The 51,295-nt window shown below is 48.2% G+C and overlaps 1 protein-coding gene and 1 long non-coding RNA gene across 3 annotated transcripts; one reads left to right on the top strand and one right to left on the bottom strand.

Moving 5' to 3' along the window:
* Positions 1 to 7,172: 7,172 nt before the first annotated feature.
* LOC135189416 (uncharacterized) lies at positions 7,173 to 23,907 on the bottom strand. Its single transcript, XR_010308068.1, has 10 exons — positions 23,403 to 23,907; positions 21,645 to 21,724; positions 19,946 to 20,025; positions 18,257 to 18,336; positions 16,564 to 16,643; positions 14,025 to 14,884; positions 13,101 to 13,180; positions 10,574 to 11,433; positions 9,667 to 9,746; positions 7,173 to 8,042 (listed from the first exon to the last, which is right to left on the bottom strand). It is a non-coding gene; the product is annotated as an uncharacterized LOC135189416 (long non-coding RNA).
* A 382-nt stretch (positions 23,908 to 24,289) lies between these two features.
* Positions 24,290 to 43,733, top strand: CRTAP (cartilage associated protein). Of its 2 annotated transcripts, none has more exons than XM_064169759.1 (7): positions 24,290 to 25,256; positions 28,670 to 28,819; positions 29,361 to 29,532; positions 32,293 to 32,421; positions 34,884 to 35,029; positions 36,397 to 36,480; positions 37,242 to 37,499. In XM_064169759.1, exons 1-7 carry the CDS (start codon positions 24,801 to 24,803, stop codon positions 37,260 to 37,262), a joined length of 1,158 nt encoding a protein of 385 aa, XP_064025829.1. In that variant the 5' UTR covers positions 24,290 to 24,800; the 3' UTR covers positions 37,263 to 37,499. The 2 variants fall into 2 exon arrangements, with proteins under 2 accessions (XP_064025829.1, XP_064025828.1); XM_064169758.1 differs by lacking the exon at positions 37,242 to 37,499 and adding an exon at positions 42,978 to 43,733 and having other exon boundaries at positions 24,292 to 25,256.
* Positions 43,734 to 51,295: the final 7,562 nt, after the last annotated feature.

Genomic DNA, 51,295 nt, shown 5'->3' with positions numbered 1-51,295 from the left:
TGTAGCTACATGAGCCTCAAGAAACCAAACATAACAACCAAGCAACCAACCAACCAAAACACAACAACAAAAAGATGGCACTCTGGGTTCTGCAGATGTGATTTTAGCCAGAGAACACAAACCAATACACACAGAGCAAATGATGAAAAAGCTTGAAAGGTTTTTGAGGACTTATAAAAGGATAAAGAGCAAAAATATATTGCAAAGATAGTTTTGTCACTGGGCATTTTCCTACTGCTTTCTTATAGATGCTTGTATTAACAGCCTTTGTGCTTTTGTCTTCCTGAGATTTCCTCTCTTGAGAGCTCTGAAATTCTGTGACAACAAAAGAAAGTGTCAGAATGTAATATTCTTATTAAAGAGCACTGTCAGGGAGCATCTTTTCTCTGAAGAAACTAAGTACTTCAAGGTGGTGGTTCTCTTTTGCAGGTTCAGAATTTCAGCACATTTTTTTCCCAAATATTTATAGTATTCAGCACTGAGTAGTTTGAAATTCTGTACACACAGCCCAGAACAATTCACTGCTGTAGTGTGTGAATATCAGCTATACAAATGCATCTGATAATGTGCAACCAGTACAAACAGACCACAGAACCTCAGCTCCTTCTTTCCACTTACACAGCCACGCTGTACTTTTGGTTCGTCCCTAACCATTACCATAACAAATAACACTCACAGGAACTTCAATGTAGCAAGTACTTGGCATGATCCTCTTCCATGGCACACTGGGGTGTGGACTGAGAATTCCTTTTTTCTTAAAATCGCTAGAATTTCCACATCAACATTTCCTTATTATGTGATTTTTTTAATGTAAGCTTGATGAAGGATGGAGTGAGGAAAGAAATAATGCAAGAGAGGCTTAATTAAACCAACAAACCCATTTGCTTTGTCACTTGGGACTACTGCCATTGTGAAATGCTTTTTATAGGCAGTAGCCTAAGAAACATGTGTCAGTTATTTGAACTGAAGTGGATATGCTGTGCCTGAGCACTTGTCACACCATCCCATCCTCTCCTCTGACTCCAGCATGTCAGAAAAGTGAAAAGAAAGACCAAGCAAAGAAATATCAGAAGAATAAGTAGCAATTAAAGTGTTATCTCCTGTTTGTTAAACAGGGACATAGATTTAAGCTAAAACAGCTCTTCCCCAAGAGCTCACACTCACAGACCTGACAAAGGCTCCAGAAACAGACAGCTTTTACCCTTGATGCCACTCTAAGTGCAGAACAAACAGAGTTTACCAGACAACAATTGCTTACTTTCAGCTAAATATTTAACATGAGACAGGTAACACTGTTATGGGTAGCTGAGACATGTCAGGCTTGTAAAATTAGCCTTCCATCTAATTGTGGTCTGCAGAGAGAGCTCACTGAATTGGTTTGCTTTCCTTAGCTTAGTGTGGATCCTACAGCTGGCACATAAGGCAGAGAAGTTTATAATACAAACAGCTATTCTCTGTAGGAGAAATTCCCTTTTAATCTCAAAGGAAAGCAATTTTCCCCAAGGTACAGTTACATCTTTGGAAGAGGAAACTATTAGCTTTAAATTTGGTGTAAATTTCAACTACTTTATAAGTCTTAGCAGTAATTACAACTTCAGGAGGAAATAGTGAAGGAATTCACTATTCCAGCTGCCTCTGCTGTTAGCATAAACTGTTAATTTAACCCTGGAGCACACACTTTAGAAAATGTCTCTTGACTTAATGTGACAGATACCTCCTCTTTTTATGCAATTTGCAACTTCAAGAATAAGCACAGTGAAAACTTGATTTCAATGTAATATTAGCTGCTTTACATTCAATAATAGATCCTTGCTCATGTGTTTTCATTTAGCTACATACTACTGAAAATATGCATCTTCACTTGTGGGGAAAAAAATAACAAACCAAGGGATTTTGCAGTGTCCTGAACTTCTGACACCTCAACCAAATTCTCCTGCCATTGTTTTGGGGTACATTATGAAGCCATATCAGATGTAATTTGATTCTTGTGTTCACAAAATCACAGGCACAGTCCAGTTGGAAAAAACTCTCAGGATCACCAAGTACAACCAATACTCTACAAGGCTCACCCTAAACCGTACCCCAAGCACCACATAAAAACAACCTTAAAAACATATTCAGAGTTGGTGACTCCACTACCTCCCCGGGCAGCCCATACCAATGCCTGACCACCCTTGCTAGGAAGAAATGTTTCCTAATGTCCAGTCTAAACCTATCCAGTTGCAGCTGGAGGCCATTCCCTGTTATTCTATCACTAATTACCTGTGAGAAGAGACCAGCAGCAACCTCTCCACAACATCCTTTCAGGTAGCTGTAGACAGCAATGAGGCCTCCCCTCAGCCTCCTCTTTTTCAAACTAACCAGCCCCAGCTCCTTCAGTCACTCCTCATAAGATTGATTTTTCAGGCCCATCTCCAGCTTCATTGCTCTCCTCTGGACTTGCTCCAGCACCTCCACATCCCTCTTGTAATGAGGTACTCAAAACTGAACACAATACTCGAAGTGTAGCCTCACCATAGCAGAGTGTTGATGCAAAACGTTTATTTCCACTTACCAAAACATAGTGCACACACATCTTAGCACTCACAGTAACTTTGAAACTGAGCACAGGCTAATAAACAAGGTAAAACCAGTTAGTCACAGCTAAGCTTGCACCTGTAAGGTACATTCTGGCTTTGGTCCAACAAAGTGTAGAAGCTGTGGTTCAGTTTTCATTCTTATCAATCTGTGTACCACCTGCAAGTTGAAATTTCCTCCTGATGAGGTATAAGCAAATTTCTTTGGATTGAGCCAAAGCCTACAATCTGATATTTATGACAGTTTTTATGCTTTATGGGGGAGGTAACAGTACATGATCCATCACAGAATCTGCTAGGACAAACTGCTCATATGAAAGGCATTCACTAAAAACCCTGGAAGAGCAACTCCACATGATTTCACTGCGTCACTCGTGCCGAGCTGTCTCACAAAACATGGTGCAGTTTTCAGCAGAGTTTCTTCTCTTTTAGGTCAGGCACTTGAAAGCTGCACTAAACTCACACATTTGAATCGCTGACAATGTCCTGAGTCCTATCATTGCTTATATCCAAGGCATGAAAATGAAACTTCTGTTTCAGCCGCTGTGATTGAGAAAGATCTGAACTAATCTAGACCACACAGATGGAATGTTAGCCAAGTAGCCTTTGTTAAGAGGTTGAAATTAAATTATTGGATCTTTTAACCCTCTGAGTATGAAATAACTAATGTAGCTTACACATGTGGAAGAGGAGTATTGTGATTCCACATGGAATAACAGAACTTAAGTTACAACCTGAAAAAAAGTTAAGGTAAGTAGAATGATAAAAGCAACCAGGTTGAAAGACACCTCCAAGATCATCCAGTCCTACCTATCACCCCAGCTATCACCTGTTCAATCAACTAGACCACAGCACAAAGTGCCTCATCCAGTCTTCTCTAGAACACCTCTAGGGATAGCGACTCCACCACCTCCCTGGGCAGCCCATTCCAATGACAATCACTCTCTCTGTGACCTTTGCTACATTAGTACTACTTAAAGAAAATTTAAAATAGTAAATTAGACAAACATTTGTCATGAATGTCACAGAAAGTGACTTATTCACATTCAGAGTGAGATCAACACTCAACTACCTTGGAAAGGTTCCTTTCCCCATTACTGTCCCTCTGTGTAGTTCTGTGGTCACTGACCACAAGGATCATCCCCAGCTGTTCTATGTGAACAGGTATATGTCCACGTAAGCAAATTCAGTTCTCTGTTACACACACTTGAAGATTAGTCACTGCTAAACCAATGTATACACAGAACATCTGAAACTTAAGATGCCTCATCTTCTTGCAACACATTAGCCCAATAGATCACTGTAACCACTATGTCACTTCTTATCCCAAAATTGGGTTCTCTTAAATCTTACAACCCAAAATTTCTAATGTGAAGCCTAACTCACCTATTTTCTGACATTCCAGTTCTTTGTCATCACGTATTTATCAGATAGTAAAACAAGTGACTGGGTGCAAACATCATAACCAGCAAGCCAGCTGACTTCTATAGCTGTTGTGTGTTCCATTTGAGTACATGCTACAGCTTGCTAGATACACAGGCAGCTACACACCCATAAATGTGTAAGAACTGGAAGGAGTAATCTGCAACTGGTGGACAAAGGAGTCTCCAGCAGCATGCAGCCCAGATTGATAAATTATCTGTAGGGAATTACTGAAGCATTCCTCTGGATTAAATAAAATAACAATGCAGCAATGGTAGGAATAAGGTACCTGGAATGTATTATTTGCAATCCACTGAAACAAGGTCTGCAACAGCAGCACTGGCAAGATACCTTTCCTTCCAGAGTGCCTTGAAACCAACACTGCTGTCAATGAGACCATGCCAATACAGGCATTATGATCAGAAGCGGATGGGGCAATAAAAAAGAAACTTTACATTATGTCACTTCCAAGATGCTCATTCTTAGTACAGAGAATTTACAATGCATGCCCTGGTTTGAGCTGAATCAGAACCAATTCTGTATTCACTTTCACTCTTCAGCTAAACCTTTTCCAAGTGACAGCAGTTAACAGCATATTTTTGCAGTCTCTGCTTCTGCAAGTGCCAACACTTGATGTTCATAGTTTCTACTGAGGACTGGCATGCAGAAACATTCCTTCTTATACTTGCTCCTATGGAGCTCAAGGTCACTGCTGAAACTTATGTGCCACAATGAGATGCCTTAAGTGAAAGTGTCACAAGTAAAAACGTTGTACTTGCTGGGAGGATAGACAGTTCATGGGATGCTAAACTGCCCAACCAAAAATTCCATTCCATGTATGTCATGATCACGATAAAGCTGAGGTTGAGCCTCTTCTTCAGTGGCAAATATATAAGTAGAACTCTGTTAATCCTGATCCACTGGTTCATGAATCCAGCTCCTGTCTGCTGCTCAGTCCAGTATGGGACTTCTCCCATACCTGTCCTGCAGCACCAGTGGTGACATGATCACCATCTCCTTATTTTCTTATGATCTTTTTTACTGTTGCTGTTTCAAACTGGTTCGGTGGTGGTGGTGTTGTTTTCCAAACCCCTAAGTCTCTCCCCTTATTTCCTACCCCTTTGGGAAAGAAGAGCAGCTGACATTCATTTAGTGGCCAAGTCAGACCTAATCTGTGACAGTCATAAAGTAACTTACCAGAATGAGAATCCTGGAATCCGTCTTGCTTAAATTTAGTTCTGAGTGTTTCGGTCTGTGGGTTTGGTTGGTTTTTTTTTTTTCCCTCCACGTTTTAGAAATAAAAGAATCTTGGTGATTCTCACACTGCAGAACCATTCAGTGTTTCTCCAGAAGTGAGAGTAGTCTAAAAATACTCTTATCTATATGTTAGACAAGAGTGACCCAGGTCACAGGAGAATCTGGACTTTTCCACTAATTAAAGGAACAGGCCAGGTGCTCTGTGTCCTCTCTGTACCAGAGCATGCAGTTGCCTGGCAACTTCTTCTGAGCTACTGCATATTAATCACACAGCCATGCAGGAGTAAAACAATGGCCACTTGGCTTTGTCAGCCAAAAGAGTTCACACTAAGACAACAGTTTATAGCAAATCAGCCAGTTTAACACTGAATTGGGTGGACTTTGGGAAAGCTCATATATGGTTTGATAAAAAGGGAACAGTAAGGCATAGTTCATGAACAAAATATCAACTCTTAACACTATGTACCTGTTCATAGGTGTGGTAGTTTCAGGGGAGACCTAGGATCCCTCAAAAAGCAACAGGGACAAAGGTCTAGCCCAGGGGGATGGACCTGCTCGCCCCAGGATATTGCAATATTGTTATTCTATTCCATATTCAGTATCACAGCTCAAAAGGCAGTGCCTGACTGATGCCCTTCTCTTCCTGCCTTCCCTCACCTCACTTCTCTCTGGGAACAGAGCGCATGCTCATCTCCTGGTTCACGGGGAGACAGCTGGCAGGGAACTGAGCTGCATCATGCAGCCCACTCAGGCCTTGCAGGCCCAGCTGGGGAGTGCAGTTTCAGCCTAGCCTCAGGCCAGCTGAGGGGGGAAGGGGTGGAGCATTCCAGAAGGCCAGTTTGGGCCTATTGGGTTTTGTACTTATTCTACCTGATTGCCTTTTGTATAGACGCTCTTGTAAACTTCCAAGCAGTGTGCGGTATGCTCATTCGTACTCCTGGACAGGGCTAAGAGTCACTTCTGTCCTCCAAGCAGTGTGCAGTATGCTCATTCGTACTCCTGGACAGGGCTAAGAGTCACTTCTGTCCTCCAGACCCGGGCTGGCTCAGTTTGGGGCCACAAGCAATAGGGCATCATGTAATGTCTGGGGCTCAAAAAGCAAAAACAGTGACAGACTGTTAGGATTCAAAGATTTTACAAAAGCTATTACACCCAAATCTGAGGTGTTTCAGTGCTTCCATTAGACTCATCTTCAGTAAACACAGGACAAGGCTGATCTGTACATTCCCTCTTCTAAGAACACTATTTTCCCAATTATACTGTTTGCTCCTATTTAATCAATTGTGCAATTAAGAAGCAACTTCAACCAAGCCTTTCCACCGAGCTACAAGCCATGACCAGATACTACCCTTGCATCAGACTACACAAGATCCTGTTTCATAGGCTTAGCTTAAGCTGTAAAAAACCATTACGAACCAACAGATTTTTCAGACATAAAAGCAGACTCCAACAGCATTTAAACCACATCTTACAAGGGACAGTACCATGCTTCCATCACTGATAATAGCATCAAAACAAAAAAGAACAGGTCTTTATTAACACCTTCCCCCGTGACCCCACTGATGAGAGCCCAGGCCTGGCACAAAAAAAGAGGCTGAAGCCCAGCAACACAAAAAGGGCTGGAAGGCAGTGCTGGCAACCAAGGGGAGCCTTTATCTCTGGCAAGCAAAGGGGCCTCTCCCAATGGGATTTTCACTGGCCTCTCACAGTGGAAACTGCAATGGCCTTCCTCAACAGGGCCTTCAATGACCTCTCCAAATGGAGCTTTCAGTGGCTTCTCCCAGTGGGGACTCCAATAGCCTACCTCAATAGGCCTTTCACATGTCTCACCCAAGAGAGGCCTTCAATGGCCTCCCAGAACAGATGCAGCCAAAAGAAAGTTTACTCTGAAATAAGCACTCAACTCAGAAAGCAGGGTCAGGAAAGTTACACTTTAATTATGTACAAACGGCAGCACTCAGTGAAAGCAGAGTTGCCACAGACACGACACACACTTCTAACACTGACATTTCTTTGGCTGATTGGTTGTTCATTTCCCTCCCGAGCATAAACCAGGTCTGGTCCGTCTGTCCTTACTCACCAAGTACCATTACAATGCCTTTACTCTAAGAAAAATCATCTACCAAGCAAAAAAGTCCAAGAGAGACGAACCTCTCAAGGCCAGCAGAATCAAACGCTGCTGAGCAAAGGAAGCATCCCCTCTGAAGAGCTTTCAGAACCCCAGAGCAATCTACCACACAACTTCTAGAGACGGACTCTGAAGAAACACTGAAACGATCCAGCTTAGAATCTGCCTGCACACCGAAGAACAGCAACCTTTTGGCTTATGTCTCATGTAGACACGGGCAGTAGATAAGTGCAACACACATGGAAAAGCTGAAGCCGGACAGGAAGCGGAGCAGAACTATTCTTCTCCCAGGCCAGGGACACATTATACACTTGGGCACTTGCATAACAGAACAGAGTAGGGAGCAAAAAGAAAGCCTTTATTCAGCACAGAGGAGCATATATCATTACAAGGCAGGTACAAATTCAACTGACAACGTCAACAACATCACTGGCAAGGCACCTCTCCTGAAAGGGAAAACCCTGTCTTTCCTACAGGTCAAAGTGGGCAGCCCTGTAAAGCAAAGAAACACAGGCACAGCAAGCCCCATCCCCACCCAGACCCCAAGAGCTCTGTTCAACTTACACCCAGAATACGTACAAGGATAGCTATGGATGTATCTCTTGACGGGGGACAGCTGCATCACTAAATACTTCCGTTTGTTCTGCTCCAGAAACGACCTATGAAAGCGAGCGAGACTTTTGTGTTAGTGGTGTAACTGCGAGTTCTGCTAAGGCAGCCCTGGGCACTCTTCAGGCGGAGCAGGTGCCGAGGGGCTGGCGCAGGTGCACTCCGGAGCCGGAGCAGTCCTGCTGGAGGCTCGCGGGCGACGAGTCCGGGAAAAGAACAAAGAAAAGCAGCAGGCAAAGAGAATAAAAAAGCTCTCACTGAGTCAGTGTGTGCGAAGGTGCGGGGCGGGAAGGGAAAAAAAACACACCCGGGGAGCTTGCCAGGGGAACTCTTAGTGCCCATCCAGCTCTGGATGCAAGGCGGCCCCTGCTTAGCTTCCCCGGCGGGACGCCTGGCCGACGCGGTCGACCAACCCAGTGGCTCCCGGCAGGAGGCGCTCTAGCGCGGCCCTTAGCACGCACCGCGCCGCTCTCCACTCGCTACCCAAAGGACTACCAGCACCAGCCCCCGACCGCCGCCCTCCACACACCCGACACTCACCCCCCCCAAAACACAAACACGCACCCTCGCCCACCACTAACAGCCATCTCCTGCGCTCACCGCACCACCTCACACCGACACACTCACTCGCACCACTACGCCCCAGCCACACCACACGCACACACACACACGCACCCACGCACCACGCCGCCTCCCACCAGACCACTCCACCTCGCCGCTCGCGCCCGCCTCCCAACCGACACCGCCCGCACGGACCACCACAGCAGCCCTAGCGAGCCGATCACAGAGCTCTCGCTGCAGCTGACCCAGACGCACACACCACCCCGACAACTCCTGCTTGCACATTCCGGGCCACAAGGCACGGGGAAAAACCAAACAAACAAACAAAAAAACCCAAGCAGCCAAAGAAAATAAAACGGAGCTCTGACAGTGCGGCCGAAGCTCCGGGGTCGGAAGGAAAAACATCGGGGAGCAGGACAGGGGAACTCTTTGCGCACACTCGCTCCCGCCTCCCAACAGCCCGCCGCCCGCACGGACCAGCACAGCAGCCCTAGCGAGCCGATCACAGAGCTCTCGGTTCAGCTGACCCAGCTCCACCGACTGTCCCGGCTGCACACAGCACCCCAAGAAACACTGCATGGAGCTTCCGGGCGACGACGCACGAAAAAGAACAAAAAATAACAAAACACCAAGCAGCCAGCTAACAACAGCAACCAAAAAAAAAAAAAAGAAAGAAAAAAACAAACAAAAAAGAGCTCAGTCGGTGTGGCTGAAGGTGCGGGGCGACAGGGAAACAACATCGGGGAGGCTTTTGCCAGGGGATCTCTTTGTGCATATGCGGGACTCGAACTCGCGGCGGCCGCTGATGAGCGTCCCTGGAGGGACGCTTGGCCAATGGCTACCGAGGGGAGGCGCTATAGTGCGGCCCTTAGCACACACAGCGCCGTTCCCCACCTGCAACCTACTGGTCTCATCCCCAGATCGCCGGCCCTAACAGACTCTCCTTTCCCCAGCACCCGACACTCCCCCACAGAAAACAACCCCGCAGCCTCGCCCTGTCTTTCCTACATGTCAAAGTGGGCAGCCCTGTAAAGCAAAGAAACACAGGCACAGCAAGCCCCATCCCCACCCAGACCCCAAGAGCTCTGTTCAACTTACACCCAGAATACGTACAAGGATAGCTATGGATGTATCTCTTGACGGGGGACAGCTGCATCACTAAATACTTCCGTTTGTTCTGCTCCAGAAACGACCTATGAAAGCGAGCGAGACTTTTGTGTTAGTGGTGTGAGTTCTGCTAAGGCAGCCCTGGGCACTCTTCAGGTGGAGCAGGTGCCGAGGGGCTGGCGCAGGTGCACTCCGGAGCCGGAGCAGTCCTGCTGGAGGCTCGCGGGCGACGAGTCCGGGAAAAGAACAAAGAAAAGCAGCAGGCAAAGAGAATAAAAAAGCTCTCACTGAGTCAGTGTGTGCGAAGGTGCGGGGCGGGAAGGGAAAAAAAACACACCCGGGGAGCTTGCCAGGGGAACTCTTAGTGCCCATCCAGCTCTGGATGCAAGGCGGCCCCTGCTTAGCTTCCCCGGCGGGACGCCTGGCCGACGCGGTCGACCAACCCAGTGGCTCCCGGCAGGAGGCGCTCTAGCGCGGCCCTTAGCACGCACCGCGCCGCTCTCCACTCGCTACCCAAAGGACTACCAGCACCAGCCCCCGACCGCCGCCCTCCACACACCCGACACTCACCCCCCCCAAAAACACAAACACGCACCCTCGCCCACCACTAACAGCCATCTCCTGCGCTCACCGCACCACCTCACACCGACACACTCACTCGCACCACTACGCCCCAGCCACACCACACGCACACACACACACGCACCCACGCACCACGCCGCCTCCCACCAGACCACTCCACCTCGCCGCTCGCGCCCGCCTCCCAACCGACACCGCCCGCACGGACCACCACAGCAGCCCCAGCGAGCCGATCACAGAGCTCTCGCTGCAGCTGACCCAGACGCACACACCACCCCGACAACTCCTGCTTGCACATTCCGGGCCACAAGGCACGGGAAAAAAAAAAACAAACCCAAGCAGCCAAAGAAAATAAAACGGAGCTCTGACAGTGCGGCCGAAGCTCCGGGGTCGGAAGGAAAAACATCGGGGAGCAGGACAGGGGAACTCTTTGCGCACACTCGCTCCCGCCTCCCAACAGCCCGCCGCCCGCACGGACCAGCACAGCAGCCCTAGCGAGCCGATCACAGAGCTCTCGGTTCAGCTGACCCAGCTCCACCGACTGTCCCGGCTGCACACAGCACCCCAAGAAACACTGCATGGAGCTTCCGGGCGACGACGCACGAAAAAGAACAAAAAATAACAAAACACCAAGCAGCCAGCTAACAACAGCAACCAAAAAAAAAAAAAAGAAAGAAAAAAACAAACAAAAAAGAGCTCAGTCGGTGTGGCTGAAGGTGCGGGGCGACAGGGAAACAACATCGGGGAGGCTTTTGCCAGGGGATCTCTTTGTGCATATGCGGGACTCGAACTCGCGGCGGCCGCTGATGAGCTTCCCTGGAGGGACGCTTGGCCAATGGCTACCGAGGGGAGGCGCTATAGTGCGGCCCTTAGCACACACAGCGCCGTTCCCCACCTGCAACCTACTGGTCTCATCCCCAGATCGCCGGCCCTAACAGACTCTCCTTTCCCCAGCACCCGACACTCCCCCACAGAAAACAACCCCGCAGCCTCGCCCTGTCTTTCCTACATGTCAAAGTGGGCAGCCCTGTAAAGCAAAGAAACACAGGCACAGCAAGCCCCATCCCCACCCAGACCCCCAGAGCTCTGTTCAACTTACACCCAGAATACGTACAAGGATAGCTATGGATGTATCTCTTGACGGGGGACAGCTGCATCACTAAATACTTCCGTTTGTTCTGCTCCAGAAACGACCTATGAAAGCGAGCGAGACTTTTGTGTTAGTGGTGTGAGTTCTGCTAAGGCAGCCCTGGGCACTCTTCAGGTGGAGCAGGTGCCGAGGGGCTGGCGCAGGTGCACTCCGGAGCCGGAGCAGTCCTGCTGGAGGCTCGCGGGCGACGAGTCCGGGAAAAGAACAAAGAAAAGCAGCAGGCAAAGAGAATAAAAAAGCTCTCACTGAGTCAGTGTGTGCGAAGGTGCGGGGCGGGAAGGGAAAAAAAACACACCCGGGGAGCTTGCCAGGGGAACTCTTAGTGCCCATCCAGCTCTGGATGCAAGGCGGCCCCTGCTTAGCTTCCCCGGCGGGACGCCTGGCCGACGCGGTCGACCAACCCAGTGGCTCCCGGCAGGAGGCGCTCTAGCGCGGCCCTTAGCACGCACCGCGCCGCTCTCCACTCGCTACCCAAAGGACTACCAGCACCAGCCCCCGACCGCCGCCCTCCACACACCCGACACTCACCCCCCCCAAAAACACAAACACGCACCCTCGCCCACCACTAACAGCCATCTCCTGCGCTCACCGCACCACCTCACACCGACACACTCACTCGCACCACTACGCCCCAGCCACACCACACGCACACACACACACGCACCCACGCACCACGCCGCCTCCCACCAGACCACTCCACCTCGCCGCTCGCGCCCGCCTCCCAACCGACACCGCCCGCACGGACCACCACAGCAGCCCCAGCGAGCCGATCACAGAGCTCTCGCTGCAGCTGACCCAGACGCACACACTACCCCGACAACTCCTGCTTGCACATTCCGGGCCACAAGGCACGGGAAAAAAAAAAACAAACCCAAGCAGCCAAAGAAAATAAAACGGAGCTCTGACAGTGCGGCCGAAGCTCCGGGGTCGGAAGGAAAAACATCGGGGAGCAGGACAGGGGAACTCTTTGCGCACACTCGCTCCCGCCTCCCAACAGCCCGCCGCCCGCACGGACCAGCACAGCAGCCCTAGCGAGCCGATCACAGAGCTCTCGGTTCAGCTGACCCAGCTGCACACAGCACCCCGACAACTCCTGCTTGCAAATTCGGGCCACAAGGCATGGAAAAATTATTTAAAAAAAAAAAAAAACAACAACAAACAAAAACACCAACTAATCTCTAACCCTGAAGGTGCTCTTAAACCATATAACCTGACATTTCTATCATGAAGCCTAACTCATCTATTTTCTGACAATCCAGTTCTGTGTCATCACTTCAATAATCCAGCTTAGAATCTGCCTGCACACCGAAGAACAGCAACCTTTTGGCTTATGTCTCATGTAGACACGGGCAGTAGATAAGTGCAACACACATGGAAAAGCTGAAGCCGGACAGGAAGCGGAGCAGAACTATTCTTCTCCCAGGCCAGGGACACATTATACACTTGGGCACTTGCATAACAGAACAGAGTAGGGAGCAAAAAGAAAGCCTTTATTCAGCACAGAGGAGCATATATCATTACAAGGCAGGTACAAATTCAACTGACAATGTCAACAACATCACTGGCAAGGCACCTCTCCTGAAAGGGAAAACCCTGTCTTTCCTACAGGTCAAAGTGGGCAGCCCTGTAAAGCAAAGAAACACAGGCACAGCAAGCCCCATCCCCACCCAGACCCCAAGAGCTCTGTTCAACTTACACCCAGAATACGTACAAGGATAGCTATGGATGTATCTCTTGACGGGGGACAGCTGCATCACTAAATACTTCCGTTTGTTCTGCTCCAGAAACGACCTATGAAAGCGAGCGAGACTTTTGTGTTAGTGGTGTAACTGCGAGTTCTGCTAAGGCAGCCCTGGGCACTCTTCAGGCGGAGCAGGTGCCGAGGGGCTGGCGCAGGTGCACTCCGGAGCCGGAGCAGTCCTGCTGGAGGCTCGCGGGCGACGAGTCCGGGAAAAGACCAAAGAAAAGCAGCAGGCAAAGAGAATAAAAAAGCTCTCACTGAGTCAGTGTGTGCGAAGGTGCGGGGCGGGAAGGGAAAAAAAACACACCCGGGGAGCTTGCCAGGGGAACTCTTAGTGCCCATCCAGCTCTGGATGCAAGGCGGCCCCTGCTTAGCTTCCCCGGCGGGACGCCTGGCCGACGCGGTCGACCAACCCAGTGGCTCCCGGCAGGAGGCGCTCTAGCGCGGCCCTTAGCACGCACCGCGCCGCTCTCCACTCGCTACCCAAAGGACTACCAGCACCAGCCCCCGACCGCCGCCCTCCACACACCCGACACTCACCCCCCCCAAAACACAAACACGCACCCTCGCCCACCACTAACAGCCATCTCCTGCGCTCACCGCACCACCTCACACCGACACACTCACTCGCACCACTACGCCCCAGCCACACCACACGCACACACACACACGCACCCACGCACCACGCCGCCTCCCACCAGACCACTCCACCTCGCCGCTCGCGCCCGCCTCCCAACCGACACCGCCCGCACGGACCACCACAGCAGCCCCAGCGAGCCGATCACAGAGCTCTCGCTGCAGCTGACCCAGACGCACACACCACCCCGACAACTCCTGCTTGCACATTCCGGGCCACAAGGCACGGGGAAAAACCAAACAAACAAACAAAAAAACCCAAGCAGCCAAAGAAAATAAAACGGAGCTCTGACAGTGCGGCCGAAGCTCCGGGGTCGGAAGGAAAAACATCGGGGAGCAGGACAGGGGAACTCTTTGCGCACACTCGCTCCCGCCTCCCAACAGCCCGCCGCCCGCACGGACCAGCACAGCAGCCCTAGCGAGCCGATCACAGAGCTCTCGGTTCAGCTGACCCAGCTCCACCGACTGTCCCGGCTGCACACAGCACCCCAAGAAACACTGCATGGAGCTTCCGGGCGACGACGCACGAAAAAGAACAAAAAATAACAAAACACCAAGCAGCCAGCTAACAACAGCAACCAAAAAAAAAAAAAAGAAAGAAAAAAACAAACAAAAAAGAGCTCAGTCGGTGTGGCTGAAGGTGCGGGGCGACAGGGAAACAACATCGGGGAGGCTTTTGCCAGGGGATCTCTTTGTGCATATGCGGGACTCGAACTCGCGGCGGCCGCTGATGAGCTTCCCTGGAGGGACGCTTGGCCAATGGCTACCGAGGGGAGGCGCTATAGTGCGGCCCTTAGCACACACAGCGCCGTTCCCCACCTGCAACCTACTGGTCTCATCCCCAGATCGCCGGCCCTAACAGACTCTCCTTTCCCCAGCACCCGACACTCCCCCACAGAAAACAACCCCGCAGCCTCGCCCTGTCTTTCCTACATGTCAAAGTGGGCAGCCCTGTAAAGCAAAGAAACACAGGCACAGCAAGCCCCATCCCCACCCAGACCCCAAGAGCTCTGTTCAACTTACACCCAGAATACGTACAAGGATAGCTATGGATGTATCTCTTGACGGGGGACAGCTGCATCACTAAATACTTCCGTTTGTTCTGCTCCAGAAACGACCTATGAAAGCGAGCGAGACTTTTGTGTTAGTGGTGTAACTGCGAGTTCTGCTAAGGCAGCCCTGGGCACTCTTCAGGCGGAGCAGGTGCCGAGGGGCTGGCGCAGGTGCACTCCGGAGCCGGAGCAGTCCTGCTGGAGGCTCGCGGGCGACGAGTCCGGGAAAAGAACAAAGAAAAGCAGCAGGCAAAGAGAATAAAAAAGCTCTCACTGAGTCAGTGTGTGCGAAGGTGCGGGGCGGGAAGGGAAAAAAAACACACCCGGGGAGCTTGCCAGGGGAACTCTTAGTGCCCATCCAGCTCTGGATGCAAGGCGGCCCCTGCTTAGCTTCCCCGGCGGGACGCCTGGCCGACGCGGTCGACCAACCCAGTGGCTCCCGGCAGGAGGCGCTCTAGCGCGGCCCTCAGCACGCACCGCGCCGCTCTCCACTCGCCACCCAAAGGACTACCAGCACCAGCCCCCGACCGCCGCCCTCCACACACCCGACACTCACCCCCCCCAAAAACACAAACACGCACCCTCGCCCACCACTAACAGCCATCTCCTGCGCTCACCGCACCACCTCACACCGACACACTCACTCGCACCACTACGCCCCAGCCACACCACACGCACACACACACACGCACCCACGCACCACGCCGCCTCCCACCAGACCACTCCACCTCGCCGCTCGCGCCCGCCTCCCAACAGACACCGCCCGCACGGACCACCACAGCAGCCCCAGCGAGCCGATCACAGAGCTCTCGCTGCAGCTGACCCAGACGCACACACCACCCCGACAACTCCTGCTTGCACATTCCGGGCCACAAGGCACGGGAAAAAAAAAAACAAACCCAAGCAGCCAAAGAAAATAAAACGGAGCTCTGACAGTGCGGCCGAAGCTCCGGGGTCGGAAGGAAAAACATCGGGGAGCAGGACAGGGGAACTCTTTGCGCACACTCGCTCCCGCCTCCCAACAGCCCGCCGCCCGCACGGACCAGCACAGCAGCCCTAGCGAGCCGATCACAGAGCTCTCGGTTCAGCTGACCCAGCTGCACACAGCACCCCGACAACTCCTGCTTGCAAATTCGGGCCACAAGGCATGGGAAAAAATAATTAAAAAAAAAACCAAAAAACCAAAAACAAACAAAAACACCAACTAATCTCTAACCCTGAAGGTGCTCTTAAACCATATAACCTGACATTTCTATCATGAAGCCTAACTCATCTATTTTCTGACAATCCAGTTCTTGTGTCATCACTTCAATAATCCAGCTTAGAATCTGCCTGCACACCGAAGAACAGCAACCTTTTGGCTTATGTCTCATGTAGACACGGGCAGTAGATAAGTGCAACACACATGGAAAAGCTGAAGCCGGACAGGAAGCGGAGCAGAACTATTCTACTCCCAGGCCAGGGACACATTATACACTTGGGCACTTGCATAACAGAACAGAGTAGGGAGCAAAAAGAAAGCCTTTATTCAGCACAGAGGAGCATATATCATTACAAGGCAGGTACAAATTCAACTGATAACGTCAACAACATCACTGGCAAGGCACCTCTCCTGAAAGGGAAAACCCTGTCTTTCCTACAGGTCAAAGTGGGCAGCCCTGTAAAGCAAAGAAACACAGGCACAGCAAGCCCCATCCCCACCCAGACCCCAAGAGCTCTGTTCAACTTACACCCAGAATACGTACAAGGATAGCTATGGATGTATCTCTTGACGGGGGACAGCTGCATCACTAAATACTTCCGTTTGTTCTGCTCCAGAAACGACCTATGAAAGCGAGCGAGACTTTTGTGTTAGTGGTGTAACTGCGAGTTCTGCTAAGGCAGCCCTGGGCACTCTTCAGGCGGAGCAGGTGCCGAGGGGCTGGCGCAGGTGCACTCCGGAGCCGGAGCAGTCCTGCTGGAGGCTCGCGGGCGACGAGTCCGGGAAAAGAACAAAGAAAAGCAGCAGGCAAAGAGAATAAAAAAGCTCTCACTGAGTCAGTGTGTGCGAAGGTGCGGGGCGGGAAGGGAAAAAAAACACACCCGGGGAGCTTGCCAGGGGAACTCTTAGTGCCCATCCAGCTCTGGATGCAAGGCGGCCCCTGCTTAGCTTCCCCGGCGGGACGCCTGGCCGACGCGGTCGACCAACCCAGTGGCTCCCGGCAGGAGGCGCTCTAGCGCGGCCCTTAGCACGCACCGCGCCGCTCTCCACTCGCTACCCAAAGGACTACCAGCACCAGCCCCCGACCGCCGCCCTCCACACACCCGACACTCACCCCCCCCAAAACACAAACACGCACCCTCGCCCACCACTAACAGCCATCTCCTGCGCTCACCGCACCACCTCACACCGACACACTCACTCGCACCACTACGCCCCAGCCACACCACACGCACACACACACACGCACCCACGCACCACGCCGCCTCCCACCAGACCACTCCACCTCGCCGCTCGCGCCCGCCTCCCAACCGACACCGCCCGCACGGACCACCACAGCAGCCCCAGCGAGCCGATCACAGAGCTCTCGCTGCAGCTGACCCAGACGCACACACCACCCCGACAACTCCTGCTTGCACATTCCGGGCCACAAGGCACGGGAAAAAAAAAAAACAAACCCAAGCAGCCAAAGAAAATAAAACGGAGCTCTGACAGTGCGGCCGAAGCTCCGGGGTCGGAAGGAAAAACATCGGGGAGCAGGACAGGGGAACTCTTTGCGCACACTCGCTCCCGCCTCCCAACAGCCCGCCGCCCGCACGGACCAGCACAGCAGCCCTAGCGAGCCGATCACAGAGCTCTCGGTTCAGCTGACCCAGCTCCACCGACTGTCCCGGCTGCACACAGCACCCCAAGAAACACTGCATGGAGCTTCCGGGCGACGACGCACGAAAAAGAACAAAAAATAACAAAACACCAAGCAGCCAGCTAACAACAGCAACCAAAAAAAAAAAAAAGAAAGAAAAAAACAAACAAAAAAGAGCTCAGTCGGTGTGGCTGAAGGTGCGGGGCGACAGGGAAACAACATCGGGGAGGCTTTTGCCAGGGGATCTCTTTGTGCATATGCGGGACTCGAACTCGCGGCGGCCGCTGATGAGCTTCCCTGGAGGGACGCTTGGCCAATGGCTACCGAGGGGAGGCGCTATAGTGCGGCCCTTAGCACACACAGCGCCGTTCCCCACCTGCAACCTACTGGTCTCATCCCCAGATCGCCGGCCCTAACAGACTCTCCTTTCCCCAGCACCCGACACTCCCCCACAGAAAACAACCCCGCAGCCTCGCCCTGTCTTTCCTACATGTCAAAGTGGGCAGCCCTGTAAAGCAAAGAAACACAGGCACAGCAAGCCCCATCCCCACCCAGACCCCAAGAGCTCTGTTCAACTTACACCCAGAATACGTACAAGGATAGCTATGGATGTATCTCTTGACGGGGGACAGCTGCATCACTAAATACTTCCGTTTGTTCTGCTCCAGAAACGACCTATGAAAGCGAGAGAGACTTTTGTGTTAGTGGTGTGAGTTCTGCTAAGGCAGCCCTGGGCACTCTTCAGGTGGAGCAGGTGCCGAGGGGCTGGCGCAGGTGCACTCCGGAGCCGGAGCAGTCCTGCTGGAGGCTCGCGGGCGACGAGTCCGGGAAAAGAACAAAGAAAAGCAGCAGGCAAAGAGAATAAAAAAGCTCTCACTGAGTCAGTGTGTGCGAAGGTGCGGGGCGGGAAGGGAAAAAAAACACACCCGGGGAGAGCTTGCCAGGGGAACTCTTAGTGCCCATCCAGCTCTGGATGCAAGGCGGCCCCTGCTTAGCTTCCCCGGCGGGACGCCTGGCCGACGCGGTCGACCAACCCAGTGGCTCCCGGCAGGAGGCGCTCTAGCGCGGCCCTTAGCACGCACCGCGCCGCTCTCCACTCGCTACCCAAAGGACTACCAGCACCAGCCCCCGACCGCCGCCCTCCACACACCCGACACTCACCCCCCCCAAAAACACAAACACGCACCCTCGCCCACCACTAACAGCCATCTCCTGCGCTCACCGCACCACCTCACACCGACACACTCACTCGCACCACTACGCCCCAGCCACACCACACGCACACACACACACGCACCCACGCACCACGCCGCCTCCCACCAGACCACTCCACCTCGCCGCTCGCGCCCGCCTCCCAACAGACACCGCCCGCACGGACCACCACAGCAGCCCCAGCGAGCCGATCACAGAGCTCTCGCTGCAGCTGACCCAGACGCACACACCACCCCGACAACTCCTGCTTGCACATTCCGGGCCACAAGGCACGGGAAAAAAAAAAACAAACCCAAGCAGCCAAAGAAAATAAAACGGAGCTCTGACAGTGCGGCCGAAGCTCCGGGGTCGGAAGGAAAAACATCGGGGAGCAGGACAGGGGAACTCTTTGCGCACACTCGCTCCCGCCTCCCAACAGCCCGCCGCCCGCACGGACCAGCACAGCAGCCCTAGCGAGCCGATCACAGAGCTCTCGGTTCAGCTGACCCAGCTCCACCGACTGTCCCGGCTGCACACAGCACCCCAAGAAACCCTGCATGGAGCTTCCGGGCGACGACGCACGAAAAAGAACAAAAAATAACAAAACACCAAGCAGCCAGCTAACAACAGCAACCAAAAAAAAAAAAAAGAAAGAAAAAAACAAACAAAAAAGAGCTCAGTCGGTGTGGCTGAAGGTGCGGGGCGACAGGGAAACAACATCGGGGAGGCTTTTGCCAGGGGATCTCTTTGTGCATATGCGGGACTCGAACTCGCGGCGGCCGCTGATGAGCTTCCCTGGAGGGACGCTTGGCCAATGGCTACCGAGGGGAGGCGCTATAGTGCGGCCCTTAGCACACACAGCGCCGTTCCCCACCTGCAACCTACTGGTCTCATCCCCAGATCGCCGGCCCTAACAGACTCTCCTTTCCCCAGCACCCGACACTCCCCCACAGAAAACAACCCCGCAGCCTCGCCCTGTCTTTCCTACATGTCAAAGTGGGCAGCCCTGTAAAGCAAAGAAACACAGGCACAGCAAGCCCCATCCCCACCCAGACCCCAAGAGCTCTGTTCAACTTACACCCAGAATACGTACAAGGATAGCTATGGATGTATCTCTTGACGGGGGACAGCTGCATCACTAAATACTTCCGTTTGTTCTGCTCCAGAAACGACCTATGAAAGCGAGAGAGACTTTTGTGTTAGTGGTGTGAGTTCTGCTAAGGCAGCCCTGGGCACTCTTCAGGTGGAGCAGGTGCCGAGGGGCTGGCGCAGGTGCACTCCGGAGCCGGAGCAGTCCTGCTGGAGGCTCGCGGGCGACGAGTCCGGGAAAAGAACAAAGAAAAGCAGCAGGCAAAGAGAATAAAAAAGCTCTCACTGAGTCAGTGTGTGCGAAGGTGCGGGGCGGGAAGGGAAAAAAAAACACACCCGGGGAGCTTGCCAGGGGAACTCTTAGTGCCCATCCAGCTCTGGATGCAAGGCGGCCCCTGCTTAGCTTCCCCGGCGGGACGCCTGGCCGACGCGGTCGACCAACCCAGTGGCTCCCGACAGGAGGCGCTCTAGCGCGGCCCTTAGCACGCACCGCGCCGCTCTCCACTCGCTACCCAAAGGACTACCAGCACCAGCCCCCGACCGCCGCCCTCCACACACCCGACACTCACTCCCCCCAAAACACAAACACGCACCCTCGCCCACCACTAACAGCCATCTCCTACGCTCACCGCACCACCTCACACCGACACACTCACTCGCACCACTACGCCCCAGCCACACCACACGCACGCACACACACACACGCACCCACGCACCACGCCGCCTCCCACCAGACCACTCCACCTCGCCGCTCGCGCCCGCCTCCCAACCGACACCGCCCGCACGGACCACCACAGCAGCCCCAGCGAGCCGATCACAGAGCTCTCGCTGCAGCTGACCCAGACGCACACACTACCCCGACAACTCCTGCTTGCACATTCCGGGCCACAAGGCACGGGGAAAAACCAAACAAACAAAAAAACCCAAGCAGCCAAAGAAAATAAAACGGAGCTCTGACAGTGCGGCCGAAGCTGCGGGGTCAGAGGGAAAAACATCGGGGAGCAGGACAGGGGAACTCTTTGCGCACACTCGCTCCCGCCTCCCAACAGCCCGCCGCCCGCACGGACCAGCACAGCAGCCCTAGGGAGCCGATCACAGAGCTCTCGGTTCAGCTGACCCAGCTCCACCGACTGTCCCGGCTGCACACAGCACCCCAAGAAACCCTGCATGGAGCTTCCGGGCGACGACGCACGAAAAAGAACAAAAAATATCAAAACACCAAGCAGCCAGCTAACAACAGCAACCAAAAAAAAAAAAAAGAAAGAAAAAAACAAACAAAAAAGAGCTCAGTCGGTGTGGCTGAAGGTGCGGGGCGACAGGGAAACAACATCGGGGAGGCTTTTGCCAGGGGATCTCTTTGTGCATATGCGGGACTCGAACTCGCGGCGGCCGCTGATGAGCTTCCCTGGAGGGACGCTTGGCCAATGGCTACCGAGGGGAGGCGCTATAGTGCGGCCCTTAGCACACACAGCGCCGTTCCCCACCTGCAACCTACTGGTCTCATCCCCAGATCGCCGGCCCTAACAGACTCTCCTTTCCCCAGCACCCGACACTCCCCCACAGAAAACAACCCCGCAGCCTCGCCCTGTCTTTCCTACATGTCAAAGTGGGCAGCCCTGTAAAGCAAAGAAACACAGGCACAGCAAGCCCCATCCCCACCCAGACCCCAAGAGCTCTGTTCAACTTACACCCAGAATACGTACAAGGATAGCTATGGATGTATCTCTTGACGGGGGACAGCTGCATCACTAAATACTTCCGTTTGTTCTGCTCCAGAAACGACCTATGAAAGCGAGCGAGACTTTTGTGTTAGTGGTGTAACTGCGAGTTCTGCTAAGGCAGCCCTGGGCACTCTTCAGGCGGAGCAGGTGCCGAGGGGCTGGCGCAGGTGCACTCCGGAGCCGGAGCAGTCCTGCTGGAGGCTCGCGGGCGACGAGTCCGGGAAAAGAACAAAGAAAAGCAGCAGGCAAAGAGAATAAAAAAGCTCTCACTGAGTCAGTGTGTGCGAAGGTGCGGGGCGGGAAGGGAAAAAAAACACACCCGGGGAGCTTGCCAGGGGAACTCTTAGTGCCCATCCAGCTCTGGATGCAAGGCGGCCCCTGCTTAGCTTCCCCGGCGGGACGCCTGGCCGACGCGGTCGACCAACCCAGTGGCTCCCGACAGGAGGCGCTCTAGCGCGGCCCTTAGCACGCACCGCGCCGCTCTCCACTCGCTACCCAAAGGACTACCAGCACCAGCCCCCGACCGCCGCCCTCCACACACCCGACACTCACCCCCCCCAAAACCACAAACACGCACCCTCGCCCACCACTAACAGCCATCTCCTGCGCTCACCGCACCACCTCACACCGACACACTCACTCGCACCACTACGCCCCAGCCACACCACACGCACACACACACACGCACCCACGCACCACGCCGCCTCCCACCAGACCACTCCACCTCGCCGCTCGCGCCCGCCTCCCAACCGACACCGCCCGCACGGACCACCACAGCAGCCCCAGCGAGCCGATCACAGAGCTCTCGCTGCAGCTGACCCAGACGCACACACCACCCCGACAACTCCTGCTTGCACATTCCGGGCCACAAGGCACGGGAAAAAAAAAAACAAACCCAAGCAGCCAAAGAAAATAAAACGGAGCTCTGACAGTGCGGCCGAAGCTCCGGGGTCGGAAGGAAAAACATCGGGGAGCAGGACAGGGGAACTCTTTGCGCACACTCGCTCCCGCCTCCCAACAGCCCGCCGCCCGCACGGACCAGCACAGCAGCCCTAGCGAGCCGATCACAGAGCTCTCGGTTCAGCTGACCCAGCTGCACACAGCACCCCGACAACTCCTGCTTGCAAATTCGGGCCACAAGGCATGGGAAAAAATAATTAAAAAAAAACCCAAAAAACCAAAAACAAACAAAAATACCAACTAATCTCTAACCCTGAAGGTGCTCTTAAACCATATAACCTGACATTTCTATCATGAAGCCTAACTCATCTATTTTCTGACAATCCAGTTCTGTGTCATAACTTCAATAATCCAGCTTAGAATCTGCCTGCACACCGAAGAACAGCAACCTTTTGGCTTATGTCTCATGTAGACACGGGCAGTAGATAAGTGCAACACACATGGAAAAGCTGAAGCCGGACAGGAAGCGGAGCAGAACTATTCTACTCCCAGGCCAGGGACACATTATACACTTGGGCACTTGCATAACAGAACAGAGTAGGGAGCAAAAAGAAAGCCTTTATTCAGCACAGAGGAGCATATATCATTACAAGGCAGGTACAAATTCAACTGACAATGTCAACAACATCACTGGCAAGGCACCTCTCCTGAAAGGGAAAACCCTGTCTTTCCTACATGTCAAAGTGGGCAGCCCTGTAAAGCAAAGAAACACAGGCACAGCAAGCCCCATCCCCACCCAGACCCCAAGAGCTCTGTTCAACTTACACCCAGAATACGTACAAGGATAGCTATGGATGTATCTCTTGACGGGGGACAGCTGCATCACTAAATACTTCCGTTTGTTCTGCTCCAGAAACGACCTATGAAAGCGAGCGAGACTTTTGTGTTAGTGGTGTAACTGCGAGTTCTGCTAAGGCAGCCCTGGGCACTCTTCAGGCGGAGCAGGTGCCGAGGGGCTGGCGCAGGTGCACTCCGGAGCCGGAGCAGTCCTGCTGGAGGCTCGCGGGCGACGAGTCCGGGAAAAGAACAAAGAAAAGCAGCAGGCAAAGAGAATAAAAAAGCTCTCACTGAGTCAGTGTGTGCGAAGGTGCGGGGCGGGAAGGGAAAAAAAACACACCCGGGGAGCTTGCCAGGGGAACTCTTAGTGCCCATCCAGCTCTGGATGCAAGGCGGCCCCTGCTTAGCTTCCCCGGCGGGACGCCTGGCCGACGCGGTCGACCAACCCAGTGGCTCCCGGCAGGAGGCGCTCTAGCGCGGCCCTTAGCACGCACAGCGCCGCTCTTCTCTAACACCGGATACGTCTACTAGGACCAACCCCCGACTGCCTCCCTTGACACACCCGCCTTTCCCCACCACCCGACACTCCCATCTCTAAAACCCAATCCTGCACTCTCGCCCGTCTCTGTGCGTTTTCTTCTCTGGTACGCACACCACCTCACACCGCAAGGCTCACAGAGAGCACTCACCTTTGTGCATGCCTGCCATGCTTGTTCTCTTCCTCATCACTCGCTCGCACCGAGCAGCTACTCGCACGGACCAGCGCTGCAGCCCAAGCGAGCAGATTACCGAGCTATCGCGTGTCTTTCCGCGCCTCCCCAGCACCGCCCACCGTTTTCCTATAAATTAAAGAGGCACACGGACTGTTGCTCCTCTTATGTCTTTGGCGAGTCCTGCATGTGGAGCTGTTCACGCAGGGATTTAAATGGAAAAAAGCGTCGCTGCTCTTCCCCCTTCATCTGCACTGCGCCACCCTGAGCTGTTCTTGGGTTGCTGGTCCACCAGAAGCCTTTGTTAGCTAAACGCAGATCTACTTGTCCTTCTTTCCCAGCGTATGACAGACTTCAGCTGAACCAGCTGCAGGGACTGCTGCAGCTTCACAGAGGACACCGAGGAATCCTGATTTGAAGTTCCGGCGGCGCACCAAAAAGTCCCAAGCAACCCGAACGTGGAGGGCCAGTGGAGGGAAAACAGGGGAGCTTGCCAGAGGGCTTCACCAAGTGACCTTTCAGTGCTGCCCTTAACCCTTTTGGCCCAGCTCGGGCCGCTCGTCTCTAGCGACTGACTTTCCCCTCCCGCCCCGCAACCCTTCCCGGGGCGGAACCGCACCGACTTCGCCCGCCCCGCGATCTGAGCCCGCCCCCGGCCCCGGTGCTCTCGTCTTTTTGCGGCGGCGACGTGATGTCCGGCATGTGGCTGGTGCTGGCGGCGGTGCTGGCTGCCGCGGGGGCGCAGTACGAGCGCTACAGCTTCCGCAGCTTCCCGCGGGACGAGCTCATGCCCCTCGAGTCCGCATACCGCTACGGCCTGGACCAGTACAGCACCGAAAACTGGCTCGAGAGCGTCAATTATCTGGAGGTCAGCATGCGGCTCTACCGACTGCTGCGGGACAGCGAGGCATTCTGTCACCGCAACTGCAGCTCCGCCGGGCAGCCCCCCGCCGCTGCCGCCGCCCCCACTGCCGGCGGAGAGCTGGCCGAGTTGCGCCTCCTGGCCGGAGTGCTGCGGCGGGCCCAGTGCCTGCGGCGCTGCAAGCAGGGGCTGCCCGCTTTCCGCCAGGCCCAGCCCGGCCGAGACCTGCTCCAGGAATTCCAGCATCGGGAGCCCTACAAGTATCTGCAGTTTGCCTACTTCAAGGTGCGGTGCGGCGCGAGCCATCCTTCCTCTTGTTTCTTGGCCCATTCATCCCTCATGTCTTACTGACCCATCTGTCCCTTTGGTCTTATAGAACCATCCTGCCTACGCCCCTTCCTTTCCCGTCCCGTCATCTCTTGGCTTCTCTGCTCTCTCACCCTCCAGGCACTCTCCATCTTCTCTCTTGACCTGCTCATCCTTTGGCCCTTCTCAACCTGTCCTCCTGCTTCGCTTCCTCCCCGTTTAATGTCTCAGCCCTGGCCTGTCTCTCTGCTCCTTGCCACCCTCTGCTGCCCTTACTTGGTGCTGGTTCGTCCTCCAGCCAAGCCAAGTCCATCATGCTTGTCAGTGTCATGCTGGGATGGGTCAGTGTCCCTGCACAGCTTCAGTGAATGCAGGGCCCCATTGCTGAAAAAGGCTTCTGTTGTGCTGATCTCTTGCCTGCCTCTCTTAACAGGTTACTCTGGGATGTAGCCTCATTTTCCATCACCTCATCCACACTACTTTAGCCACCAGCTGGTGTCTGCCCCACCTGCTTTCTCTACTCTGTGGTCAGGCTTTCCAGGCTGCTGACTCTTCACTTCATAATTTTCACTCTTGACGGGTCTTTCATTCCCTTCTTCCCACCCACTTTGTGTAACCCATAGTGGGACCAGTGTGTACCTTTTCTCCCCTGCAGCTTGCCCACGTAATTCAGTCCTAGTTGCCCTTCCACACTTTTTACATACCTCATCCAGCACATCTCATAGATTAGCCTCTGCAGTTCTTCCCAGACCCCTAACCATTAGACCTTACCTCCTTGTCCTGTAGTTGTGTCATTTCTACCCCTGTCGATCTCATCTTTCCATCCACCTTACTTACTTCTAAACTTCATTGAAACCTTTTTCAGATCTATGTTGTCACTGCTCTGCTGTTGCAAGTGCTGTTTGCTGCATCTTCTCCCTCAGTGTGTCCCTCTTGTTTGCTCTCTTCTGGTCTAGTTCCTTCCAAGTACAGCAGCTCCCAGGCTGTGACCTGTGACTCGCAGGTAGCCTGATGCCTGCAGAACTCTGGTTTTCTTACAGCGTCAGAAAGAAATCATGTGAAAACTGTCAGCTAAAGTGTAACACTTTATGCTGGTCCAGTAATGCTGTTTAGTATTTACTCTTGGGCCAACCAACACTGGAAAACATACCTCTTTTAATGGATTCTGTTCTGGGTTTCTAGCTTATTTTCATCCTTCTGTCCAGGATCTGTCCCATCCTTCTGTCCCTCCTTCTCATCTTCATTTTCTGTTCTCTTGAATCAGGATCCCTCTCTCATGCCATCCCTTCATGTACAGCAATTACTTGCATTTCAACTAAATGAGACATCTGAGAGGGGAGAAAACAAGCTGAACTTGTTGCTTAACTTTATACTTTTGCACACATGGAACAGAACTGACACTTTTAATGTCAGTTGTTTGTATTTTCTTTCTTACTAAAGTCCATCTCTGAGCCCTTCCTATTCACTTGAGTTTTGAATGGACCTTCTAGAGCTACAAAGTGCTATGTGCAAAGAACTTTTTCCTGGCTGCCAGTTTTCTGAAGAAAAGAAATGTCTCTTTCGCCCTCACCCCTCCCAATACCCACTTCTCCCCTCAACAACATTGAGAATGTAGGAAGAAGACAGAGGAAAACACTTTCTGTAATTTTTCAGAGTGCTCATGTGTTTATTCAGGTCGGTTCCACAGTGAAATTCTGCCACGTTGTAGCTGCTGGAAGTAGACATTTGCTGTGCTTGCTCCTCTGGAGGGAGCTTTCTCCTAGCCACCGATTTGGCTCAGGAATGCGTTTCCACCCAAAAAAAAAAAAAAGTTTTAAGTGATGAAAATTGAAACCAAGAATGAATTACAGACTAAGTAAAAAATGAGAGGCCTGTCAGCCTACCAGCAGAAAGGCTTAAAGTATGAAAGCACAAAAGAAGCCAGGCGTTTGACGAAAGTGCAGATGAGATTTTCTTCCGTGTTTAGCGTTGTCTGGGCTGACTGGAAGTGCATAGTTTTGGGATAGCCAGGAAAAGCAGCTGGCAGAGTTCCAGTGCTGGGACACTTCAGAGCAGCAGGGCAGCAAGGAGAGCTCCTCTTGTTGGGATTGAAGTATTTCTTTGGTTTCTCTCTCTCAGGTTTCTTTCTGCAATGAAAGGGCACCTTTGATGGATGCAGACAGAAGAGCGTGTGTGGATATGTGCTTGTGATTCTTGCCCAGAGTTCTGTATGTACACTTCCATAAGCTGTGGAAGTGGTGTGAGGTGGAGCTCTAGGCTGCCTGCACGTCAGTGTGCTGAACAGGGGTGGCTCAGCCTGGAGCAGAGAGGACTGAGGGAACCTTAGAGCTGTACTCCAGTAGCTGAAAGGAGCCTACAGGAAGGCTGGAGAGAGGCTTTTCATAAGGGCATCTACTGACATGACTAGAGAGAACAGTTTTAAGCTGAGGGAGAGCAGGTTTAGACTGGATCTTAGGGAAAAATTCTTCAGTAGGAGGGTGGAATAGGTTGCCCAAAGTGGTTACGCATGCCCGCTCCCTGGTAATGTTTAAGGCTGGATTGGATGAAGTCTTAGGCAACCAAGTGTATTTGAGAGACGTCCCTGCCCATGGCAAGCGGTTCCAGTAGATGATCTCTGAGATCCCTTCCAACCTAAGCCACCATTCTGTGATTTCACAAATACTGAAGACTTAATTTCTCTCTTTTCCTAGACACATGCATATGTGCTATATAGTTGTGTATCTTTATGAAATACAAATCAGAAATGCATGCACACAGATGCTGTACACACCTCTTTGGCACATGCAATTGGAAATAGGCAACGCTGAAGTCTAAAAGTATCTCTAGTGGGGTTTTAAGCTAGTTTAAAAATGGGTACAGAAAATCACAGAGTGTATTGGAACACAACTATTGAGCAAGCCCCTGCTCTGATGTGGTATTGCCATCAGGAAGATAAATTGATGTAATGTTGTCTTCTGTGCTACTAGGTAAATAAGTGACATAAGCACCATGTAAAGATGGTAAATGATGACTTCTGCCTAGCAGCCGTAGATTAGCATCACTAATGTCAGTGAGATGAATTTCACGCAGCAGCAACAGTATAATCTTGTGCCTTGTCAGCTTTATGAACGGGAGAAGGGTGAGAAAGTCATCTTTGTGGTTTGCTTTCTGCACAAATAATGAACTTTCAAAATGTGCTAAAAAAAGATTGCTTTTGGTGATGCAGTAAAAAATGAGGATTACATCAGTTTTACTACACTGTTACATCTACTCAGGCTGTAGTTTTAGTAGAAGTAAATTTGGGGATATAGTGACTGCAGGAAAATGCATTGACAAAAGCAGGGAAACTTTGAACTGTTTTTTTCCAATTCACCATTTTCCTCTTCCTTCCTCCTTTCCCTGTCTCTGTTTAGTCTAATAATCTTCCAAAAGCTATTGCAGCAGCTCACACGTTTCTTCTGAAGCATCCAGAGGATGAAATGATGCAAAGAAATATGGCCTACTATAAGAGCATACCAGATGCTGAGGAGCATATTAAAGACTTGGAGACAAAGCCTTATGAGGTATGTTTTTTATTCCTAGTGTTTATTCTCTTATTGCCTGAAGGTCTCATTTGCTTGTATGTTCTTGATTCTTAGTCTCCTTGCAGTCTTTTCTGCCTCCTTGATGCATTCACTATTTCTCCCCTCTCATACTTTTCACTGTTCCATTAATGAGTCACAGTAAATCAGACAGTGGCATACCAGAAAGCTACTACATAGAGATCACTAATGGAGCTAAGCAGGTGCATAGTTACTCAAATGCATGAGTGCTGCAACAGCACAGCTTAAAATAACCTCTACATTTGGTGTTGAGTCCCTGTTTAAAATGTCTATCAAAACATATGCTGGATTCACTCTGTCCAGCAGGCTTCTCTGTTGATGTGAAAGGGAGTCTTTACTCTCTAGGAAATATCTGGTATAATCCACTCGTCATCTGGATTTGTTGTCTTCACATTAACTGGGTGACAGCTTACATGCAGAGACATCATTTACTGTATGTGATTTTACACACAGCTTTCCACAGATCACCTCCTGTTGGTTCTCATTCCCAGCAATTGTTCAGAATCTCTTTGTCAGGGCTGTGAGAGCATACAATGGTGACAACTGGAGAACGTCCATCTCGGACATGGAACTGGCTCTTCCTGATTTCTTCAAAGCCTACGATGACTGTACAGCGACCTGCGAAGGCTCCCGAGAGATCACAGATTTTAAAGACTTCTACCTCTCCATTGCAGGTGAGTGGTTAGGAAACGGTCAGGAAAGATGTCTGGAGGCCTCAGCATAGGCAGGACATGGATCTAATGGAGTGGGTACAGAGGAAGGCCACGAAAAGGATGAGGGGGTTAGAACACCTCTGCTACGAAGACAAGCTAAGGCAGCTGGGGTTCTTCAGCTTGAGGAAGAGTAGGCTCTGGGGAAACCTAATAGCAGCCTTCCAGTAACTAAAGGGGCCTTCATGAATGATGGAGAGACTGTTTGCAAAGGCCTGCAGTGACAGGATGAGGGGCAATGGCTTCCAACTAGAGAAGAGCAGATTTAAATTGGATGTTAGGAACAGGTTCTTTACTATCAGGGTGGTGGAACACTGAAACACTTCGCCCAAGGAGGTGGTTTGAGGGTTGGGGCCCCATCCTTGGAAATATCCGAGGTGAGGCTCAACGGGGCTCTGGGCAACCTGATCTAGTTGAGGATGTCCCTGCTGCCTGTAGCAGGGGTTGGACTAGGTGCCCTTTGGAGGTCCCTTTCAGCCTGGACCATTCTGTGATTTTATGACTCTATGAAAACACTTTTCAGTTTACTCATGGGATTGGCTGCCAAAGTTCTGTTCATCACTTTGCAATGTGAAATGCACATGGTGACCCTGCTCAATTTGGGCCAAGATAAGTATATATATGTGGTCAGGCCACACCTTGAGTACTGTGTCCAGTTCTGGGCCCCTCAATTCAAAAGAGATGTTACGGCACTGGAATGTATCCAGAGAAGGGCAACAAAGCTGGTGAGGGGCCTGGAGCACAGCCCTGTAAGGGGAGGCTGAGGGAGCTGGGGGTGTGCAGCCTGCAGAAGAGGAGGCTCAGGGCAGACCTCATTGCTGCCTACAACTACCTGAAGGGAGGCTGCAGCCAGGTGGGGTTGGTGTCTTCTGCCAGGCAACAGCAACAGAACAAGGGGACACAGTGTGAAGTTGTGCCAGGGGAGGTCTAGGCTTGATATTAGGAGGAAGTTCTTCCCAGAGGGAGTGATTTGGCTTTGGAATGAACTGCCCAGGGAGGTGATGGAGTCACTGTCCTTGGAGGTGTTGAAGAAAAGCCTGGGTGGGGCAGTTAGTGCCATGATCTAGTTGGTTGGATAGAGCTGAGTGATAGGCTGAACTGGATGATCTTGGAGGTCTTTTCCAACCTGATTGATTCTGTGATTAGATTGACTAAAAACTGCTTGAATTCTCATTCCCTCCCACCCCTTTTTTTTTTTTCTTAAATCCCAGTCACAGAAATGAGCACTGTCAGGAAATCAGAACAGGGAGTTCTATGTCAATGTAGATATTCAGTGTGTGTCAGAATAACATTGATGTGTAAGTGATGACAGCTGCTCCATCCAGACATGTCTCTTGACCATTGTTTCAGTATCGATTTGTCTGCCTTTGAGGCGCAGTGTAACCTGCCACTACTTCCATCCCCTAGCTTTCATAGACCAAGTAAGCTTGTGAACTTAAACATTTCTGGATGAAAGCTGTTCTCTAGTGAGAAGCACATTCATGTCTGTTTTCGGTTTCAGAGCCTTCAAAGTGCAGGCACAAAATGCAGGCATCTTTGGAGGTTTGTTTGGCAGTCACCTGCCGTATGTTTCTGTGACACAGTTGTAGTCAGCAGCATGTGGACCTTCTTCATGCAATAATTTAATGAAATTGTAAAGGTTCTCAAAACAAATACATGGAGAATAGAGTTCACAGTTAGGAAATAAGTCTGTAGAAAGTTTACCACCACAGACTGCCTGTAGGTGTCAGTGAAACCTAACTGTCTTATTTCTCTGCAATTGGATACATTTCAAGTCCAGACTGCTGGTGCATAGAATCACAGAATGGCTTAGGCTGAAAGGGACCTTAGAGATCATCTACTCTGGCCTCCCTGTCATGGGCAGGGATGCCTCTCAACCAGCCTCAGCTGATCAAGGCCTCATCCAGCCTGGCCTTCAACACCCCCAGGGAGGAAGCAACCTCAACCTCTGTGGGCAGCTTATTCCAGTGTCTCTCCATCCTCATACTGAATAACTTCTTCCTAAGATCCAGTCTAAACCTACTCTTCCTCAGCTTCAAACCATTTCCCTTTGTCCTATTGCTAGGCAACCTTATAAAAGGTCCTTCTCCAGCCTTCCCGTAGGATCCCTTCAGGTATTGGAAGGCAGCTCTAAGGTCCCCCCAGAGTCTTTTCTTCTCTAGGCTGGACATCCCCAGCTCCCTCAGCCTGTCCTCATAGCAGAACTGTTGCAGCCCTTGGATCAGCTTTGTGGCCTTCCTCTGGGCTTGCTCTAGCAGCTCTGTGTCCTTCTTATGATGGAGACACCAGAACTGGATGCAATATTTGGGCAGAATAAGAGTGGAGTAAAGGGGGTGAGTCACCTCTCTTACTCTGCTGGCCACACTCCTCTTAATGCAGTCAAGGATACGATTTGCCTTCTGGGCTGCGTGAGTGCTCTGCCTGCTCATGTGGAGCTTCTCATCAGTCAATACACCCAAGGCTCTTTTTTCAGAGCTACTCTCCACCCTAGATTTGTGCCTGGGATTGGCTCCACCCAAAAGCAGGACCAAGGCTGACTACCAGTGCTTGCTAGGAATTTCAGATGGAGTTGTAGATGCTCAGTCCTCCTAGGCAGCACGATCCAGATGCAGAGGACCCAGGAGAGCTTTATAAGGCCAGATTTTAATGGGCAACTAATGGAAGAGGTTACAACAATTCACTATGCATTGTCCGTATCCTGTGTTGTTCTTTTCTTCCTTCTAGATCATTATATCGAAGTCCTTGCATGCAAAGTGCAGTGTGAGAGTAATCTGACACCTATTATAGGAGGCTTTGTCGTTGAGAAGTTTGTGGCCACCATGTACCATTACTTGCAGTTTGCTTATTATAAATGTAAGTAGATATTTAATATGCTTAAATACCAGTGGGATGATGTGGGACACTTTCCATTCATAATCTTTTCCCTCTAGTTATAATGCTTTGGAATGCAAAATAGTGGCCTCCAGAACATTTCAACTTGTTCTGGGGCAGAAAGTGTGAGCTGCCTGGCATCTTTCTTTCTCTGTATAATTGTCCTTAACAAACATGGGAGATAAACATAGTACAAAGAGTCCATGCTCATGTGTTTTGTCCAGGACAAAGCAAATTGCTGAGCATAAGTCCCATAAGGGTTGGATTTTGTCCAGAGCAAGCCATTCTGTTCTGGTTTATGCATTGTTGTGACTTTTTAGAGTTCATATGAGTAACAAACATTCATCATAGGTCTTTTAGATGTTTAAATGATGCACCAATTCATCTGCCTTTTTGAAATAGCTCGTAATACATGTGGTAGGGCAAGCCGTATCAGCCACTTCTTATATATCAGCACAGTGCAGTGACTCAGGCATTTTTTACACCTGTGTACAAGAAATGATGGTTTGTGCCAAAAAGCCATGGTGGTCAAGCTGTCAGGCCCAGGTGGTTGTTAAACAGCTAAATGCATGAGTCTAACAGTTTTTTTTTCTTAACTTTCTAACTCAGCAGAAAGATTGTGACTTCAAGGCAGTACACTTAACGCCACTTATTCTTTTTAATAAACGCTCAATTTTGAGTTTACTGCTCAGAATTTCTCCCACAGACAAACCTACAGAGTGTTTCATACCATTTGCTTTCTCCTAATGGATTCTTACAATCCTGTTAGAATGGGCCTGTGGCACCGAATGGGTTCAGAAGAAAGAAAGGCCTAGCTGGGGAATTTTAGTGAGACAAACTAGATGCTAGGCTGTGAAAAGGAAACAGTGGTGATGTCTACTTCACTCATAGGCTTTCTGAGATGTGTAAAAACAAAGACACAAACATACATAACACAGTTGCTCTCTGAGTGCAGCTGGTGCCTGTACTTTTCTCCCTAACCTGCTGTCTGTGTAACTAATCCTTCTGTTTTCTAACCCCCCCTGGCCGATCCTCCAAACTCACCTTGCATGTAAGGCAAAGTCTGGCATTAGGTAGAGGGGTAGAAGGGTGGTTGGGAGCCCCTCCTAGAGACTTGGGTTTCTGGGAGGGCTGTTGGGTTTCTGTATTACTTTTTAACTTGTATATTTCTACATATAGCTATATATATATATTGTAACGATCTGCTTGTATATTGTGCTAAGCTGTAAATATAAAGCTTGATTACTTAATTTCCAGCTCAGCTGAGTCTAGACTGGGTGATTTCATAAGAGCTGGGGGGGAGGGCATGTAACACCCAAACCATCACAACCACTTAACAGCAATGGTAGTGTTCTGGTGTTCTGTGTTTATATATTTGACAGGTAAATCAGCCAGTAATTTTTGTGGTTTCTTGGAGTTCAGCTCCAACAAACACAGGTAGCCCTTAGAGCTATACCTGCTATGTCGAAGGAAAGACACATCCAGCCATGTAGCATCAAGCCATCAATGTCTTTAGCTGCTGTGTGACTATGTTTTGCACACTGATTCTTCCCTCTTTTGTCAATTCTAGTACAAAAAACCCCAAGGATTTATGTGTGTGCATGTATATATATGTGTGTGGTTGGTTAGGAACTTCCCCCACTAATTAAGATTTACCAGACCAGTTCAGTCAGCTTAGAAGTAAGATAAAGCTATATTTACAGCAAAGCTAAATTTACAAGCATATATAGAGAACATATTTACCTGTATTTACAATTATATACAATTTAGAAATTATAGAGAAATCCAATCTTGCCCCTGCAGAGAAAGAAAGCCCAGAAGGGGCCAACACTACCCTCTCTCTTCCCCAGACATAAAACCAGCGAGGCTTACATGTTAACTGGTAAATGTTAGTGTAGGAGTTAGGAGCAAAGGAGAAGCAAACAGTGCCCAAGAGTTAAGAAGCATGAATTGTTTAAACTTTGGTTTTGTACTTCCAATGAATGATACAGAGTTGATCATCATTACTCTTTTACATCCAGTGCTCTAATTCTCTTAGATTCTGCACTGAACTTTCAGGAAAGTACCAATTTCTCGTGTTAGAATATTCCAATAAACCATGAATCACTACAATACATAGATAACTTTTTTCTTTCTTAAGCAGATGCCCCAGTGAACATTAACAAAGGGTGGGCTGATACCTCATTGACACTGGGATACCTGGAAGGAACATTAGGGTAGGATTTGCTTAGAAAACCATCAGAGAAAAGTCACTTACAGCCTTACTTGGTTTAGAACAAACTCCCAACATATTCTGCCTGGGAAGCTGTTTCTTTTCTTTCTCTCTGCAGCTGAAGATGGGGTCTGTTTCCTTCTGATTTTTTTCAGAGCTCAGATGATAGTAGTAGGAGTTTGTTCATTTGCCTTATGTGTTTGTTTTTGGTGTGTTTGTGTTTATTCGTTAGTGAATGACATGAAGAACGCGGCGTCTTGTGCTGCTAGTTACCTTCTGTTTGACCAGAATGATGAAGTAATGAAGCAGAACATGGTCTATTATCAGTACCACAAGGACAAATGGGGACTTACAGAAGAGGATTTCCAGCCCAGATCGGTAAGTGAATCAATTAAAAAGCCTTCTAGACAAACTGAGGTATTAACATGAAACTGTGAGTTGGAGGTCAGGAGCACTGTGAACTGTGTGCAGTTCTGGAGCCTCCAGCAGAGGAAGGACGTGGAACTGCTAGAATGAGTCCAGAGGAGGGCCTCGAAGATGATCAGAAGGCTGGAGCAGCTCTGCTCTAAGGACAGGCTACAAGAGCTGGGGCTCCTCAGCCTGGGCAAGAGAAGGCTTCAAAGAAACCTTGGAGTGGCCTTTCAGTAGTATCTGAAGGGGCCTACAGGAAGGCTGGGGAGGGACTATTGACAAGGTCTTGTAATGATAGCTTAGTTTTTAAATATATAACATTAAACACATACAGATATATTTTCATGTGCTTTGATCCCATGTAACTATGAGCAGAAGGTGCTTGCTGTCCTAACTGCTTGCCACGAAAGCCGTAATGCTTCTGGTTTGCGTTCACAATGTCGTGATGGGGTGACAGCAGCACTGGGCTCTGGCATTAAGCTTTAGATCAGGGGTCCTCACAGTTTTTAAACAGGAGGCAGCTTCCCTGTCCTTCAGACACTGTAGTTTGGTTCCAGCCCGGTCCCGTTGGGTGCTCGGGGGGCTGCGGAGGCCGGCGAGCGGATCAAGGGGCAGGCAGCGGCTGCTCGGTTTCCCGCCCAAACCCCGGCGCAGGGCGGGCGGGGAGGCTCTGCGGATACCGGCGGGACGCACTGACGACCCTGGGGGGCCGTAGTTTGAGGGCCCCTGCTTTAAATGTTCTTGCGAAAAAGCCTCCAGTTTTCCTCACCAAAAGAGTTAAAAAGGCTAATCAGAGCAGATCAGTGCTGGTATTCACAAAGAGGAGAGTAGGTGACTGAGCTGAGCTGTGCTCTGAAGGCAACCAGGCAGGGAAGTGCGGAGGGACAGGCGGGTGACCCTGCAGAGCTTGCCTAGCCCCGGCGCAGGCTGGGGTGGTGAGTCACTGTAGGTCAGGAGTTGGGTGTCTCGTTTCCCAGAGCTGCCTGCCGGCGCTCAGGCAGACAGACTTCTGTCCAGAGCCCGCTGGAATGCAGGCACAGGCTGCTGCTGAGCGCTGGCCTCAGGCTCGCCAGCTCTTTGAAACATGAGAAAGAGACGAGAGCTTTGTTCTTCGCACACCGGTGCAGCCTGTGCGGAGAGAGAGCTGCAGAGGACACTGGATGTGCTGCTTTCTGTACTGCTGGTTCCCATCTCAAACGTTATAACCCACCCTGGGATCTACCTTCTACTGCGTCTGGGTCTGACTTCACTGGAGTGATTTCAGGTGGCATGTGATGGCATCCCCATGTCTTGCTACCCTAAAGTAACACAGAAACTGTGGGGCTTTCTTATAGGAGGCAGTTCGGTACCACAACATAACCACACTCCAGTTGGAAATGTATGAGTTTGCAAAGGAGCACCTGATGGATGATGATGAGGTGAGTTATTTAGCAGGAAAATCATGGTAAAACAAAGTAGCAGTCACGTTGAAGTGAAGATGATACACAGGTGAAATTCCAGGATTTAGCTAATGTGGAAAAATGCTGTAGCCAAATTTTCATGTCATTTGTGATAAACTTTTCTTCTGCAAATGGAATATAAGAAACAAACCCAAAGCCCATCACATACTATTTAAAAGAATATGGTCAGGATCAACAGAAGAGTCATAAATGTCATGAATTGAGGCCACAAAAGCAGAAAATCCACTTTGCAAGCTATAACACCAGGGGGCAGAGTAGTAGTGTGTGTGTATATATATATATATATGTATTTTATATAGAGAGAATCACAGAATTAACCAGGCTGGAAAAGACCTCAAGGATCATCCGGTCCAGCCTATCCAACCAACTAGACCGTGGCACTAAGTGCCTCAGCCAGGCTTTGCTTGAACACCTCCAGGCTCGTTGACTCCACCACCTCCCTGGGCAGCCCATTCCAATGCCAATCACTTTCTCTGGCAAGAACTTCCTCCTAATATCCAGCCTAGACCTCCTGTTTTCTGTTATCTCAGTTTTTTTCAACTGCATTAACTTTTGGTTGTGCCTTACCTACATATAAATACTCACATATATATTTATACATACATATATGTATAATTATATTTAAACTCAATCTTTTTTTCAGGTTTAGTGGCTGAATTTTTTTCTTAAATGTTGTTTCTGTTAGACTGAAAGGTACTTATATTTTTTTTTTCTTCCAGAAACAACCACCTAAATTGTAATCTTTGTCCAGAAAAAAAAAAATCCTTTTATCTGTCATATTTTTCTGCACAGTAATGTTTTGGTCAGTCAGTCCTGCTTCTTAAGTGGTTGGAATTCATGGCCAAATAACATATAATGACTGCTATTGAACTGGAAATGTGTAAAGTGGATTTTGTTCTTCTGAAAGAAAAGTACTTTGGTTGTTGAAAGGGCATCTGATATTAAAGAATAAATCACAGAGGTTTTGGATTGCCTTTTGCTTTGTTTTCAGGAGGTTTCATCTAAAGGTTTAAAAAATCTTCAGATGATGGAATAGTTCATTACTGGCATTGTCAAAGAAGCTATGCTCAGTTACGGCATGGGGGCACAGTACTTATGATGAGCGCTGCTGAAGTCTTTTGTAGTCAGAAAAGAGAAAGGTGGTTTATGTTAAAAAATGAAATCACCTCTGCCCTGTTTATGTCTTCCAGCAAACTGGGAGAGGTAGTATTTTATAGAGGAGAGCTGTGTCTGTGCTGCATTCAGTATGTTACTCACCTGAAAACAACTCTATACATAAAATTCCATTACAAGGTTACCAAACTTCTGGAAGACTTGCCATGATGATAAAACTCTGTGAAAGACAGTTCATTAAGCTTATTATTATGAAGTTAAGCTTAGGAGGAGGACTAGTCTGTATGGATTTTCATCAGAGTGTGAAATACCTGAGCATTTCTTTATATTCCCTTGTTGGTTTGGGCTTTGCCCATAATATTTGCTTATGATAGACATAAACTTAATTTTTTTTTTTTTTTTCATCCTTTCATATCTGCTCAACACAGGGCTGAGTAATTGGGGAGAAGCTGTCCATTGTGAGACTTTAACCATAGGTTGTTACAAGAAAGGATTCTAGAAATTATTTCCAGCCTCAAGCAGTGTGTAGAGAGCAAACAGGCATTTGCTGGCACTCTTTTCTGTAGCCCGTTATAAATGACCTAGCAATCTGCAGGAGGGAAGTGCTGAGGAAATGTCCATTAAGCTGTTGGGGAAGTGACAAGGAAGCCTCATTACACTGGGTTATATGTTTGGGGTGAACAACCAAAGCTCCTGAGCCTGGTTGTGCCATGGATTCCCCTACCCCACAGTCTCATCATATAAGGAAAGTCACCATATCCAGGGGAAAGCTAAAGGGTTTCTGTGCCCTCCCTTACTGGAGCTGAAGAACCTAGGAGGGTTGGAGGCTGTCCACACTTCTAGTTTGGCTCTGGCTTTTGGTAGTGAACACATAAATCCCTGACTACCAGAACTGGTCTTTGTCTGGCTGCAGGAGCCTTCCAGGGAGTCAGAGCAGGAATAGCACAAAGGTAAAATCGCAACCTTGCAGTTTCTGCTACATGGGCAGGACCTGGTAGTGTAAGTGGAATTCAATTTTATGTTTTTTTACTATTTCTTCTGGCAACAGATAGGAAAGTTTATTCCATAGGAAAGCTGAAAATTGATGACAAACCCAGATAAGGTGTTGGAGTAAAACCTTTATGAAAAATTGTTAAGGATGGAGGCAAGCTATCTTTTCAGTGCACTGTTCATTTTAACTATGTGCTTCTTGGGCCACAGGCAACACCTTTTGTGAGTTTATATGGTCCATGGTTGCTGTCTGTGAAGTTACTTGCTGACTAACTACCTCATAAAATCTCTAGAAGAAAATATACCATTCTCTTTTCTTGAGTGAAGCAACCTGATCTAGTTGAGGATGCCCCTGCAGAGGGGGTTGGACTACAGGCTAGGGACAGAGTGTCTGGAGAGCAGCCAGGAAGGAAGGGACTTGGGGCTACTGGTAGATAGTAGGCTGAACATGAGCCATCAGGGTGCCCAGGTGGCCAGGAGTGCCAATGGCATCCTGGCCTGGATCAGGAAGAGTGTGGCCAGTAGGACAAGGGAGGTTATTCTTCTCATGTACTCAGCACTGCTCAGGCCACACCTTGAGTACTGTGTCCAGTTCTGGGCTCCTCAATCCAAGAGAGATGTTGCAGTACTGAAAGGTGTCCACAAGAGGGCGACAAAGCTGGGGCGGGACCTGGAGCACAGCCCTGTGAGGAGAGGCTGAGGGAGCTGGGGGTGTGCAGCCTGCAGCAGAGGAGGCTCAGGGCAGAGCTCATTGCTGTCTACAACTACCTGAAGGGAGACTGTAGCTAGGTGGGGTTGGGCTCTTCTGCCAGGCAGCCAGCAGCAGAACAAGGAGACAGAGTCTCAAGTTGTGCCAGGAGAGGTCTAGGCTGAATGTTAGGAGGAAGTTCCTGGCAGAGAGAGTGATTGGCATTGGAATGGGCTGCCCAGGGAGGTGGTGGAGTCAACGAGCCTGGAGGTGTTCAAGCAAAGCCTGGCTGAGGCACTTAGTGCCATGGTCTAGTTGATTGGATAGGGCTGGGTGCTAGGTTGGACTGGATGATCTTAGAGGTCTCTTCCAACCTGGTTGATTTTATGATTCTATAACTAGATGATCTTTGGAAGTCCTTTCCAACCCAGACAATTCTGTGATATGACAAAAGGATCTCTACCTATGTAAAGACGTCATTATTGCCAAGTGGAGAACCTCACTTTATTCAGACTTCTCAGTGCTCCCTTTTCCCAAATAATCCATGTGTCTTTTTAAATCCCATTAGCAAAGTGAGTGAGAACATGTGACTTCTTCCAATAATACACTGCAGTAATTGCAGAAGCTGGAACATGCAGTAATGATTTTTGCATATGTCACTACAAAAAGTACTGTTCTTTTATTCATGTTTTTCCACAAAGAAATGAAAAACTCTCGTTCAAACATTGAACACAGTAGGGGTGACTTTAGTAGATGTGAAAATTAGCGCCAAGTAGCTACAAATTGCTTTTTCTTAAAACTAATTATTATTAAATAACCTTCCACTTCTCCACGGTGCAGTTAAAAGAACATTACACAGTGTTGTCATCTCAGCCATGGACAGTGGAGCTTTTTGATTTCTGTTCAAATGTGCCATGCATAAAGGCTGTGATCAATACATCTCCTAGTGTGGCACAGGTTTAACAGCAAACTGAAATGCCATTAGGAGCCAGATACTTAGCTAGTGTGGCTATGCCTTCAGCACTACACTGATTGTATGAGACCTCTTTCTGGCCCATAAAATCCATGTTCTTGAGGAATTGTTTTTTTCAGGAATAGCTATTTAGCTGTTCTAAGTTCTTATTATGTAAGAACCACAAGTATTTGGCTGGGATGATCCTCCAGTGTGTTTTTTCTTTCAGTATTTAATCAGTAGGTGAAAAACTGTTGGCAGTTTTCACCCCCTTTTTTGGCGTCGTGGTCTTTTGATGTGTATATAATGTGTGTGTGCATTTGTGTAGTAGCTGAAATTTAAAGGCTCCCTTCCTAACTGTCATGCAAAGGAGACTAAGTATTGAACTAATGTGACTGGTGGTAAGAGAACATTATGGAATAGCATCAAAGCATGAAGGCCCAATGGACTACTTATAGCAAATAATAATCTCAATTCAGCCTATTTTTCTGTTCAGGAATTGCTAACATATTTTCAGCTAAATGAACTCACATTTTGCTTATGTTCAAGTGCTCTCATAATGGCAAGTTGCAGCTGTAGACCTCTAAGTCCTGCCCTGCCTGTGACCTCAGCCCAACATGTCTGCTACACAGAGAAAAGCTGGTGGCAGTTGTTTCAGAGAGAGTTGGATGCTAATTGGTATTGTTATAGACCCTGTTCAACATACATTTATTTCAAAAAAGGAAAAGAGGTTTTTCTTTTTTCAAGCATAATTCCTTAGTGGAGCTACTGACCCTGTGGCTGCCTCTCCAGAAGCTTTCTGCTTCCCCAGCTTACTTCTTTACCATTGGATGTATATCTTCATCAAAGCTGTGCCTCTTTCCACTTAAACCACCTACCATGGGAAGGTCAAACACGGCTGGGCTTACATGGCAGAATGTCCCCAAGTTGCAGGTGCTGACATGACCTGAAATGCCTACCTGCCCATATTTTCTTCAGCTTCCACATCTAGCAAAGAGCAGGAGCAGAGTTCAGAAACCAAACCACTAGAAGGCTTCTGTTTCCAGTACAGTGCAAGCAACTTGATGTTGCTCTGGAACTGGGTTGACTCATGTTTTATAGGTATTAAGATGTTAAGAGGAAAGCACATTCACTGTGTATGTGTTGTAACCACTGCGGTGCACTGCAGTCTCCTGTAGTATATGGGAAGGTTCAGAACATGTCATTGAGAAATGAAGTGGAAAAATACTTGAGGAAGTAGTTGAAATGCACCTAAAGAACAATTAAGCTCTTTTGTTTGTTGTTGGGTTTTTTTAACATTAAAACAGATAACACAACCTAAAAGCATGCGACAGAGGATCACATTGTGGACTTAAGTACCTGAAAAATAAACAAGTTAATGGCCAAATAATTTTTCTGCACAAACATGAGAAGCAGTAAGAGCAGATCAGTTTTTCCAGCAGAACTTCTTTTCTGTCAGGAAGTGATTATTTGCTGGAGAAAAAATCCAAATGACATGTTAAGGCCTCTTTAGAGCATAGACTTATATCAAGAGAGGAAAGATGGAGAAGTTGTTTGTGAAAAACAGAGTAAAATGGTTTAAAAGGACTTTGTGGTTATTAGAATGAAAGATTGGAAATGTACTATGGACTTGCAGCCTAGACTGCAGGAAAACACCTGACTGGTGTATGACATAATTATTGTTGTCTGGAGAAGAGAAGACTGAGAGGGGATTTAATAAATGTTTGTGAATATCTGAGGGGTGAGTATCAAGAGGGAGGGGACAAACTTTGCTCAGTTGTGCCCTTAGGAGAAGGAGCAATGGATGAAAGCTACAGCACAGAAAGTTCCACCTCAACATGAGGAAGAACTTTACTGTGAGGGTCCCAGAGCACTGGAACAGGCTCTCCAGGGACATTGTGGAATCTCCTTCTCTGGAGACTATCAGACCTTGTTTGGATGTGTTCCTGTGTGACCTGTGCTAGATTCTGTGGTCCTGCTCTGACAGGGGATTGGACTCCATGATCTGCAGAGGTCTCTTCCAACCCCTAACATCCTGTGATCTTAGGAGTAGTTTAAACAGAGAAGTGTGTTGTTATGTTGTGCTGGTACTCAATTAGCAGAGGAGAGCTTGTAAACACAGTATTTTCTACTCTGGTTCTGAACCAAATATATTTGTTTCCAGTATGGAAAACATTCTGGTATCTGTTTTTTCATATTTTTTCTGCATGTATAGCTTGTGAAGATCTGTGGTTGAAAATTGAGCTGTGTGTTGAAGGATGTAACAGAAGACATAAAAAGAGCAAACAGATGTAAAATCAAAGTTACAGTTCTACAAAAGACTTCTGCTTTGAAGCTTTCTAAAATACCTCAAATGTTTCTGGCCACTTAACAATTTCCTAACTTAACAGTTGCTTTAAAAGTGTATGCCTCTGCTTTCTGAGTTTGGAGATTTTATTGTCTATTTATATACCTGGAAACATATAAGAAGGTTTGCTGAGGAGTGTAACATGTCCTTTTTAAGCTCTGATGTCACTGCAAGTTTTTGTGCTGCTCCTGTAAGGGCCATTTGCTTGTGTTTGATAGGCTTATTGTGCTAGCTTTTGTGTGAAGGGTGTTAGAAGTATTGAGACCCCTAATACTACAGTCTGTGTTTTGATTAAAACAGTTCACATTTCCCACTGATTCTGCAGTACAGATTAACTTGTTTCTGTTAAATTCAATCCTTTCTAGGGTGAAGTTGTGGAATTCCTCGATGACCTGTTGGAAGTGGAGGAAAAGAAGGAATCCTCATGAATGAAATCACCGCAAAGTATTTTACGGAAGTGAAAACTTCCCATTCCTCCTTACTATTGTTTTTGGTCACCCTGTAGTTCCAGTTAGATATACCTCAAAACTGCTCCTTTAAGCTCCACTTTATGCCACAAACCCCACCCCTAAAAGATCACTTCCATGCTGCACTGATTCTCCTGTGAGCATGGCTTTTCACTGTGCCTTTGCAGAAGTGGTGCCTGTGGGGTTTCCTCTTGAGCTTGCTTTCCTGTACACAAACACAACAGAACAGACTGTTTAGGCTAGCACCACAGTTCCTCATTTCAGTACTGTTCTACTGAACTATAACAGTGCTGCTAAGATTCCAAAGAACTTTTGTCAGATTGTGAACCACAGAAGATATAACAGTGCCTTTAAACTTTCTAAGCTATATATTTTATTATTTATATATGTCTTTTTCTGTGATGATGAATACAGTGATACTGAATCCCAGTGCAGCCAAAAGATTTAAATAGCTGAAATAAGATGGGAGGCATTGGAAGGGACTCTTGGAGGTCTATGAATTAAGATGGTTAACAAAGCACAACATAAAAGCTGTTTGAAGAATTCTGTAAGCAGTTTTGATCTGTCTTAAAAGGTAAATTAAATTCCATGAAGTGAAACAGAGGTCATTTAGAACTGAATAATAAATAATTCCTTCTTTTTACTGTTTCTTAACTCTCTGTTGAAGCAGCTTGTGGTTCCTGTGTGTATTGTTCTGTTCTGTAGGAACATGTTTGCATGCTTTTTTTTCAGGCTGGTGAGACTATCTGCCTATTTTTCATCCAAAAGTAAGTGCTGTTGGAGGCTAAGACAATTTGAAGTGGAGTCTTGAAATGTATTTGCATAGAAATTCCTGTATTTTTGTTAGTACAATACAGAAGCATTTTGAAGGCCCCTGGAATATTGTGTTAGGTCAGAATTAGTGCACAAGTCAGCTGAAGAGCAGCAATCCCATTGATAGCAGAGGAGGATCCAGTATTTCATCCTCGTCTTTGCCCTCTTCAAAGATCAAGCCCTTTAAGTGGTTTTATCCTGTTTACACCAAGGGGAAATGAGCATTCGGTGCCTTTGTGACTGAAGCCTAATTCAGCTGAATGGAACCGAGCTGCAAACCCAAAACCTGGTTTTGGTTTTAAAAAAGGCAGAACATGATCTGCACTCTGGGGAGGGACTTTTTAGGATGTCAGGTAGTGACAGGACTGGGGGGAATGGAGCAAAGCTCGAAATGGGTAGATTCAGACCAGATGTTAGGGAAAAGTTCTTCATCATGAGGATGGTGAGACCCTGGAATGGGTTGCATAGGGAGGTGATCAAAGTCTCATCCCTGGAGGTGTTTAAGGCCAGGCTGGATGAGGCTCTAGACAGCCTGATCTAGTGTGAGGTGTCTCTGCCCATGGCAGAGGGATTGGAACTAGGTGACCCTAATGGTCCTTTCCAACCCAGGCTGATCCTATGATTCTAATTATTTCTTTCCAGTTGAAGAATTGTTTTCCCTCTCCAGCACTAATTGTTGGAAATAGCTATAATCTCTTTGAAAGAGCAAAGGACATAGTAAAATGTGGTGATGTTTTCACTCCACCAGTAAACACTGAGCATCACAGTTAACCTGTTCTGCAATGCTTTTAACTTCAGTGGGTTACACTGGGGATGCATTTAGCACATATGAATCCTATTTTTTTCCTCTTCACCTGATAGTCTCTTGGGTATTATCAATTTTCTGATAAAGCTGTGACTGTCTCTGAGGCTTCCTTAGCTGATCTCTTCATGTTTGATCATTTCCTCAGCTCTCGGCCTTACAGCTCAAATCTCCTGCCCTTATGTCTGCTCAGGTGGGGATTTCATAATTTAGTAAGATGTCCATTAGCCAATGGTCTGTTTTCCTTAAACCTACATTAAGTAAATCTGATGTGCTTTACCATTCCATTTAACTCGAGGAGGCAGCTGACACTCTTGTATGCCTCCCAGAATGGCACTGTGAACCCATTTCCATGTTGTTCAAGTGTCTGTGAATTTTCTCTGGCTTTCTTAATTTCCACTGCATAAGGTCCCAAGCCAACTCAATAAGTACAAATAGTTCTCAAACCTTTGTTCTTTTCTAATGAGAAATAGCTCCTCTTCAGTATTTATTGTGGCTTTTTTCAGCATTCTCAGGTTCTTTTAACTGATTTTTCTTTTGCTGCTGCTATTGTTAAATGCCAACATTTACATGTGACTGCAATAAATTAGTGTCTTCCATTTCTCTGATCCTGCCAGCTCTTCTTGGGAGGCTGTGGGAATATGGTTTTTGCTTTCCTTCTGCCACCCAAAATTGTTGCAGTTCTGACTTGTCTGCCTCAAATGTTAGCAGCTTTCACCTAACCTGGTGAGATATTTAGGTTTTGTCTCAGTTTCTTCTTTTTTCCCAAGGCTTAGAGTATGATGCTCAGGGAAGTGTCATTTTGTTGAAGCCACTGCATTCGTGTGACTGACACAAGTGCAGCATTGGTACCATTTTATCAGAGAACATTTTGTGATCGTTAAAGGTCATCTAGTCCAATTCCCCTGCAGTGAGCAGGAGGACCTTCAACTCCAGCCCGTGTTTCCAGGGACTGGGCATCTACTACTCTCTGAGTAACTCATGCCAGTGTGTCACCACCCTCTGCATAAATAATTCCTTCCTTGTGTTTGCTGAGCCTGGACTGGCCAGGAAGATGAAATTCATATTGACCTTGATGGTAGCATTACTTGTTGCAGAGACAGTCACTTAGAGTTTTTAATCATTGCCCACATGTCTAGTAACAGAGCTGCTCTTTGTATAGCTGCTGTTGGCCGCTGATCCTCTGCTGCCATAATAATCTGAGCGTGTAGCTCTGTCATCACTGGTTGTGGTGGGGAAGTCCATCTTCTGGCAGGTGGCTAGCACAAGGATTTGCACACAGCCTGTGTCCTGTGCTTGATCTCTTGCATGAACTCCTGCATGGTGGGAAACTGCCTGAATGCTGAAGGTGAAACTTGAGTTGCAGATGCTGGTGCCTTGAAGTGGATATTTGGTTATGTGAAAAATGTGACTGCTGGCTGTCAGGACACTGTCATATGTGAGCACCAAAGTTTGGGCAAAGGAAAAGACTCACAGGTTGGAAATCAATGTATCTGACTGGCTGTATGTCATCCTTTTCAAATTAATACCTGCTGTCATAGCAGTTCATCTGTTACTGGCTCCTTGCTAACTCATCCTCATGAACAGTGGTATTTATTAAGAAAGGAAGAAGGGTGACAGTGATTTTTCTTCTTGAAGTTCAATTCTATTCCCATAGAAAAGCACCTCTAGCTCCATACTTCTGTGTCTCAGCAATTCCAATAGCCAATGGAGTCAGATAAGAAAACTACTTTTGGAATGATCAGTTCAAGGAGAAGTCAAATGTCCTGCTGGGCCCTTTCGTTCACTGTGGTGATTCTGCAAACAGATCTTCTGTTGTCAAGGCATAAGGCAAAAGTAAATTCAGATTGCTGTTTCCCAGAGCTTTACTGCTGTGGAATGCTAAAATATAAACCCCAAAGTGAGTCAGATGCTGTTCTCAATTTGCCTGGAGAGCCCATCTGACCAAGGAGATGCCATTTCTTAACTGCTAGAGGTAGAATGAAAGGTGCATCTCTTCAAGACAAACTGTTCCCCTGAAAATCCCAGAGCGTGTCCTGTTTTACAGATCCTCTTCTCAATTGACTTGCTGTTCATACCCATCCTTTAGAGTGAATTGTTGGTCTCTATCAATAATGAAGGCAGAAAATTGATCAAGTTCTAGAGAGTCTTCATGAAAAATGGTTTAAACAGCATGCAAATTTTACAGTTCTGAACTGTAACCAAGTTGTGATTAGACAAAGATTTGTTGGATGATAAAAGTACAAGTGTTTATTATGGCTGGTGCTGAGAATAAACAGTTGCCTGCATATGCCAGCTACTATGGAAATATGTTTTTAAGTTCTAATGTGAGCTGTAAACCAAAGCTACTTCAGTTAAAAAAATTCAATACTTAAACTGTGGGGAGAAGTAGTCGGTGCCAGAGAAAACATTCCCGTTTAATAATGTTTGAACATAGAGCTGTGATGCAGTTTGTAGCAAGGCAGTGAGGAAAAACCCACAACTAATCCTTCATTGCAGCTGTCTGAACTTTTGGTTGTCTGCCATACTTGAAACAGCGACTTCTTTTTTCTGGTGACTCAAGACTTGAATGACCTAGTGTGGAGAGTTTAGCCTATATACCAAAAAGACGTTAAGTAAGGAATAGCCAAAGTAAGTTGGGTTGCACACCCCAGCAAATCAGGGGGTTTGTATCTTAGCTCCTCTTCAGTGCCTAGGAAAAAATATGAAAAGAAAGAGATACCCTTTCATTTATTTATTTATTTTTGGCAAGGGAAATAACTCCAGCAGTTTAATCACCCATCCCTCCTCCCTCCCCTCTTCTCTCTCCTTAGAGGACCAATGATAAATGGAAACTGAATTCTGTAGAGACTTCTGGTGTTATTTTGTCTATAAATGTTAACCTTTTCTATAGAAAGCATTTTCTGAGTATTCTTTGATTATTTTTCACTTTTTCTTCCCTTTGCTGCATCTCATGGCTAGATAGGCCTTTTATGCAGTATGAAGTAACAAATGTGCTTTTTTTCCCTGATGGATTCACAGAAACACAGAAACATTCAGGTTGGAAAAGACCCTCAAGATCACCAAGTCCGAAGGATAACCCTACTCTACAAGGTGCACCCTAAAACATATCCCCAGGCACCACATCCAAACGAAATTGTTTTGTAAAGTGGTGGAACTTGCTTAATTTTAAATGGAAATGTGGGATTTAGAGGTGTAACTTTATACAGCTGCTAGCTTTAAAAGAAACATGGAAAAAGAGAGCTTTCTGCATTTGCCCTATTCTTGCTACCTGAAAAGGGATTAAGCATTAATGTATTACTCTGAACCAGTGTCAGAAGGTCTTACAAATATCTAATAATTGCTTGCTATGATTAGTTTTATTAATGGCCATTCATAGCTACATATCCTGATCTTCCACAGCTACATACTGTGTTGTTACTGAATGTACAAGCCCCATAGGTTCTTTTCACAGGAGGAAAAAAATCAGTCTATGCTGAGTTTGGTGCCTGTGGCAACCAATTCCTAACATAATAGTTTTTGAGGTGTAGCAAGGCAGTACAGCAAAATAGACCATATATATTGTCATCTAGCTGGCAAATTCAGTGACAAACCCAGAAATCAAGGGAATTTCAGCCTGAGAACTTACTGAATGCCTCAAATCCATGATCCCATTCTTTTTGTACAAAGAGGAGCAAACACCTTTTGGTTGCAAGGACTTGATGGTTTGCAAGTAGTTTTGGTGCTACATCCTACAGAATCACTACTCAGCCTGCCTGACAGCATATTCATACAGGGCTCTGCCTGGCTGCACGTGATCTATATGAAATGGGGGCCCAGTTAATAGACAGTTGTTAATATCTCAGTGTTAACAGCAGTGAGCTGGTTCTGGCCAGCCTGTTCTAACATGTGGCTTCTCTAGGAGAGGGCAATGCATCACTTTATTCAAAGAGCAACAGCTCAGTCTCTTAACGAGTGCATGTCACCATCACAAAATCACTCTCTGTATTTCCCCATTTCCTTTTTTCCCTTCTCGTTTTCATCCCGCAGCTGACACTTTCAGCTCTTAATTCCTGTAACAAGTAACCCATCCCTCACTGTCTTTTGACTTGTCATCTTCAGATTTTGTGTTTACTGGTTTTTTGTTTGTGATCCCTGCTGAGTAGCCAAACTTCACACACAAAAGGAGGTCTAAGCAAGAGTATAATTTATCCCCATCCGTTTCTCTGAGTTTTCCCAAACACCCTGAATCATTCTGGTAAAGTGAAACACATGAGTGCAAACAGATGCTGCTGCAGAAGGGGGTAGATGATCTTCTGAAGGAGTACCAGGCTGGCAGCCTGTGTTGAACACTTCTCAGCTATTTTTTTTTAATATCAAAGTGTGTTCTACAAGAATTATCCAAGTGACAGACCTGTCTTGTCTCCATAAAGGTGGGCAAACTTGGGTGATTTGAACAAGGTCAAACATAAGGGCTTCCTTTCTCTTTTGATTTTTTTTTTGTTGTTGGTGGTGGTATTGTTTTTGTAACTTGATTTTTACTTAAATGCCTTCAAAGCATAATATTAATGCATACTTCCTTCTGGTTCATGAATAACAAGTATTTCTAAGCCTCAAGTAAGCCCCTTGTCCAAATCGTGTTTGCAGTTAGCTGGGACAGGCATCTAAGAAAGCTTCAGGCTGTATTTGTATAGTTGGTTCTGACTGTTCCCTCTTACACTGAGCCAGCAAAGCTGCTTCAGAGGTGCATCAACAGAGAAGCTGGAGAGGTTAGTTTGACCTTCACAGCGTGTTTCCGAGTTGTGGCACTGCAAGAGTACCCTGTGCTGAAAGCACAAACAGTACAAATGCAGTTCCCTGGTATCAATGTGATAAAGGTGTTTCGGGCAAAGGGCTACAGCAGATGAGAGCCAGCTGAGCTCTCAGACCTGCTCCTGAAGACTGGAAAACTGGGCATTTCCAAAGGAAGGGGGCTCAGAGCCAGTGCTTGGAAGCACAGCAAGACCTGCAGTGCAGGATGGTTGACTATATGTCATCTTCTCAGTCCACCAGTGATAGGAAGCTTTGTTAATTACACCTCTGAATTCCCAAGCTGTTCTTGGGCATCAGCATTTCCACAGTGATGTTATGAGTCTCTTGTTCACACGTTCAGCTCCTGAGCCAAATGCTGACTTTTCATTTTGAGTGATGCTGCACAGAGCTGTAACACATACTTGTACCTTTCAGTTAAACAATACTTTTAATGGATGTTGCTGTGTTTATTTTCCAGCATGTTTCCAAGAGGTTACAGACAGCATGTTTTAGTTAACAGTCTCCATAAAGTTGCTTAGTGCAAGATCATTGGCTGGGTGGTTTTGTTTTGTTGTGTTTTGTTTTGTTTTAAGGTTGCTGCATTAAAAAATAGTTTACAACAGAGATTCTAGGTTATTTCATGGTCTAGAATGCATTAAAAGCATAAGGTCATGCATATGTCAGAGAACACAATATTTACACATCTGTACAGTTACTGTCCTTTTCTATTTGCTGTGGCTCTTGCCAGGCACTTAGGTTCAACTCTTACCACTCTGAGGTCAACTTCTTGGAGATGAAGTCATCTGAAAATGTTTGGGTTTCCTTGCCATCACCCAGACTGATGGCTGTGTGTGTGATGGGCCCCATTCTACACTCCATTTCATAAAGCCTACCTTCCATGGAGTTAGAGATGGTTACCACTATGTCTCAAGGCAGAACAAGAAAATGAGTGAATTCTGCCTGGTCACCTTTTCTTACTCCAATATTCTCATGTGTATTCTGAGGTGTATATTGGCTAAGGCTGTACAATAGAGTGGCAGAGGAACTTCTTCCTGACCTGCAGGTTATTCACAGTTGCCAGACTTTCTTCTGCTCATTCAAAAAACTAAGGAAGAATATTTCATACTAAACTCACCAGAACTGCGTTAAGTGATTCTAGGAAACATAATCCACTCTCTCCCTGTTTATTTTCAGAACTGTTGGAGATGGAACATGCTGTTGGAAAAGCCTCTGTGTTTTCACAAACAGTACCCAATGTAAAAGCCAAGTGTTGTTTGCATTTTATCACCTGGATGCAGTTTGTCTCTTTACCTTTAAAAACACACTAAGCAGCATTCAGAATGGATGTCCATCTCCCACAGCCAGTATCTATACCAGGCACCCCTCCAGACGATGAAAGAGCAGAATGGAGAAAATCAGTCTTTCCACAGAGTTCATACAGAAGAAGTATTATATACATGGCTTCAGCTGCCAGAGGTACTACTGGCTGTGAATTAGAATTCAGTATCTTTGTCAGTTGGTATCGTTTTCAGAAAGGCAGCCAACCTTTTATAGGGTTCCCCTGGAAAGTGCTTTGTTACTGTTGTGCTCTGTAATGCAAGGCTGTTCATCATAACACCCTGAAATCAAGGGTGCTCTGACTCCTCTCCTGCTGATACTCAAGAAAGAATGACACTTAGGGCATTCTCTGAATGCCAGGGAGGCATCATGATTTCCATAAAAGGATTAGTCTGTGAATGGCACTTCTTCACTAAGGCTAAAAGAACACCTCCCAGAAAAACAGCGTACTGATCCAACATTTGTGGCTTGTTAAGCTCACCTTAGTAACCAT

Source organism: Pogoniulus pusillus, chromosome 32, assembly GCF_015220805.1.
Source record: "Pogoniulus pusillus isolate bPogPus1 chromosome 32, bPogPus1.pri, whole genome shotgun sequence".
In the NCBI taxonomy this organism is placed as follows: domain Eukaryota; kingdom Metazoa; phylum Chordata; class Aves; order Piciformes; family Lybiidae; genus Pogoniulus; species Pogoniulus pusillus.
This window is presented reverse-complemented; position numbering and strand designations above follow the sequence as displayed.

Coding starts and splice junctions, on each gene's coding strand:
- CRTAP (XM_064169758.1), top strand. CDS start 24,801: ATGTCCGGCATGTGGCTGGTGCTGGCGGCGGTGCTGGCTGCCGCGGGG. Junction 29,533..32,292: donor CTTCTACCTCTCCATTGCAG/GTGAGTGGTTAG, acceptor TCTTCCTTCTAG/ATCATTATATCGAAGTCCTT. Junction 36,481..42,977: donor ACCTGATGGATGATGATGAG/GTGAGTTATTTA, acceptor AATCCTTTCTAG/GGTGAAGTTGTGGAATTCCT.